The following is a 64299-nucleotide window of genomic DNA, read 5'->3' as shown; positions in this document are numbered from 1 at the left end:
CACGGAGAGAACATGCAAACTCCACACAGAAGAACTTTTGTGTTTTTGATTTATTGTATTTTGTGTATGGCTGCTTCCCACTGTGAGAGTGCCGTTTATGATCACTGACAGAAACAGAATGGTATTCATTTACATGACATCATCAGCCTGTAGTTAGTATATAGGCCGTTATATTCAACTTGGTGTGAACTGTGAACCAACTGGGTTTTGTGTAGCCCTAGTGTATAACAACGGGTTTACTGGATTGCCCAGGGTCTCTGTGATCAGTATTGTGCCTTGCTATATTTTAATATTAATCCATTCATTCTATCTATTGCTCTTCTATTTTGTAATAATAAAGATCAGTACCATAGTGCTATGAGTTTATACACTCTGTGTTTGTCATTCATTTGAAAGCCTGACTGGGGAAATCTTATATGGTGTTTGAGTTCCCTTTAACACAGCTAAACTAAAGGGTGGCTGGTCTGACATACACTGTGTTATATAATATTGACATTGTTAGGCTACAAGTTTTCTTTCTGAAAAAAATATGAAAAAGTATCTTATTATACAAGGAATATGTCAACAACAATATTCTTTTTTTTTACCCTAAAGTTGCAAATTAATATCATTTTTGTACATTGAAAGTGTGACAGCTAGGGCCATATGTTCCAACATTAAAGACCGTATTTAAAAAAAGAAAAGAAAAAAGTTATGCTCGCAGCATGTCACACATGAGACAACTTGTAGTCAACTGTTACCTGGCTGGCATTCCTCAATATTTCAGGTCCCAGACTCCCGTCTGAAATAAATAACCACATTTGGAGTCGGACACACGTGTGAGGCAGGTACCTACGTAGAATGAGCTCAGACCAGCTGTGACAAATGCATCATTTGCTGTTTAAATAAAGCCTACTATGAAAACAACACGTGTAAAAGGACAAAAATAGCTTTGCACCTTTTTGCACTCTAGGCTGCTACGGCCGGGGCTTGAGCTTTACTCCTTATTTGACGACATTTTCTGCCAAATTGTGAATAACGTGTGTTATAAATATTTGTTGCAGTATCAACACTTTTTCTTCTAGAACAGTGGTTTTCAACCAGTGGTCCTTGGGGGGTACCAGGGGGTCCCCAGCTAAATGAGTCAACATAGCCTCAGAATCATTTTAACCACTTATTAGCTTTGGCTGTTCAAAAATAGCAGAAATACAAGCTCATAGCGCGGCATGAGCTTGTAGATCTGCTATTTTTGAAAAATCTTGAAAATGTGTGCACATCTTTGAATATAATTGTTTTTTAAAGAGAACATTTTTAGCTCAAATCTTTGCTTCTAGGGGTCTCTGGCACAAAACATTTTCAGATGGGGGTCTGCGGCCAAATGTATATCAATTTAGGGGTCCTCTTGGCATGAAAAAGGTCGAAAACCACTGTTCTAGAACACTTGTAAAAACATTAATTTGCAAATCATGCCTTTTATTTTGAAATCCATGTACCGGAAGTTAAATGCTTACTATCCTCTGGCTTGACTAACAGTGGGCTTGACGCTTGGAGGAGTCATAGAGAGGAAGTCCATATCTATGGTTCTGATGATTGGAAAACGAAACTTATGAGTATGCTTATTCTGGGAGACTGTTATTACACTGCTGTCCGCATGGGGGGCTCTTGAGTCATCATCAGGGTAATATATGAAGGTGCAGTGGTGTCAAGTAACTAAGTACATTTACTCAAGTACTGTAATTAGTACAATTTTGAGGTAATTTTTTTACTTTACTGTAGTATTTCAAATTTTCAGTACTTTTACTTATACTCCACTACATCTCAGAGGCAAATATTATAATTTTACTCCACAACAATTATTTGAAAACTTGAGTTAGTTACTAGATTTTGATTATTGGCCTATACAAGACATACATTAACCACTTCAGCCCTAAATACATTTCAGCCATTTGAAAATAGCCGATCTACAAGCTCACAATGCGAGGCATTGTGAGCTTGTAGATCGGCTATTTTCAAAAAAATATACATTGATTTGAATGCTTGTGAAATGGGACATTCTGCATAATGAGTACTTTCTACTTTTGGTAGGCTACTTTAAGTACATTTTGATACCAATACTTTTGTACTTTTACTCAGCAACTTACTAAGCAAATTTTAAGTCCATACTTTTACTTTTTCCACCACTGTGGAGGTGATGAAAGGACCTTCCTGTGACACCTGTTTTCATAATCTGGTTTTGAAAGGGCCATCCTTACCATCATGTTCTCAGAATCATCTAATATGTTTTTTATCGTCTTGAAATGACTTGCGTTCAGCAGCGCTATGAGCTTGTATCTGACTGCTATATCTGACCACTGACACACAGTATTCACAATTTGGCTGTGTGTGTGTGTGTGTGTGTGTGTGTGTGTGTGTGTGTGTATATATATAATTTATATATATATATATATATATATATATATATATATATATATATATATATATATATATATATATATATATATATATAATGTATTTATTATTATATATCATTTGCACCTCCCTCTCCCAGGCTTCATAAAGTGGAGCTGCAGTGGTCATTGATGTGTGGTTGTGGGTGTATGAGCCCTTGTGCTTCAGTGTGTTCTGCTGCTGTCAATCCACACTGACAGAATCTCCAATTATTGTCTTTCTTCCAGACAAGGATTGGGGGGGGCAGTGATTCCCGCATGCACCATCTCCTGCATCTTCTGTTCCACCGAAAAGGCAATCACAGTGGGCGAAAAAGGATGGGCCATAGTGGAGACTGGACGCTGTGACCATCAGTCAGGGTTCCTCAGCGGACCAGGGAGTGGGAGGCTCCCGTGTCAATAAGGATCTGGCACTTGATGTCGTTAACACTATGCCTAACCCTGACCTCACAGAAAGTATGCCTAAACCTAACCTCAAAACCACCTCCCCACCTGGGTGAAACACCAAAGAAAGAGACAGTCCGGTCAAGATATCAGCAGAGTCGATGTTCAGTGGGAAGTAAGGGGAGATGGGATGGAAATGTCCTCACTGTGCCAGTACCCTGGAGTTTAATGGCGATAAAGTGATGTGACCTGGTTTCCCGCATTGGTAGCACCCAGACCGGGGATGTTGGCCTGGCTTCTGCCTCTTCGGTGCCTTTCGTGGCTGGCGATAGGAAGCCGGAGACACCATCTGCACTGTCTCTTCCTTGCTTGTCAGAAGTTGTCACCCACTCTGCTTACATGGGCTGGAACAGATAAGGCCCATATTATGGGCTCGACCCATTCAACTTCTCAACAATCAGGACGGAGCCCTTGAACAAAGACTTGTAGCACCAATTGGTTCTGGATAGACATAGGCTCCTATATGCTCCCGTAAGGGCACTATAGCTCATCTGCTCCTCCATCCAACCACACACACACACACACACACACACACACACACACACACACACACACACACACACACACACACACACACACACACACACACACACACACACACACACACACACACACACACACACACACACACACACACAGCCAAAAATACTAGTATAACCATGGTATTACTGTGCTTGATTGGCCAGCCAAGTCTCCTAACCTGAGCCCCATAGAGAATATATGCTCTCATCTTCAAGAGGAAGATGAGCCACCCCCACACTCAATATTTTAGTAATATTGTTCCTGCTTGATTTAATATTAGTCAGAAATGTAAACAGATGTTCTATATACTGCCAACTTGTTGAAGAAAGCACAGATTAACCTTTACTTTTATTAAATATCCCAGACCATTAGGGTTTTATGGAAGATGGACCGTCTCAAATTTGGACCATCTCAAAGCTTTCATGACACATTGTTGCTCATGAGGAAACATTGAGCAACAAGCCTCCAGAAGATGCTGGCTTCTATGGAATCCAAATGACTGAAATCAGTCGTGGCGATTGAGAACTTTAACCCATTAAGACCTGAGGCGATTCTTAAAAATGTTTTCTAAATCCTAACAGTTTTTTGAAAAAAATCTTTAAAAAAAGATTTTTCAAGATTTTTCAAAAATAGCCAAAGACATCTAAAGTGACACAGATGCGTTGACAAGCTGAAGGCTGTTATCAAAGCTTGTGTAGAAGTATGGGCAAATGCATATAAAAGCACTTTAGAAAAACAAGAAGTAATGTTAATACATGGTGCAGGATACCTTGATCATACAAATAATTCGTTTAAAAAAATCTTGTATGCTAAAACGTCCAGATTTGGTGAAATTTAAAACAGCACAAATCTGTTTAAAGCCTGGAATAAAGGAGAGAGATGGTAATTACAGTAACTAAGATTTAAGAAACACAAGAAATATTTTAAACAGCCAATTATTCATACACTGAAAAAAATATATAACTCTGGAATGATCTTGATAAAAAATATTAAAATGTGCAATATTACTGAACAGTTCAAGTGCTGCTATAAGCATTCACTCATTCAAAATGATGTAGGCTACAGTTGGGCAGTTGATTTCATATTGACTATGATTATTTACTTTATATGATGTATTTTTTATTGAATTACCTTTGTTACGATTGATTTACATTTATGGAAAAACATTTAGGGTGTTCGTAACTTCATTTTAGTATTAGAACATACTGTTGTCATACAATATATCATTATATGACAAGGTAAGAAGGGGGCTACACTCCCTCTGCCAGCCTAGGGAGAGCTCAGAGCCGAGCTGATGCCTACTTCAATGCATGAGAGCTAACAAGCCTTATCACCCGACGGGGGAGCTTACCCGGTTGGACGTGGCGCGTGGAAGGAACACGTTATTCCAACCAGTTCCTTCCCCTCCATCAGGCGACCAGGCTGACTAGGGGGAGGCAGTATAGTGACCAGGATTACTGCATGTTTTTGTGAGGGTATTAACTACCCTAGGAGACACGGGGAGAACATGCAAACTCCACACAGAAAGGCCCTTTCGCCAACCCCACCCAGGGTATGGCACTGATGACGCGGAGGAGAGGACACGCCCCCAGCGCCCTGGGCTTCCTTAACACCTCAACAGTGCCACAGACTTTTAATTTGTTCAAAAGTAGCCCAGACCAAGTATTGAGTCAGAGTGCATAAATGAACATACTTTTCAGATGGTTAACATTTCTGTATTACTAATCCTTTTTTTGATCGGTCTTATGTAATATTCAAATATTTTGAGAGACAGGATTTTTGATTTTCATGAGCTGTATGCCATGATCATCAAGATTACAACAAAAAAAGCTTTGAAATATTTCACTTTGTGCAGTGAATCTAGAATATATGAAAGTCTCACTTTTTTCTGGTGATAGGCTTTTTACAGGGGCCAGTTCCGAATTGCAGCCATCTGTAGGTGGTCTTTTAGAGCGGTTTTGAAGGAGGGTAAGGATTCACACTGTTGGTAGGGCATTCCACATTTTGGTGGCATAGCAGTAGAACAAATGTAACCCCTTGTTTGAGCCAAATCTGTGTTGAACGTGATTTGTGGCGCTCCCTCTGGTGTTTGTGGACGTCTTTGACGTTTTTTAAGTAGTTTGACAGGTACATGGGTGTCTTTGTGGTGTATCTTGAAGACCAGGCCCATTGCAAGTTGCTGTACTCTGTCCTCTAGCCTGAGTCATCCAATCCTAGCATAATGAGCAGGGGTTAAATGAGTTGTAGGTGTAAGGCCAAGCAGTAGCCTTACCAGTTTGTTTTGGGATGTCTGGAGCCTTGTTTTTAAGGCCTTTGTGGTGCTATGGTACCATGGCGGTGCATGCTTAGTCTAAGTGATAGGATTGCATCCAGTTCACTGATGTGCTATCAAAACCGATTGCTTTTAGCTTATCAATCAATATAGAGTTTGATGGAGAGGTTGATTATTTATGTGGGCAATGATTGGAACAATGGAGGGGGCTGAGTCTCTGAGAAATTTGGAGGGAATATTGTCGTGGCAAGTGGCCTTGTTTTATGTAGGGCACTCAATGTTTTAAACATCATCATTTGTCACCATAGTGAGTTTAAAATCATCTTTGCGTACACCTAGATTTTTGTAGAATGCTTGGATGTGGTTTATACCATAAAGCCCAGAGTGAGAGGGTATTTTGTTAACCAGTGTTGTGGCTTTGGTTGTTAAGAAGATGTTTAAGGATTAGCCACATCCAGCCTGTCTGTAATGAGAGTGTCATTAATGTGTCCGAATTAATGTTGATGTTTGTAAATCTGTTTTTCAGTTTCTGTTTCTGACTGCAGCCTAGTTGGTTGTTTGCCTCAGTAGGCCCACATGAGGGTTAATTCTCTAGCCCTTATGGGTCTGTAGGCCTATAACTCTGAGAGTGTACAAATGGAACCAAATGGACCCTAACCTAACGGGTCCATTTGGTTCTGATGGAGTTATTTTGATTGATCATAATTTGTCTAGTGCCCTTAACCTGCTTTAAATATCAAATTAATATAATGCTGTCATATTGGCCTAAACTCTGTCATGTACTATTCTGCTATTTCTCTGTCTATACAAGGTCAAACTAGCTACAGGCGTTCTGTGGCTATCAGTTGTTTTGAGAACACTGTATCTCGATGTTCTTCTCTGCTAACAATTCCTTTAGCGCCACTGAAGTCACCACTGACCAGTGACCAGGTCAGTGCCGAGGCCAATGTGTTGTTCGAGACATGTGGACGCTGTTTGTTCAAAGATAAACTGTCACACCATCTTCATCATCTTCATCATCTACCATCATCATCCTCATCTGACGACGACGTAATCATCACTATCCACCAATAGCAGGAGGACACCTCTAACGGCTGGACGCTCGATGTATCTTCAATGATGTCATATGTTTATGTTACTGGACGCTGTTAAAGTCCAGGGCTTTCTCTGTTTAACGGCAGAGAGAGGCGACGACCGATGATGCGTGAACCTGTGATACTGTAACCTACCCACTCTCTCTGTCTGAATACAAGATATTTCATTACATCCAATGGCTGCCTGTGTCCTGAGTCTGGTTTTTCTTTATCGCCTTTTATGAAAATGTTCTAATACTTATATAAATATCGATGTGATGTACTGCCATGTATCGATATCTATATATCTGGTTGATAAGGAAAAAACCTACTTTAACAATTGGTCCGATCGAAGCCGGATATGTTTAAAACAGGGTGGACGGGGGGAACTGAGCTATTGACCGGAACTGTACGGTCAGACTCTCTTCCCCTGGCAGACCATGTTTTAATACGTATTAAACGAACCAGCCTTGGGGGTAACGATGTATCACTTCTATTCAGATGAAGGTTATCTTTGAACAGTATCACATTTTTTATTTATTTTATTTTGTTTTGGACCTGGACGCGATCGCTGGACCTTTGGACTTGCCCCTTGACTCTCGACATGTCTCAAATTCCACATGGTCCAGCCATCGGGGTCAGGATCCCTGAACCATTGATTTGGTATGTATATTTTTTTATTTTATTTTACCATGGTCCAGTGATTGGGATCTCCACGTAACTTCTCCCTGTGAACCTTGATCTGATGAGTATACATTTTTATTTATTTTATTTGAATGTCTTTACCGAACTATTTGTCTCATACATATGCCTGTTTTTAAATTCCTGTTTAACACAGCTCCGCCAGGGAGTCAGTCAAGTAAAACATTTTTTATCACCTTATATTTCTGGGAGGACATTCCCTGAATGTCTCATAAATTATCCTCTTATTTAGAATACAGTGGTCTTTATTTAGGTCGTTTTATTTTCTGGCTTGTCCATTCTGTATATATATTGATCACACACCGCCAGACACATCCTCAACGTTTTTGGGGAGGGTATGTCTGTGTGGTGCTGCATGAATATATTATTTCTCTGGTTTTTCAGTTCACAAGATAGATGCCAGGCTATCTTATTTATTACAGCCTAAGTTCACAAGTGGACACTCCCATATGGGGTCCTGCGTTCATTGTGAGCTTATGCTTTGATTAATTACTGTCTTTTACTCTATGAGTATTTATTTGTTTCAGATTTCTTACCTGCTCCTTATCTGTTTCGGTGGATTTCGTATTGATTACTATCTTATCTGTCTCTTTCTCTCACCACCTCCGGTTTAAATTTTTTGTTTTAACATTTTTTGGTACCACAACTTATGACTCAGGCAGAACTCAGATTCTGTATTTTATGACTCAGGCAGAACCCAGATTCTGTATTTTATGACTCAGGCAGAACTCAGATTCTGTATTTTATGACTCAGGCAGAACCCAGATTCTGTATTTTATGACTCAGGCAGAACCCAGATTCTGTATTTTATGCCATGGTGGTGCAGGAGTGAGCGTATATAGATTTTTTTCCTTTGACCGGTTTTATTTTGACCACTGTAGATTAAACCATCCAATATATTGAGCTTTAAACAATAAGTTTTAAATGCTTTAATAATACCTTTTATATTCCTTAACTTTAATAATAAGTTTTAAATCCTAAGTTTTAAATTCTAAGTTTTAAATATTTTTTATATAATTTAAACTAATAAGTAGCCTAATACTGAACCCAGTCAGTAAAATATTTCTCATTCCAAATTTAGTTTGTCGCTGAAATATGTATGTTCGGTATGTCTGTGTGTATTAATGAACGATTGTTTTTTCTCTCTCTCTCTCTCTCTCTGTGTGGATCCGCCAGTGTGTGAGTGAGGGAGCGTAAGGTGAAAGTTCTCTGTTTATCTTTCTCTCTTTTCTATGTGTGTGAGCGATTCAGCTATGCAGGCATGCGTGAATGTTTGAATGCGCGTTTGTCTGTCTTGCTCGTTCTCTAACAATCTTAGTCCAAATTTCAATCATTCTCCAGTCAGTTAAAATTAGTTTACCACTCTGGTCTCTAAAAACTCAAGTACCCATAATTCCTTCTGCAGGAAGCAGGAAGTGTTAGTAATCCTAACTGCCACGTTGCTTGGCAACGACCTCCTTCATTGAATTCAATGTATAACCCATCTCAGTTAAATTAACCCTAATAAGATTCAATATGTTCTAATATCAATATTGGAAAAAATTAACTATAATATTAAGTTTATTATAAAGTCATTTTGAATTATTTTAAAAAGTTTTGAAAATATTTTATCATTTTAACTTAAGATTTTTTGAGCTGGTAGATCTGCTCTTTTTGAAAAAAAAATAATTTCGATTTATTTTGGTGTACTTTACCTAACTCTAATATACTCTTCAGAACAAAGATGTTTATTCCTTATTTTTCATTGTTATATTTTAATTTTAAATATTTTAATTATAACTTAAAAAAAAAAAAAAAAAATGATTTTTTTTCATTTTTTTCTCTTGATTTTCAGTTTGATTTCTTTTCTTTCTCATCAACAGATTCATCCTCTGACACACACTATATTACAGATATGTGGGTGTCAAATAGAGGGGAGTTTGATGAATGATTTGATTTAAATGTTTAATGCTTTGTTTGTGTTTCATTTTAGAACGAGAATGTAAGCCACTCCATTAATCCAATTCCTGGACAACAATAATGTCACAATACCTGCTAATTGTGACATACAGGGCTAAAACTTTAATTTTATTCCAAACTGTTTTAAACTCTGTTTCATACTATAGTCAACTGTAGGTCTCATGCCAAACAGTAAATTTGATTTCCATCTATCTTACAGATTTCAACTAATGTCTTGGATAGATGTTTGATGCCCCCATGCCTACATGATGCAATCGGAAAGTATTTCTTGAGTTTTAAGACCATTCCACGTGAGTTTTTCCCTAAATAAAGTGCAAAGTGATGTAATAAATAACAGGTATCAGGAGTGTACCGTTCCATTTTTCAAATACTTGGACCTACAGGTCAACTTGTTAAATAAAGCACTGGACCGCAGCTTCACAACGAGGAGGGTAACTTTTTCTTTTTCTGAACGTGTCCAGAATCGTCTTTGATAAGTTACGTAGGTCTCTTGTCAGATTATTTGAAAACTTGTCAGACTGGTTAGTTTTCTCTCACTCTATCAACAGAAACGGGCTAAGGGTCATTAACGGTGCTAAAATTGATCAAATCTAAACATATTTTGAAAAGGTTTGTTTGGGACAGTACATTAGCTGAGATTTTTTTGAATTATAATAAAGTTATTTGCAAATTGCAAGGGGAAAACTTTGTTGTGTGGTGTCTTAAAATGTCATGAAATATAACCATGTTTTGCTTTCTAATTGAATAAAATAACCATTACATACAGTCCTTTTGAATTAATATCTGAATAAATTATACAGTCCTTTTGAAGAAGTACAATTTTGAATTAATATCTGAATAAATTATACAGTCCTTTTGAAGAAGTACAAATGTGTATGTTATCTGAATAACTAACCATTTATTTTTGCCCTTAAGTCATTGAAATCTCTGTCACAATGTTAAGTTTGCCTGTCTGATTTGGTTTGAATAATGTCACAAGGTACAAGACCTGATCAGCTTGCCCTTTGACCCTATCCAAATCATGATAAGATGTAGGCTTGATGGAGTTATTTTGATTGATCATAATTTGTCTAGTGCCCTTAACCTGCTTTAAATATCAAATTAATATAATGCTGTCATATTGGCCTAAACTCTGTCATGTACTATTCTGCTATTTCTCTGTCTATACAAGGTCAAACTAGCTACAGGCGTTCTGTGGCTATCAGTTGTTTTGAGAACACTGTATCTCGATGTTCTTCTCTGCTAACAATTCCTTTAGCGCCACTGAAGTCACCACTGACCAGTGACCAGGTCAGTGCCGAGGCCAATGTGTTGTTCGAGACATGTGGACGCTGTTTGTTCAAAGATAAACTGTCACACCATCTTCATCATCTTCATCATCTACCATCATCATCCTCATCTGACGACGACGTAATCATCACTATCCACCAATAGCAGGAGGACACCTCTAACGGCTGGACGCTCGATGTATCTTCAATGATGTCATATGTTTATGTTACTGGACGCTGTTAAAGTCCAGGGCTTTCTCTGTTTAACGGCAGAGAGAGGCGACGACCGATGATGCGTGAACCTGTGATACTGTAACCTACCCACTCTCTCTGTCTGAATACAAGATATTTCATTACATCCAATGGCTGCCTGTGTCCTGAGTCTGGTTTTTCTTTATCGCCTTTTATGAAAATGTTCTAATACTTATATAAATATCGATGTGATGTACTGCCATGTATCGATATCTATATATCTGGTTGATAAGGAAAAAACCTACTTTAACAGGTTCCATTTGTACACTCTCTTTGAAAATAGCCGATCTGCAAGCTCGTTGTGAGCTTGGAGATCTGCTATTTTCAACACAAAAAAAATATCTTGAAAAAATTTGGAATATTTTTTAAACATTTTAACAACATTGACAAATCTGGTACGGGGGTCCCTGGCATGAAATATTTTCAGATGGGGGTCCGCAGAGTTACATTAACATTGATTTTACAATATTAATTGGGGTCCTAGAGATATAAATGTCATTAAATGGGGGTCTGTAGCCTAATGCATGTCAAACTGGGGGTCCTTGAAATTAAAATGGTTGAAAATCACTGCTAGAAAAATTCTCTTATGGGGGTCCTTGGCATATCTTTTCAAATGGGGGTCAAATATGTGTCAATTTGGGGGTCCTTGACATGATAAAAGTTTGAGAACCATCGCTCAACTAGCTCCTGCATTTACTTCCATTGTCGCATCAGGCGCTATTGTACCATTTGGGTTTGCAACTTGATCAGCAATTTCCTGCTTTGGGTTTCCCTTTAAGGGGGCAGGGCCCGATGCTGGGAATTCACGTCATTTCGCCGTTTACACATCCATCCAAATCAATGAGCAACACGGAGAGATGTCCGTCGTTCTCTCTGTCTTCCAGGAAGGGATTAACCAGCGCGGTGCCGAGATGTAGTCTGGATGGATGGAAACAAAGAAGTTTCACTTCAATGATGAACTGAACATGATCAATGCCAAGATCGATCCGTGGCTGAACAAATAACTCCAACTTCCAAATTTACGCGAAGGAGCCCAAAGTCAGTGACGGGTGTGTGTGTGTGTGTGTGTGTGTGTGTGTGTGTGTGTGTGTGTGTGTGTGTGTGGGTGGTTTATTATTTCACAGAGGAAAAAAAGGGGAAAAAGCAAAGTGGAAGAACTTCCCCCAGGAAGAGATCATGTCCGAATCCTCTTCGATTTCAACAAAGGTAACCTTTCTCTTTCTGATACTAGAGAATAGATGTTGTTTTTGTTGGCGGAGAGGAGACCGAGATCAGGTACTGTACACTGTTGCTGCGTTGATAGCAAGGGGTTGCCATGTCTGCTTGTTATAAGCGACTTTGGGCTTGTTTTTCTGTTAAAGTTGCTTGTAAATATTGGTTAGTTGTTGCGGGTTGCGTTTTTTTGGGGGCCTTGTTTTTAAAGTGTAGTTGTTTATTTTGGGCTGGTTTCCTAATGTTGTTTAAACCAGTGGTTCTCAAACATTTTCATGGCAAGGACCCCTAAATTAATTGGTATTTGTCTGCAGACCCTCATCTGAAAATATTGTATGCCAGGGACCTAGGGATTGAAGTTGTTAAAATGTTTCAAAAACTATTCCACATTTGTCACTTTTCCCCTCAATTTCTGGGGAAAATAGCAGATCTGCAAGCTCATGCGACGCGTTGTGAGCTTGCAGATCGGCTATTTTCAAATAGCCTATAGCCTATGTACAGTACAAGTTCTCATGTGGCTATAGTTGTCGCTTCTTTTGAGCTTGTTTTCATAGACCTGGCCGCTTATTTCTCTCCCAAAACCTGGCAACGCTGGTTGATAGCGCGATTTGTTGTCAGTCATCTGTTGCTGAAGGGGGTTCGTCATGCTGTTGTAGCAGCAGAGAGACACTTCAGTGACATTATTATAGTCCAAAATATGTTATATCATATCCCATGCATGGGTCAAAGCCATACTTACTCATACATGTATGTTTTAGGTGTACTGCATTTGAAATAAATAGTGACTGGCTGCTACATAGTTATTACTACATTATTACTACATAGTTAATAATGTAATGGCATATGAATGATTGCATATTGAGTAACGACTGTAGGGGTTATCATTATCACTATAGAATAACTGGATAATACATGTGTAATAGTGTATTTTCTTCAGTGGTTGTGGGAGATTTCCATGCTCCTGTGTTGGTTGCAAACCGCCTTGTTGTGAGAGATCACTTTCCATTTCAAACAGGAGAAGTCTGGGGTCAAAATACCAATATTGCATACAACATCCACCCCCCCCCCCCCCCCTCATGTCCTCCTAAATGCACTTTAGCCCGTTTCCATGAACATGACTCAAAACTAAAAGCTCATAAATATGACAAGGCCACTGCCTTTTTTTGTTGGGCAATTGAGTTTGAGTGTAATGGCTTGCAGTCAAAGGGGCAGGAAAACTACCCACTGTTTAAAAGATAATAGAAAGATTAGAATAACATTGTTTTAATTACGACGGGGAGTTCCCGGTGCTTGATTTACTAGTCTATAAGTGTCTTTAGTGGTGGATCGCCCATGACCTTCAAGCTTGTATTGTATAGAGAAAGAAATGCATCTTCTGAAGCCATACAACACAAAATGCTGTGCACATCGATGCATGCTACAAAATGTCTTCTAAATCCTAACTGTTTTTTGAAAGAAAGTATGTTACTATGTCAGTGGTTCCCAAACTTTTTCATGTCAAGGACCCCCAAAAGGCATATGAATTTAGCCAGCGGACCCCCATCTCAAAATGTTTGATTCCAGGGACCCCCCCAGAAGGAAAAGACTTGAGTTACAAATGTTCGCTTGAAAAAAAAATATCTATTCAAAGATTTGCACACATTTTTTACGATTTTTCAAAAATAGCAGATCTACAAGCTCGTAGCGTGGCACTCGGTGCCGCGCTATGAGCTTGTAGATCTGCTATTTTTGAATAGCCAAAGTGTAAAATAATGCTTTTTTAGCTCAAATCTAGAATTAGAAAACAAGCTGTTTAGCCGTTGCTCCACCAGAAGAAGCCTCCAGCTTTGTGGAATGCACCGTACGCCCTCATTGCTTTACTTGCAGCGTGATGAAATCAAGGTTAGCGACAGTGTGCTTTTTTTTCTCCCCCCGAACCAAAGGAGAGAGAGGAGACACTGGGCTTGTTTGGGTTGAGGCCTGGCGAGTTGTGGAAGGTTTGTGTGAGGCATGCTTTGTGTCTCTGTGTCTATTCATAGCAGGAGAGGAGCTCTTTCAGTCCTTCCGCAAGCCCCCTGCCAAACTCCACTTCCTCCCCCGTCCATGCTCCCGCGGCGAGGCCAGCCAGCCGAATGGAGGACGAGCCTGCCAGGCTGCCCGCACACCTGCGTGAGTAACACACACACACACACACACACACACACGTCACACACGCACGCACGCGCGCACACACAGTGACCTCCCATTCACATACTGTACAGTAGGAGAGTACAGATTATTATTGTTTTTAGCATTCTTTCTACATCCATGTAAACCCTTTTTTATGCTACGTTTTATAGAGATGTTTGAAAAATAATCGGCACGATATCGAGTTGAGCTCAAATCGCGACGGCGTGGACACAGACAGCGTGGACACTTGACTGTATTAACACGTGCGAGCCTTGTCATGCATCACCGTCTTGCCTGTGAGGCGTTGAAGCAGGACACACAGGGGTCAGCGACCTTTAGACTATAGTATAGACACTTTCAATGGAGCAGAACTGATAGACCTTGCTGCATTTAGATAGCCAGCATTGTGATACAAAGGATTAAAGCATTGCAGACCAATGAAGAGTGTGCATCAAAATCTGTCGTAGTGTGATTTATGCCTCATCAGAGTTTAGGGCATGAGAAAAAGAGCATCATGACAAAATCTGCACGCACACGTGCAACCTTACACAATAAGGCCTGGAACGCATCTGTGTTCATTTTTAGATTTGAGCTAAGAAGCATTATTTTACACTTTGGCTATTCAAAAATAGCAGATATACAAGCTCATAGCGCGGCACCGAGTGCCGCGCTATGAGCTTGTATGTCTGCTATTCTTTTTTGTGCAAATTTGTGCAAATCTTTGAATATATATATTTTTTTTTAAAGCGAACGTTTTAAACTCAAATCCCCAGAAGCAAAGATTTGAGTTACAAATGTTCGCTTTAAAAAATCTTAGATATTCAAAGATTTACACACATTTTCACGATAAAAATAAATAAATAGCAGATCTACAAGCTCACAGCGCTGCACTCGGTGCCGCGCTATGATTGTGTTCTTTTATAATAGCCCCAAAAAAATCTTAAAATGACACAGATGCATGCTTCCCGGTCTTAATGGGTTATAAACACGAACAGCGATAGAACAGGTCGACAAACAGGGCTATAAAAGAAGCGGACAAGATACTATCTCCTGTTCCTTTTTCATTTCAACATTACGCCAGAAGAACACCTGCACTTTGTTCTCTCCGGTTCCACTTTTTGTTTTGTGTCACTCGCTCCAGTCCTTTACACAGAGTGAAGAATGGACTGGAAGCTTAGATAGATGCCAAGAGAGGAAGGAAGGAGGGAAGGAACTGGAAGGGTCAAGGAAATGAGGCAACACGGCGGTGACGGCGGTGTGCTGACAGGTGGGGGGGGGGGGGGGCTGGCTTCAGGTCTGAACTGGTCATTGCCTTTTTTTTTTTATTGTTTAGCCAATGGGAGAACAGGCGGGGCTGGACTCCTGCCAAAGAGTTGTTTGAAGAGTACCCGGCCGGGCCAGGGCTCCTCCAACAAAGAAACCATCAATATTTAACCCAGCGTTTAAACGTGCGGCGAGTTCAGCGCTTCTTGACACTTTAAAAAAAAATTGGCAGTCTTACGCTGGATGTGTGTAGTGTAGGGCTCAGTGCACCGTAGGGCCGCGCACGTGGATGTGTGAAGGGAAGGAAAAAAAAAAGAACACAGGAAATTCCCCCCTAGCCCACTTCCCCTTTTTGCATTGTCAGAGAAAAAGGAAGAGAGCTCAACAGGTCCGTCCGCGTTCGTTTTTCCTGCTAAGTTGTCTGACGGGGTTCAGCTAGCTCACCTCTTGAACTCTTTACTCCTTTTATTTTCACATTCATTATTCATATCAGAGTTGGACTCTTATTGGCCATCATTATACGATGTGTTCCCAGTGATTTACAAAGCAGGTGATTGCCGATAATCCAAAATGGTGATCAAACACCATTTTCTCTTCCCTCACAGACAGATTGTAACATGCCTCTCCCCTTTTTTTTGCACACAACTCAAAAAACACCTTCTGTATAAATGCATCGGCTTGTGTGTATTGAGAGACAAGCCATCCATTAACCCCGCATTCAAAGAGAATTTTGTCCTGGGGGAAGGGAAGGAAGAGAGAGAGAGAGAGAGAGAGAGAGAGGGAGAGCGAGAGAAAAAAGAAAGAAAAAGAGAGAGGGAGGAAATTGCAGTGTGGGCAGAAATCCGCCTTCTCCATTTCCTGAGGAGGAAGTGGATTAGATCGGGGGTGGGGTAGGGTGTGTGTGCGCGCGTGTGTGTGTGTGTGTGTGTGTGTGTGTGTGTGTGTGTGTGTGTGTGTGTGTGTGTGTGTGTGTGTGTGTGTGTGTGTGTGTGTGTGTGTGTGTGAAGGGGGTGTTGCTGCCTGCCTGCTCCTCACTCTTAAAGAATGCTTCTTTGCTCAGTATTTAACCCTCTCTGCTACCTCTGCTCAACACACAAGGAGAGAGCAGCATTTCAGTGGCGTGAAATCTCATCATTTTGTCCCACGGAATATTGTATGTCCCGTTGAAGACGAACTGTCTCACTGCTGGGAGTCAAAACAAGTGTGTCTTCTTTTTGTTGTGCTGTGACTTACAGTGAGTGACAGACAAAATTTGAACCATTATGTTGTACTTTGGCTATTCAAAAATAGCAGATCTACAAGCTCATAGTGCAGCACTATGAGCTTGTAGATCTGCTATTTTTGAAAAAACATGAACATTTGTGCACATCTTTTTTTTTATATATCATTTTATATATATATATATATATATATATATATATATATATATATATATATATATATATATATTTCGTCCCTGGAACGAAATATTATGAGATGGGGGGCCAAATTCATAGCATTTTGGGGGTCCTTGACATGAAAAAGTTTGAGAACCACTGATATTATAGCAACATGAGTGTTTCAGAAAACTGTTAGGATTTAGAGGACATTAGTAGAATTGGCCTCAGGTCTTAATGGGTTAAGAGTGGTATGTATGGAATGGCTTTCCTGACACTCGGACAGTCTCATACAGTCAGTGCTGAAGGTCAGAGATTTGGAACGGTTGCACAGGGACGGGCCATTTGATTGAACATTCAATATATGTACTGCATAGGTTGCCATCTGTACCCACAATTGGTCAACCTACTGCAAATAGCAAACTTGTTCTGTACAGTGTTAAAATCAAAGTCCATGTTTACACGTTCAGAGTTAAACATGGCCTAGTGTTTACTTCCAACAAGGGACTCGGCAAATTACGCAATCGACGATATAAATGCAAATACATACGCAGGCTGTTGACAAATAAGCTGAAGTCCTACACAAATCACGGGGTCTACTTAGTCATTTTGGGGTCTAATACTGGGGATATACTCTAGTTATGAATGAATAGCCGTGTCTCTACAAGACGAGAAATGTCTCACTGGGTGATTAATAAAATAAAATAAAAAGCCTGTCCATGGAAACATGGCTGGCTGGTTTCCGCGTGCGTGCGTGGGTGCGTGCGTGCGTGCGTGTTTGCATGTGCATGTGTGTGTGCGTGTGTGTGCGTGTGTGTGTGTGTGTGTGTGTGTGTGCGCGTGCGTGCGTCCATGTGTGCAGTCATTGTGTGTGGCTGCTCACAGCTGGGTTTGTGCTGTGCATGCTTGTACGAGTGGGTGGATGAGAGTGAGAATCATATGTCTTTGTGTAAATCATGCCAGAGTTAGTGTAGCTGTATGCTTGTGTTTTCATCCATATATGTCTGTGTGTGTGTGTGTGTGTGTGTGTGTGTGTGTGTGTGTGTGTGTGTGTGTGTGTGTGTGTGTGTGTGTGTGTGTGTGTATTTTATATATATACACACACACATACACATACACAATATTGTATCACATCGTCCGTGTTGGGCAGAAAGTAACCTTGTATTTCCATAGCGCATCTTTTTTTGTCTTCCTAAATTAAGGTCATATGACAGTGTCATGCAAAAGTAGTGCATATAGCTGATCTACAAGTTCAGAGCATGTGGCAGTGCAACATGTTGTGAACTTGTAGATCAGCTATTTTCACTATTTTTTAAAACATCTTGAAATATTTGTGACAGTCTTTGTCTCCCCATTAACATGGGGTTGCCAGGTTGAAAGGGTTTAAGTCTGTTTTCTAAACATTTAACAAGTAATTAAGCCATTCAATCCGGGAACGCAGCTGTGTCATGATTTCTTTCGCTATTCAAAAATCAGATATACAAGCTCACTTGTAGATCTGCTATTTTTGAAAAATCTTGAAAATGTGTACAAATCTTTAAATATATATATTTTTTAAGTGAACATTTGTAACCCAAATACATATCTAAAAATGTTTTCTAAATCCGAACAGTACGTTGCTATGTGGTGCTCCAACTTTTCCATGTCAAGGACCCCCAAAATGATATGCATTTGGCTGCGGACCCCCATCAAGTAGGGAATTCCTTTACGAAAAAACACAAGCATGTTGAATATGGAGATACGAGGTTTCTGCCCGACAGCAACGATATAATTGCATGATATCTATGGCAGCATTTCCCCATGAGCATCCTTTACTCTGTCCTACTGTATGTGGTAGCAATATAACACCATATTCTAGAGCAGTGGTTCTCAACCTTTTCAGGCTGCGACCCCCAAAAATAATCATATTTGAACTGGGGACCCCCCAACATAATCATGTTTGAACTGGGGACCCCCCAACATAATCATGTTTGAACTGGGGACCCCCCAACATAATCATATTTGAACTGGGGACCCCCCAACATAATCATGTTTGAACTGGGGACCCCCCAACATAATCATATTTGAACTGGGGACCCCCCAACATAATCATATTTGAACTGGGGACCCCCCAACATAATCATGTTTGAACTGGGGACCCCCCAACATAATCATGTTTGAACTGGGGACCCCCCAACATAATCATATTTGAACTGGGGACCCCCCAACATAATCATGTTTGAACTGGGGACCCCCCAACATAATCATATTTGAACTGGGGACCCCCCAACATAATCATATTTGAACTGGGGACCCCCCAACATAATCATATTTGAACTGGGGACCCCCCCACCCAGACAAGCACTTGGAATTGTAGGCGTTGATGCATTACATTTAGTTTGACTATGTTCCACAGATAAATATTGTGAAAATAGCAGATCTACAAGCTCACAACGTCTCGCAGCGCGAGGCGTTGTGAGCTTGGACCCCCCCAAAATCATGTGGCGACCCCCTGGGGGTCCCGACTCACAGGTTGAGAACCACTGTTCTAGAGGTAGAAATGATGTGTGTGTGTGTGCGCGAGCGTGCGTGCGTGTGCGTATGTGTGAGAGAGAGAGTGAGCATTTGCACGTTGAAGTCTTTCTGAGGGGAAATTTCCTGCCCCTGGAAGCAGCTCTTGTCCTCAGGAATTTCCTGAGTGGGCAGACGGCGCTTCCTGAATAAATGTTGTTGTTGTTTTTTTTTTCTTTCTCGACTCCCTCTCTCTCTCTCTCTCTCTCTCTCTTTCTCCTCTGAAAGGGAAACTGTTCTGCCAACGACCAAACGGAGAGCGCCCTCCCCCCTCTTCCTGTTCACAACGCACTCCGCATGTCATCCTAAATTGGGGGTTTAACTCAACAACTTTTACATTTTTATGTTTTTTTCGTTTGACACCCCTGTGCGTCGGGCATTAATCCATTAAGACCGGGGACGCATCTGTGTCATTTTTAGATTTGAGCTAAAAAGCATTATTTTACATTTTGGCTATTCAAAAATAGCAGATCTACAAGCTCATAGTGCCGCGCTATGAGCTTGTAGATCTGCTATTTTTGAAAAATCGAAAAAATGTGTGCAAATCTTTGAATATATATATTTTTAAAGCGAACATTTGTAACTCAAATCTTTGCTTGTGGGGGTCCCTGGGACAAAATAATTTGCTTCTGGGGGTCCGCGGTAAAATACATATATATTTTGGGGTCATTGACATGAAAAAGTTTGAGAACCTCTGACTTAGCAACATAAGTTTATTCAAAAATACTGTTGGGATTTAAAAGACATTTTGTAGAATCAGAACATCAGGCCTGAATGGGTTAAACAATTATATATTCAAAGATTTGCACATTTAATTATTCTTTTTTTAATAGCAGATCTGCAAGCTCATAGCGTGGCACCGCGAGTGCTGTGCTATGAGCTTGTATATCTGCTATTTTTGAATAGCCAAAGTATAAAAAAATTGTTTAAGTGGTTACATAGATGCGTTCCCGGTTTTAATGGGTTAATGGGGTTAAATCAGAGTAACTCCTGATTTAGCTCAACAAAGAGGTTGACCATTTTCATCCTCTTGAATGAATTTGATAATATAACAGAATGAGCTGCTCAGGGCTGAACTATAAAAACTGCTCGAGTCGATACAGAACAAGTAACATGAGTTTGAACTGTTGGAACGAGATAACCTTATCTCACTTTGTGTTGTAAACAAGCCACACTTGTACAGTAAATTTGCAATACACTGTATTGTGTTACATTTCAGTTTAGAGATGAATGTTCTCTGCAGTGCACAGCAGCCTTCGGATCTAGAGTGAACACAATCTCTTTGAAGCTCCTGTATTTAAAACAGGAAAAAGTAGTAGTTTGACACTGAATTCAGGAACTAACCTACAAGAGTCAGCTTGCTCCCTGCTGTGTGAACAACACGCAATCAAAAAACAGGTCGTGCTACTTCCTGGCCCCGTAAAAAAAGATTCCTTTTGATTGATGATCTTTTTTATGTTTTGTTTTGACTGGATGAAGTCCAGTTCTGCAGAACTTGAACAGACACGTGCGTTGCCTGACTGTTGGAGGAAGCGGGTGAATGGATAAACCGTGATGGACGGACAGGGGAGGGGGGGGGGGGGGGGGGTTTCCACAGACTAAAGAGTAAAAAGTTATTGTTTTTGTATCGAATTGGATTTTGCCCCGGCTGGCTGTGCCCACCTGGGGGCAAACGCACAAAAGGTAGAGAAGGAGTGGGGGGGAATGAGTGGCAGTAACACACAGGAGGAGATAAACGGAGCACTAGCCAAGGAAATGTGTAGCTGTCAGTGGTGGAAAAAGTACTCAAATGTTTTACTTAGGCAAAAGTATCAATATTGCATTGTAGAAGTACTCCGTTACAAGTAAAAGTCCGGGAATTCAAAATTTACTTGAGTAAAAGTGCAAAAGTATTGGTATCAAAATGTACTTAAAGTACCAAAAGTAAAGGTACTAAAATATTCGAAAATAGCAGATCTACAAGCTCACAACGCGTCGCGATGCGACGCGTTGTGAGCTTGTAGATCTGCTATTTTCAAATAGTCTATGTATAAAATAGGGCTAAAGTGGTTAATGTATGTTTCATAATATCATAATTTATATCTGAAAAAAAAACGAGTAACTAAAGTTTTCAAATAATTGTAGTGGAGTAAAAGTACAATATTTGCCTCTGAGGTGTAATGGAGTAGAAGTAAAAGTATTGGAAATTGGAAATACCCAAGTAAAGTACAAATACCTCAAAATTGTACTTAAGTACAGTACTTGAGTAAATGTACTTAGTTACTTTCCACCACTGTGTAGCTGTCATAAGCACATGTCCCCGAGTAGGTGTCAAAAGATCAGGGCCAACCCTCCCAACCAAACTCCCTCTGCTCCCTCACCTCTCCTTTCTCCTGCTTTGGCGCAGAGAAAGAAAAGCCTTTCTCTTATGAGAAAGCAGCACCGATATCCGCCTACTTCTGCTTGAAGAGAAAAGGCAAACATTTACTGAGGAGCTGAATGACTAAGGAGCCTTGAGTTCGGGAGAGCAAAGTCCCAATAACACTGATGCTGGCAGCCACCCTTTCTTTTCTTTTGTTGGCTTTGCACCTGGAATTGGCACAGATAAAACGTCGAGACTCCAGCACTCTATTTCGCCGTGTATGCGCGTCGATTATACACTTTCAAATTGTATTTATTTGATGGGTGTAATGTTTTAACCCATTGAAGACCGGGAACGCATCTATGTCATTCTAGATTTCTTTGGCTGTTCAAAAATAGCAGATCTACAAGCTCGTAGCGCGGCATATGATATGCTATTTTTGAAAAATCTTGAAAATGTGTGAAAATCTTTGAACATTTTTTTACTCAAATCTTTGCTTCTGGGGGTCCCTGGAACTAAATATTTTGAGATGGGGGGGGGGGGGGTCTACAGCCAAAAACATATCATTTTGGCGCTTCTTGACATGAAAAGGTTTGAGAACCACTGATATTATAGCAGCAACATGAGTTTTTAAGAAAACTGTTAGGATTTAGAAGACATTTGTAGAATCCCCCAGAAGCAAAGATTTGAGTTACAAATGTTTGCTTTAAAAAAAATATCTACAAGCTCTACGAGCTCTACGACAATATCTACGAGCTTGCAGATATTTTTTGCTATTTTTGAATAGCCAAAGACATTTAAAAATGACACAGATTCTTTCCCGGTCTAAATGGGTTAATACGAAAATTGTAATACAGGTTTGAATAAATCTGTTTTTTGAAATAGTTTTTGAAATTGACCATTTAAATATCTACCCTTAACGTCTACTACGGTCTCACTCTGCCTCTTGATTTCGAGAGCCATTTAGACAACAGAATGTTTGTAAAACAAAAAACTTCGTTCCACTGACACTCAGGATTTAGCCTCGTATGCATACTGATTAATATGGACTCGGCTTGTGCCTGCCATCTACCTGCAGTGCTGTAGGTGAGGACCGTATTAGACTATCAGACCTTGATGTTGGAGTGGAAGAGAGAGAGGGGGGAGGACGGGGGGGGGGGCTTCTGTACAACGAAAAGAGAAACAAGATACCAGTGATCTCATCTTCTGCTTTCCTCCATTCATCCCGAGCGCGTAGGTTCAGGAGTTGCCTTGGCAACATTGTGCACCTTTTGTGTGTGTGTGTGTGTGTGTGTGTGTGTGTGTGTGTCTGTTTGAGTGAGCACGTACTGTATGAGAGCGAGCTAGCTTTTGCTGGAGTGGGTGACTGAGAATCCACAGAGTGAAAATTATGTGTCATCACGAGAGGATTAGGAGTCCATGGTTTAGTCAAGGGCCCGGGATCCAGCAGTCATGCTTGAGGTCACTTCATTCAGTACACACACACACACACACACACACACACACACACACACACACACACACACACACACACACACACACACACACACACACACACACACACACACACACACACACACACACACACACACACACACACACACACACACACACACACACACACACACACACACACACAGAGAGAGAGCTACACCCATGGTGAGACAGAACCTTGAGATGCACTCCCAACAAAAACATGGATGTATGACAATGGAAGCTGACATTGATTTTCTTCTCTTTTCTACCCTGCAACAACAACGGTTACACTTTCCCTCACTAAAGGACGGGAAGTAGAGCGCTGGTTGTGGAGGTAGAAAAAGATCAATTGCTCTGCAAAATGATTGCATTCCATATTCTTAAATGAACAGAATACAGAGAGGTACAGAAATGTCTGTCTGTGTGTCTCCACAGTCGGATTTATACGTCATCGTACGGAAATGTCCCGCGCCGAAAATAGACGATCTACAAGCTCACACTTTGGGGGGCGTATCTACTACTCTAAGGAGCGAGCTAAATCTTTAGCGTGTGCTAACATTTAAAGAGTGCAGCTGGCCCCGGTCAGGCCGAACAATTTACTATGACCTCCCATTCAAATCATGGCAAAATGCAATTAGCCAATTAGACTAGCGGAGGTGCTAATATGAATCCATATGTAGGTCAGTGTGGTTTGGGCCGCGCTCCGAGACATGGAATCAGAGGGGGAAAGTAGGAAGAGGAAAGTTACATTTTCTCCTCATGAGCTGGAATTTCTGAGGAAGCAAGCAAAAACACGAAAATCTTAAAAGGGTGCAATTATCCTTTTTATCCATTCGAGGTAATCTTTTCCTCCACAACGACAATATGACATGACTTGGCAATTGAGCCTTTTTAATCACATCACTTTCTGGCATCTCAAAGATAGTAATTCTATGATGGAATATTCTCTGTTTCCAAACAACGCAGCGGCCATTGTCAGAGTCGCTGCACTTACTTCTCCTCGGCGTAAGATAAGCCTGATTGAGTTCAAATTTGTATTCGCAATGCGCGACACGCCATGCATTTAAGTATAAATTAAACATCACAGTACGATGCGCACTTTCAGTTGAGTAAATAGGGCGAAGTCGTCAATTTGAATAGTCAGTCACCTATCGTATCGCCACTGCTTGAAAGCATATTAATGAGGCACAATAAACCTCTGCCCAGTCACAACCTGGCTACCACAGGTATAACAGCTTATGTGCACAGGTTGATAGATCAGCAGCAGTTGTTTTTATTAAATGTGTTGACCTTTGTTCAGAAATGAATTCAATTCAAACCACAGAATTCATAACCAACTATTATTACATGGTGGACTATGCTGTGATGCTGGTGTGATGCAGTAGTCAATAACTACACCTGATCAGTATCATCTCTTTGACCCACAGAGGCCTTGTGTAGAACCGATGAACAGTATGATGGATTAAGTATGAACACAGAACGAGTGTCCATTTCTCTTTCTGTCAGCTTGCTCTTCTCTCTGTCGCTCTCTCTATTTTGTCTTCATCTGCATTTCCCATCTAATTTTTTACCTCCTCTACCTGCCTCCCTTCACGTCTCCTCATCCTCCTGCAACACTTCAGGCCCTGTTATCTATCCTTTCACTCCCCATGCTGCTTTTTCTCTCCTCTCCATTTCCGTTCCTCCCCCTCTCTCCTCATCCCTCCGTTTTGCTGCTGACTGTTGATTAAGCGTGCGGCGTCACTCCCTAACCTTACCGCAGGAAGTTTCCTGTGCTGAAATGGAGCCCGCACTGGATTGCTTCCTGCCAAAGTGCGTTGTGGGACACGTTTTTGTTTGGGCCCCCCCCTTCTTCCTTCTTGTCCTCCTCCTCCTCCTCATCCCTCCTCCTCCTCCTTCCCCTCGTTACTTCCTCTCCTCCGTTGGGTCTTGTGTGCAGATGGCCGGGTCCGGCAGAGACCGGATCTCTGAGGGTTTTGGCAGTTACCTCTCTCTCTCTCTCTCTCTCTCTCTCTCCGGCCCTGGAGAGAACATACCACAGCCGTGACCTGTCGACCCCGGGCTCCGCTGCACACTGCCTCGTCACCGCATCACTTCTCTCTCACACGTAGAGCTGGGCAACATTATGTTTTAATCATGATAGAAAATTACACAGAGATAAAGATAATAGATTCATTATCATTCCATCTTTAAACAGTAGGAAGGAACATAACTAAAATCCTCTCCTCTCCATCTCTCTGTTGCTGAACCTGTGATATTTGGCCATCTTATATCAGTAAACAAAAGACTTTTGAAGAAGAAGTGATTTAAGCTGCAATCCATCATTTAATTTCAAAGAACAAAACGTTATTTTAACCAATCTGTATGGTAGCGCATATTAATACAATGTGACTAGCACACCTGTAGCATTATATAGCATGTTGTATAGACCAGTGGTTCTCAAGCTTTTCAGGCCGCGACCTCCCAAAATAATCATATTTGAACTGGGGACCCCCCACCCCGACAAGCACTTGGAATTGTAGGAGTTGAGGCATTAAGTTTAGTTTGACTCTGTTCCACAGATAAACATTGTGAAAATAGGCGATCTACAAGCTCACAGCGCCTTGTGCCGCGAGGCGTTGTGAGGCGTTGAGATTTTCACAATGTTTGCATCTTTCTTATTTTATTTGACAATTTGGCCATAACCGTTTTTATAGTATAGTTTGTTGATTACTTTTGATGCAGTAATGGTTTTTTACCTTGCCATGATGTAACTCCAAAGGTGGACAGGAAATCAAAAATAATTGCTCCATTGATTAGAAATTGATCATTCAAAATATGCTCCTCATTGACTTACATTGTACGGTGAAACAGCTCTCAAAGTCACTATTTTAGCACGTAAACGAACACAATCAAAGCTAAGTCAGACAATATACAACATCACCAAACCCAGTACTGTTTATTTTTTTAATAAAACTTCCTGCTGATTTTACTATTTGAAGATCCGGATCCGGATCCACGGATCCAGTCTGGGTTTTCTTCTTAATAAAAATAGCAAAATCAACGGGAAGTTAAAGGGATATTTCACTTTCAAAAAAACTTTTGGTCATTTTATGGTCTACTCAGGCTTTAGTGAGCCCTCCAGACCGTTTTTAAGTTGCTTTATTCAGTATTTAGATATTTGATATTCATTTTACCAGCCACGCCCCCTTCCTATACAAACCCATTATAACTTAAAACTCAATTTTTAACCTGTTTAACCATCAAAAACACCCGTCCTTGGTTCTGGTGACTCACCCTGCCCTCCTAATGCGTGAGGGGGCCGTGTTTTTTTTATTACTTTTTTCATTTATTTTTAATATATTTTTTTTGTATTTAATTTTTCCATTTTATAAAAAAATATATTAAAAATAAATGAAAAAAGTAATCAAAAAAACATGGCCCCCTCACGCATTAGGAGGGCAGGGTGAGTCACCAGAACCAAGGACGGGTGTTTTTGATGGTTAAACAGGTTAAAAATTGAGTTTTAAGTTATAATGGGTTTGTATAGGAAGGGGGCGTGGCTGGTAAAATGAATATCAAATATCTAAATACTGAATAAAGCAACTTAAAAACGGTCTGGAGGGCTCACTAAAGCCTGAGTAGACCATAAAATGACCAAAAGTTTTTTTGAAAGTGAAATATCCCTTTAACATACAATGTAGGTTCTGTTCTGTACAATGTAGGTCAATGAGGAGCATATTTTGAATAATCAATTTCTAATCAATGGAGCAATTATTTTTTATTTCTTGTGCACCTTTGGAGTTACATCATGGCAAGGTAAATACACAACCCAAACCTCTACCAAAGTGGTCTTGCCCTTTAACTGTCATCTGTGGACGAGCCCCCCCCAAAAAAAAAAGATATCACGTGGGTCCCGGTCCACAGGTTGAGAACCGCTGATACAGCCTACAAAATAAACCTGGGATGTCTACTCACTTGCCTGCAAGCTGACACACTGTTAAGGGACGTTTGCCAAACAGCCAGAGAGCTAGTCCTCCGTCTGTCAAACACTTGTTAACCACCTGAGACGGGCATAGCACTATCCTGTTCTCTGACACATCGTATGATGACTGTTGACAAGACGCGGGTCAGGACTTGACAGGGCTGCGAGTTGTATTATAGATAACCTAGGCCTGCCAGGTCTTATCGTGAGCGCCGCTGTCATGGTATGAACGCCGCGGAGGAAAGAATGGGAAACTGACAATCTAGACAGGGGGCTCGTTTTTTTAATATTGATTGCTCTCTGTGAAAACTTCCTTTGTTTGATGGGAGGGAAGGAGGGAGAGGGAAGGAAGGAGAAGGAAGGGGGGGCCTGCCTCTGAAACCGAGCACAAGGTTCCGATTACCCCTGTGTGACAGTGACATTGCGCGCGCCGCCGGCCAAAGATAACAGCTGTCCCACTCCAAGAGGAAGTGTTTGAGGGCTGGCGATAAGTGTGACGCGAAAAAATGACAGGTTGTGTGGTGTGCGGTGGTGTAAAGTAACTAAGTACATTTACTCAAGTACTGTACTTAAGTAGGTATTTTTTACTTGACTGGAGCATTTGCAATTTTCAGTACTTTTACTTCTAATCCACTACATCTCAAAGGCAATGAAATGTTGTACTTTTACTCCACTACAATTATTTGAAAACTTGAGTTACTAGTTACTTTGCAGACATAAATGATTACATTATAAAACGTACATTAACCACTGAAGTCTTATTTTATAGCTAGGCTATTTGAAAATAGCCGATCTACAAGCTCACAACGCATCGCGACGCGTTGTGAGCTTGTAGATCTGCTATTTTCAAACATTACTTTAAGTACATTTTGATACCAATACTTTTGTGTGTGTGTGCGAGTGAGTGAGTGAGTGAGTGAGCGGGTGTGTGATGGATGTGCTGATCATAACTATATACTCCGTCTTGTGTTAGGGTTGTGTGTGTGTGTGTGTGTGTGTGTGTGTGTGTGTGTGTGTGTGTGTGGGGGGTTAACATGAATGAATTGAAAAATTCTATGCAATGCTAATTCAGACGATACACACAATAATGCTGAAAAGAAAGTGAAGATTCGGGCACATTCATTCAGTCTCACAGTGTTAGCCAGTTCAGCTGTTGTTCACATACACACATACGTGGGCTGAACGTTAGTGCTTAATGAGATTCTTGCGGCACTGCTTCTTTCCAGCGCGCGTTGGTCGGCCACCAGCGGCAGATGTTTGACTCCTTCTGTGTTCCCACGACGATGCAAGAGGAACATTTTCAGAGAGGAAGAAATAACAACTTGTCTTCTCGTTTCCTCTGGTCTGTGTCCTTGCCATTTATACACAGTCATAAACTGGTGGAAGTGGAGGGGCTGTCTTCTTCCGATATGCGTGACTACAGTTCACCGTGTGTAAACCGTGTCCAGATACTCACTGTCAAAGGCCTGAATTCTCATAATCAATGTTGATAGACTACATATATTGATTCATATACTCACTATTGATTGATTAGACATAATGTACTGTATATTCATTCATATATTATGTCATGTTGTTCCTGTACCTCTCCTGTGTTTCATTCTCACCAATCTGGGAACCCATCGTCAAATAAAAAGGAAAAACAGCGTTTTCCACTTTTGAATTCAGTAGCGTAGCTCTGAATCTGTTCTTGAGAGACCACATTCTCACTGATGTTGCTGTGACACCTGAATTTCTCCCCCGGATAATAAAGGAATAAAGGTTTATTTATCTTATCTAACTTTATCTGATCTTATCTTACTATAAACAACCAAAATAACTGTTGTCTGACCTCCACTGCTTTCTTTCTTTTTTTGCTTTTCTGTATTTTTCTGTCTTGTACAACCCCTTAAATAATCACCTCCCTGGCAACTCCTGTTCCTTTATTCCACCCTCTCTCTCTCTCACTCTCACTCTCTCTGTCTCTCTTTCTCTTTCTGTCTCTCTCTCTCTCTCTCTCTGCCTCCTTTCTTGAGCTGGCTCCTCCCTCCATCTTTTTCTCCTTCCTCCTCACTGCCATTCCCGTAATCACTCTGTCTTTTATCTCCACTTCCTCAATATCCTCTTTACTGCCTCCTGTCTCCTTCCTTCCTCTCTTGACTTGCTCCTGTCCCCCTTTCCTCCCCCCGCCCCCCTGTCCTTTCTTCCTTCCTTCCTTCCTTCCGTCCCCCTCCTCCTCCCCCACATCTTGAACTGACGCTTGTTAACCGACCCAATTTAACTCCTACTGTCATCTCTCTCCCTCCATGTGGTAAGAACCCCACGTCTCCTGTGCCTCCCACTGTGTTCTGTCTGTTCCCTGTATAGTACACAGTAGAATCCCTCAGTGTTCATTTAACCCCAAATTAACCCGCAAACTCCTCAGCGTTAATTTAAACCCGAGAGTGTAAAAACAGATTCAAATGAACCTGCAAAATCCTTCGTTGTTCATTTTAACCCTGAGAGTGTAGAAAAGTCACCCAAATGTAACCTGAAAAATATGCAAATCAATTTTTACACTGAGGATTTGACTGTATTGGTTGTCCTTATGGCAGGGGTCTTCAACAGGGGGTTCCGGGACCCCTAGGGGGTCCTCAGAGTTACTACAGGGGGCTGCGAGGCTTTGTGAGCTTGTAGATCGGCTATTTTTGGCAGAGGTATATAGGTGTAGAGGGAAAAAGGGCAGACCAAGTAAACAAAATATTTCAATCTAAAACACAATTGTATACAATATAGAGGGGTTCCTGCTTCATCTATCTCTCAGCTAGGGGGTCCCTGCTTCATCTCTCTCTCAGCTAAGGGGTCCCTGCTTCATCTGTCTCTCAGCTAGGGGGTCCATGCTTCATCTCTCTCTCAGCTAGGGGGTCCCTGCTTCATCTGTCTCTCAGCTAGGGGGTCCCTGCTTCATCTGTCTCTCAGCTAGGGGGTCCCTGCTTCATCTGTCCCTCAGCTAGGGGGTCCCTGCTTCATCTGTCTCTCAGCTAGGGGGTCCCTGCTTCATCTCTCTCTCAGCTAGGGGGTCCCTGCTTCATCTCTCTCTCAGCTAGGGGGTCCTTGGCCTTAAAAAACGTTGAAGACGTTGCCTTATGGTTGTCTCTTGTTCCGTGTACCTTCAGGGCTTCAGCCGGTGTTCTGGAGCCGGGACGACGTGGGCCAGTGGCTACGCTGGGCGGAGAGGGAGTTCGCCCTGCGGCCGATCACCAGCGGCTCATTCCAGATGAACGGCAAGGCCCTGCTGCTTCTCACCAAGGAGGACTTCCGCTACCGCTCGCCCCACTCCGGTACTTGTTCTCTCTCTCTTTCTTCCTTCACCACCACCTCCTCCTCTTCCTCCACTCTCTCTGTTATGGCCCCGTTTACAAAGGCTGTTGACATACAGTAACAGACAGTGTTGATTTCGTCGACTAAAACTATGACGAAAAATGTTGGTCGACTACCTTTTTTCACTGACGAAAACTAAATAAAAACGAAATAAAAACTAAGCAATGATGACTAAAACTAAGACTAAATATATTGAAAATTTCGTCAACACATAAAACTAGAATAAAATGTTAGAGAGACTAGTGGAGAAGAGATCCAGTAGAACTAAGAGACAAGTCATTTTATGTTTGGTTGCACTCGGGTGTTGCGCTCTGAAAATAGAAGATCTACAAGCTCACAACGCGTCGCGCTGCAAGCTTGTAGATCTGCTATTTTCAGCATGCAACCAAGTGTAAAATCAGCCATTACGACGCCATCAAGGCACCGCCAAAATACATTTTAGTCGACGAAATCAACTGTAGACGTTGTCGACTATACTCTTATGATATTTAGTCGACTAAAACTAGACTAACAGTAAAACATTTCAGATGACTGAAATATGACTAAAACTAAATGGGATTTTATTCAAAAAACTATGACTAAAACTAAATCAAAGTTTGCTGTCAAAATCAACACTGGTAACAGCAAGCTAGGCCTGTGTCACTGCAGCTCAGCAAATTTGAAAAGCATGGACACGGCCTTGTGCATTAAACCATCCTCCCCCTTGTCTTGTGCTTTTGAGAATCGATGTGTTTACATCGAAGCGACGCTCCCTCTACGGCGCTAATCGATACACATGCCAGAAGAGGGGTTGAAGAACAGAGGACATTGTTATAGGCGACACTAGAGGCAGTTGTTGCGGCCGGGGCGGCTGCCGCCTTTGTTGTTTGGGAGAGGAAGTAAAAAGACTGGTCGGGTAAACAGTCGATCAGGAACAGGAAGTACAAACCGACCTCAACTGTCACCTGGCAACCTCACGGACGAGATGCATTAACAGGTACAGCGACAATCCGTGCACATGAGAAAGTATGCATGCAGGTTGACGCGTCGCTTTTATGGCAGTGGTTCCTCAAACCTTTTCATGTCAAGGACCCCCTGAATGAATGTGTATTTGGCTGCGGACCCCCATCTAAAAAGGAGTTTGTTCCAGGGACCCCATACAAGATTTGTGGTGTTAAAAATGTCCAAAAAATATATATATATATATTCAAACGTTTTAAAGAATGTCAAGATTTGTTCTTAAATAGCTGATGTATATAGGGGCCATGGGGGTCCCCGGACCCCACTTCAAGAACCCCTGCATTAGACCCCGGACCACCATAACTATGAGAGCGTACAAATGGAACCAAATGGACCCGTAAGGGTCCATTTGGTTCCATTTGTACGCTCTCAGAGTTACAGCCACAAAAGGGTCCATTTGGTTCCCAACTATCCATCATTTGTCTGGGGACCCCCCGGAAGCCCCACAAGGACCCTGGGGGTCCCCGGACCCCACTTTGAGAACCAACGGCTTATGGATCTTAGCTTGGGGGAAATAAAGCTAATATCTGAATGTGGTCACCTTCTTGCAAACCATACATGAGAAGTCCATAGAGTATAAATGGATGCAAGGACAATAATAATTAATGTTAGATGAATTAGTGTGGTTGCCCCGAGAGGCAACACACTGTAGTACTTGGGCGACTTATTAATTATTATTATTATTATTATTATTCTAGATAATTGCAGGCTTACTCTCGTGTGACATATGTTTAGTTAATGAGTTCATGAAATTAATTATCATAATTAATTTAACGTGTGTATTTATCATGGAACAGGCTTTGATAGAATTATATACAGTCATTTACTCTAGTGCGGAAACGATTAGCCAATTAATCAAGTCAACGATTGACAGAATTAATTGATTATATTTTTTTATAATCAATTAACCATTTGTCATTCATCAAGTAGAACTGCTGAACATTTTCTGTTTACAGCTTCACAAATGCAAACAGTTTGCTTTTCTCTCTGTCATGTCATAAGCAATTTTATCCTTTCCCCCGTTCTTTTTTTGACCTTTAGGCTACAGTAGTGTTGATTTTGATTCAGTTTTAGTCATAGTCTTTTGAATCAAATTCCATTTAGTTTTAGTCATATTTTAGTCATCATGTTTTAGTTTTTGTCTAGTTTTAGTCTACTCATAAGATTATAGTCGACTACATCAAATCTACAGTTGATTTAGTCGACTAAAACATATTTTGGCGGTGCCTTTATGGCGTCGTAATGGCTGATTGACATGCTGAAAATAGCCGATCTACAAGCTGCGACGCGTTGTGAACTTGTAGATCGATCGGCTATTTTCAGAGCGCAAGCAAAGAGCAACCAAACATAAAATGACTTGTCTTTGTATAATGTAATGACTATTTGGCTGTTGCAAATAGCATCATATTATATAATGCCTGCACACACACACACACACACACACACACACACACACACACACACACACACACACACACACACACACACACACACACACACACACACACACACACACACACACACACACACACACACACACACACACACACACACACACACACACACGTACGTTGACATTTTCAGATTATGGTTTATGTCTATATATATATCTACTGCTTTATATAGTTGGAGGTCTTATTCTCTTTTCTGTTCTGTAATCAGTGTCTCACCTGCACTAATCAACTATACAGTCTATACTAACTATACTGTACAATTAATTAGTGTTTTCTTTTATGGAAGGTTGTACTGTGTTTTCACCATTTTCTTATTAACAATGAATGAGTTTGACACGAATAATTTAATGCCAGAAAGGTTTTCATGAATGATTAATGGATAATTGTGGGAGCTGAAGAGATGTTGACATGAAGCTCGGTTACAGCACGCCGCCACACTTGCACAGTGATAACCGTGTTTTATGATGTCATCAGAATCAGCATTATTGTCACATCACAGGTTTACGGGTGTAAAACAGTGGGTGAAATTCGTTTTTGTGCAAGCTCCATCGTTTTTGTTATTTCCATAAGAAAGGGAAGAAGAGGGGGGGGAGAGATCAATGAAAAACAAAACAAATGATCTACATCAGAGGTCTTCAACTGGGGGTCCGCGACCCCTAGGGGGTCCTCAGAGTTACTACAGGGGGGCCGCCAAATATTTGTGTGATAGGAACTTTTCTTTTTTTTTACATTAACCACTTTATTCTGAGGGGAAAGTTAGCCGAAAATAGCAGATCTACAAGCTCACAACGCCTCGCACTATTTTCAGCCAGAAAGTTTGGGGTAGGGGGGAAAAAAAGAGCATACCAAGTACAAGTTTTCTAAGTATTGAGGGTTTAAGTGGTTAACTGTCTGAACATACACATACACGTCTATGAAACTATCTATGAAAATGTTTGATATGCAAAATATGCGATTTTATACAACGTGTAGTTCGGGGGTCCCTGCTTCATCTCTCGCTCAGCTAAGGGGTCCTTGGCCTGAAAACGTTGAAGACCCCTGATCTACATGTAAATATTACTGGTGGTGCTAGCAACAATTTGCAAACCGTAGTAACAGTCTGTACCACTGGTGAACTGTGGTGTACTATAACATACTTCAGACAAGTAATAGAAAATGTTGGAGGTAGACAACATTTTAAAGATCACACCCAGGAATTTTCCCCACAGTGCATTATACAGTAATGTTACAGTCGAAGAAAGTGATAACTGAAAGAGGTGTGTGTGTGTGTGTGTGTGTGTGTGTGTGTGTGTGTGTGTGTGTGTGTGTGTGTGTGTGTGCACTGTATCCTCTCTTCCTTAATGAGAAGAACCATTTACTTGCATGTGTCATGGTGAACAGTTTTAGAAGAAAAGACTGCAGTGAGTCCATCTATGAATGTACTGTATAAGGGCTCTTATTGCGTTTAACAAATCACAGCTGCAAGTAGCATGTGTCTGTTAACTCCCTCCTAAAGACCTGTGTCTGGACGTTGCTCATAGTGATTGTATCACTAGAACCAATCAACAATTTATATATCTCTGCTGTCGGGCAGAAACCAGCTAACTCCATTTTGACGCTTTTGCATTTTTTCCTCATAAATCAGGGCCATTGAACACCCTTTACGTCTGTGTGTTGATTAAAACAATATTGAACCAATGAAAAGCATTAACAAGCGCTTCTGACAAAACCAGCTAACTCCATTGGATCCTCAAACTTTCTGCTAAACCAGCTAACTCCACCAGAGTTAGCTGGTTTTGCTGACTCCAGGCTCCACCCCCTTTTGACCTCCATCCTCATTGTGAGCTTGGAGGTCCATTCAGCTGTTCTTATCAATGATGAACAAAACCTCCTAACTGAAAAATGAACATTTTGGATTTAGCTGGTTTCTGCCGGACAGCAGAGATATGCTTCTGTCAGAGGTTAGTAGAATTACATGTAGATCATCTAGGGAACTATTTGTCCTAAATTGCCCCATAGCCAATCCAGAATTCCTCACTCTGACCTGAGTTTTTTAAGTCAAAGCATTCAGCAGACAAAAGCCAGTCCCTGGGGGGATGACTGGTCCATTATTGCACAAGTTCCCTGCAGTCTGGAAGGCAGAGAGGAGGTCATGTTCTCCTGCTAAAGCCTTTTGTGGGGAAGCTTGATTCTTTCAGTGACGTTTGATGCTGACTTCCTCTCCCTACGGGGATCAACGCAGAGCCGGGAGGCATATTATGACCTCTGCCCTTTGTGTGTGTGTTTTGTTGCAGGGGACGTCTTGTATGAGCTCCTGCAATACATCCTGAAACAGAGGAAGTCAAACATGTCCTACCCGTCAGCCTACTTTCCTGGGAACTCGTTCCACTCTCTGCCAGAAAGCGCTCTTCAGCACCACAAACTTGAAGGTCAGCGTGGACTGCTGGGTGCCTCCAAATACATATATGCGTGCACATGAATCAGAAAGATGTGAGATCTAGTTTTTAATTGAATGAATGTATGAAAATGTCCACATGGTTTAGTCTCTCTGTCTGTGACAACATTTTTTAGAAATGATAAATGTAACTTCAATTAACTCAAAGGGCTGAATACATTTGTTATTAATAGACCCAACTTCAACAAGATCATCCAACAGTGGGTCTCTTTGTTGCCTAACCCATTTAGACCAGGGAAGAATCTGTGTCATTTTTGTCTTTCTTTGGCTATTAAAAAATAGCAGATCTAGCAGATCAGGTGCCGCGCTATGAGCTTGTAGATCTGCTATTTTTGAAAAATCATGAAAATGTGTGCAAATCATTAGTGTGGTTGCCCGAATACTTTCTTCTTTCTTTATAGATAAACTTTATTTTGCCACGCTTCTCCTCTCACAGTTTTTCCCACACTCGTGCCATATATCAATTTGACCGGGTTCATCGGGAATCGATGGCTATCATTTTACTAAGAGATTGGTTGTATGGTTTAATTGATATTGATTTATTAGTGCATTAAATTCCCCCATCCACTTTAATGGGGAAAAAAACTCCCATTCAAGTATTTTTCTCTCAGAAACCGTAAAGGCTAGAGTTACAAGACTTTGAGGGGAGGTTCGTAGTTTATTGCCAAATTATTAATAATATAATCACACCAGTCGGCCTCATGGTGGTGCTATAACAGCCCACTTTACCTTTTGGCCTATAACTCTTGAACCGTAGGTCGTAGAATAAAAATCTTTTTTTCCCCTAGATTCCTTGGGTAGTGACGCAACACAATATAGGCCACACCCATTTGTGTCAGGATAGGTTTTCCGCCATTTTGAATTTTATTCAAAACACACTTTTAGCTCCTCCTCCCACATATTTTGTCCAAATTTCACACAAATAGGTACACATGATCTCTGAACCCATGCAATAAACATCCCCAAGCGGAATTTTGATAGTCCATACCGTTCGTTCGTCCGTAATTGGCTTCCAAAGTTAGTGGTTTAACAAAAAATGCCCAAAATCACGAACGAAACGTCCAGTCAATCCCACATTTGAATCACATGTCAAGGGTGGTTCATTCTAGCCTGGTAAACCCCCCCTCCCTCCGGAAATCTCATTTGCATTTGATTTCAGGAAGGAGGTCTGGGATCGCTCAGGGAGTAAAGCTGAAACGCTGCGTATTCGAACCAATCAGCGGCTGCTAGGGGCGGGATCATCCAATGACCTGCCAAGTAGCTTGAAAAAATGAAAACGCCGTCTGTCATCGATTCTGCTTCCGAAGTCTCAGATGGAAGTAGGCTGTGAAACAATGTGTGTCGCAAGCTTCTTCCATTTGACGGAGCCAGGTTAGGTTCATTCAACAAATCCACAAAAGCATTTCCACTTTGACCCATAGGCGGCGAATGCAAAATGCAAATGCACAAAATGTAACCGTTTGATGCAAAAACATGATTTTTGGGGGGATCAGTCCTCTCAAAATTAAAAGCAAGTGATCTCAGGAGTGAAGTGACAATACGTTTGCCCCGTTACATTTGTGGGAGGGGCCTATTTATTTTGTGGGAGGGGCCTATTTCTTAAAAACAAAACGCCACGTATCACAAACCGAATTCGAATGGCACGTCGCGCGGCCTCCGACGGTATTCCTCCCGGCGGATCCCTCGAGTCCCGGCTGCCGCGACCGGTGTCGGCGCAACCACACTTTGAAATTTCCCAGAATTGCGACGCGTCTAGTTGAATATATATATGTATTTATATTTTAAGCAAACACTTTTTAACACAAATCTTAGCTTCTAGGGGGTCCCTGGAACAACATATTTTGAGATGGGGGTCCGTGGCCAAATACATATAATTTTGGGGTTCCTTGACATGAAAAAAAAAAGAACCACTGATTATAGCAACATACGTTTTTTTTTTTTTTTTGATTGCCAAAGAAATCTTAAAATGACAGAGATGCGTTCCCGGTCTTATTGGGTTAAACAACAGAATTATTCACTTGGCATCTGTGTTTGCAAGGAGAGAGAGTTACTTTTTTTTTGCTCTCAGTGAATCTTGTGTTTTGAGTCAGTGAGTCTTTTGTCTGGCACTGATCCAGAGAAATGTGACACAGCAGGAATCAAGAAGAAAGAGAGCTGAGTCGCTGATGTTGACAGTGAAACCTGTTACACCAGGAAATGCTGCTATATTTAATCAAACCGCGGTCTTTGAGTTCTTTATCTACTCCAGTGGGTTTATTGTCAAGGAGCAGTGATTGGCTATGTGATGAGGTTACTCCCTGCTACCTGCTACTCTCCTGTTCTTTGCTTTTAAGTGCTAATTTGTTGATGTTTATACGTTTGTTTTGCTTTCCCTTCAGAGTCACCTGGTTGGAGTAGAGGAAGTTAAGAATCAATTTAAAAAGCAGGAACTAAGACTTTAATTACTCTGTCTAGACGGCTATACCATTAAGATTTAATGCCAGTCCTTGAGTGTGAATCAGTAGATTATTATTGATATTACCTACAATCCAAAACAAAGACGTTTGCCTGAGCAAAGTTTTCTATCAGTGTTTAGTGACACCTAGTGGTCTTCTATGTGTATTAGCGCCAAGAGACTTCATAGACACTGGATCATTTACTGGCTGTTTGGAATATGTAACAAATCACAACAACACAATTGATTATCAACAAAGCACACGAAATGTGTAGCTATCCTTTGTGCCTAGAAACCTGTACAAACCTACCTAAGATATTGCAGAACATGCGGTTTGATTGGAGAGAGCGGGTGTTTTATTGGGGCTTTCAAATGAGTGTCAGATTTTCCTTTATTATTCCATTAAGACCGGGAACGCATCTGTGTCATTTTAAGATTTCTTTGGCTATTCAAAAAAAGCAGATCTACAAGCTCATAGCGTCGCACAGAGTGCCGTGCTATGTGCTTGTAGATCTGCATTTTTTTGAAAAATCGTTGGAAATCTTTGGAAAAAAAAAAAAAATAAAAAAAAAAAATATATATATATATATATATATATATATATATGTTTTAAAGTGATAATTTGTAACTCTGATCTGTGCTTCTGGGGGTCCGTAGAACAACATACTTTGAGATGGGGGTCCGCGGCCAAATACATATCATTTTGGGAGCACGCACCACTGATATAGCAATATACTGTTAGGATTTAGAAAACGTTTTTAGATTTGTATTTGGATCCCCATCTCAAAATGTTTTGTTCCAGGGACCCCCCAGAAGCAAAGATTTGAGTTAAAAATGTTCGCTTTAAAAAATATATATATTCAAGATTCATTAAGATTTGCACAAATGTTCACGATTTTTCAAAAATAGCAGATCTACAAGCTTATGCTAACTTGTATATCTGCTATTTTTGAATAGCCAAAGTATAAAATAATGGTTAAAGTGGTTAACAGATGCGTTCCCGGCTCCAGAAAACATCAACGGCATTACATTCCGTTACCCCACAAATGCCCCTCCCCTCTACTCCTGCCTTTGACACTGATCAGACCTACAGTATGCTCTCCTTCACCTCATTTACATTACCTTGACACTGTACCTGCATTCAAACCATAGACCAAATGGAATAATATAACGGTGCAGGGAACCATGCAAGGCAACCAACCTGCTCACCGGGAGATATTATGGGTTCAGTAGTCTTGCTCAAGGACACTTCCACATTAACCCATTAAAGCCGGGAACGCATCTCTGTGTCATTTTGAGATTTCTTTGGCTATTCAAAAATAGCAGATATACAAGCTCATAGCGCGGCACCGAGTGCCGCGCTACAAGCTTGTAGATCTGCTATTTTGTTTTTATCGTGAAAAATGTGTGCAAATCTTTGAATATATATATTATATATTTTTAAAGCGAAAATCTTTACTCAAGTCTTTGCTTCTGGGGGGTCCCTGGAACAACATATTTTGAGATGGGGGTCCGCGGCCAAATACATATCATTTTGGGGGTACTTGACATGAAAAGAGTTTGAGAACCACTGATATTATAACAAAAGTTCTTTAAAAAAAATGATTTAGAAGACATCCCCAATCCCCAGAAGCAAAGATTTGACTTACAAATGTTCGCAAACAAATAGCAGATCTACAAGCTAATAGCGCGGCACTCGGTGCAGCGTTATGAGCTTGTAGATCTGCTATTTTTGAATAGGCTAAAGAAATCTAAAAATGACAGAGACAGATGCGTTCCCGGTCTGAATGGGTTAATTCTGGGGGAGCCCGGGTTCGATCCGGCGAACCTTCCGTTTCCCAAGCGGCCGCTCTACCTCCTGAGCTGATGCCAGTGCTGTATCAAACGCAGCACGCTATTGATCTCTTTCCGCATACATGGCCAACATATTTTTGCTTCCTCTTAGTAGGATATACAGTAAATCTGTCCTCACCATTTCCAGCAATGTTAAGAATCCAACCTTCGGTCAACTCTCTATATCTCTTAGTTTCTGTTGCCAGGTGAGTGCAGGACCATTAAAAGTGATCTAATAGAGGGTCACAACAGCCTGTAATTCCTCTGAGCGGTTAGCATTTTGTGACCCTCGATCAAATCACCGTTATATTATTGTGACGCGGTCGCCTGCCAACAGAAACGGAGAGATATCTCAGTGGCAGCACCTGTACTGTGTTATACGCATCGGTGCAATTAAACTCACCAAGCGCTAGCAGACAGCATCAGCGGTGACAGAAAGACGGCTTCTTAATGTTGGCGATGGTGAGGACAGACCTCCATGATTTTGTGAATAAAGGTCCACTTCTGAAAAATCTCACCCTGCGTCTCCTGTCGCTTCAGAAACGGTACGGCGGGCACCGCGTGGTACAGACTCCCTCCCGCAGCATCCGCCAACCATCGAGCTCCGGCACCGCTCCCGCTCCCCTCACGGTCACCACCCGGCGCCGCGGCGGTCCTCCCCCCCGGAGCCCAACCACCCGCGCACGGCCCATGAGACGGGCCCCCACCACCACCACCAGACCTCCTCCTCCTCCTCCTCGCAGCTGCCCGACAGCAACCACCACCTGCCCGAGGACATGTACCCTCTGTCGGTGTCGCCGGCCGCCCCCAACGGCCGCTGCTCCACGCCCCGAGAAGCCCCCTGCCCGGGCAGCCCCGGGAGCCAGGAGGCCGGCGCGCCTCCGCCCCGCGTCATCCAGCTCATGCCCAGCGCCATCATGCACCCTCTGCTGCTCAGCCCGGGTCGGGGGGCAGGGGGCGGAGGCGGAGGAGCCCCCGGGGACTTTGGCCGCCACGGCCGAGGGGGCGGGGGGCCCCCTTCTCAGGTACCGCTGGAAAACGGCCGTGGCGAGGGGAAGGCCCACCACACGCACCACCAGCTGGCACTGGTCCAACAGCAGCACCAACAGCAGCAGCTGCTGCAGGAGGAAGCCCTCTATAGGAACCACGTCATCATACCCGTCTCCCCCCCGGAGGAGGCCATGCCCATCGGACGGATAGCGGGTAACGTTTGTTCTGTAATACAAGTCTCACACGTATCCCCATACACACACACATCATACTTAGTGTGTGCGATGACATTATCAACCCTTTGAACCAGTGTTGATTTTTGACAGCAAATTTTGATTTAGTTTTAGTCATAGTCTTTTGAATAGAATTCCATTTAGTTTTAGTCATATTTTAGTCATCTGAAATGTTTTAGTTTTTGTCTAGTTTTAGTCGACTAAATATCATAAGATTATAGTCGACTAAAATGTATTGTGGCGGTGCCTTGATGGTGTCGTAATGACTGATTTTACACTTGGTTGCATGCTGAAAATAGCCGATCTACAAGCTCACAACGCGTCGCAGCGCGGCGCGTTGTGAGCTTGTAGATCTGCTATTTTCAGCATGCAACCAAACTATCTGCATTAGGCCACGGAACCCTGTTTGATTTATTTTTAATTATTTTTTTTATCTCTGGTACTTCAATCTACACTGTAAAATCCTCAATGTTAATTTAGAGTGGATATATAGATATATAGATATATATAATATAGAGTGGAACCAATTGGACCCGAACCAATTGGACCCGGCACCATTTTTATACAGTTACAGACCATCCATTTGTTACCTAACTATCGATTGTTTAGCTGTTGAGCCCCTGGAACCAATTAATACTTGGGCCAGTACTGAGACACAACTTAATACTTAGGTTTTTAGTAATTTAAATTAAAACGATGCAATAAAATGAAATATCTAATAAACTATGCACTGTATAATGAATGCCTTGGAGAAGCGATACCACAGAGGAATGGGTTTTTAACCCATTAAGACCTGGTACGCATAATGTGTCATTTTAGATTTCTTTGGCTACTCAAAAATAGCAGATCTACAAGCGCCGAGTGCCGCGCTATTGTGACATTTTTTGTAAATCTTTGAATATATATATTTTTACAGCAAACATTTGTAACTCAAATCCTTGATTCTGGGGGGTCCCTGCTCCCTGGAACAAAACATTTTGAGATGGGGGTCCGCGGCCAAATACATATCATTTTGGGGGTCCTTGACATGAAAAAGTTTGAGAACCAGTGCCCTAAAGCAATGGCGGTGCTTCCCTGTTCTTCCAGACTGTAGGCTGCTGTGGGACTACGTCTACCAGCTCCTGTCAGACTGCCGGTACGAAAACTACATCCGCTGGGAGGACCCCGAGACCAAAGTGTTCCGCATCATGGACCCCAACGGCCTGGCCCGCCTCTGGGGCAACCACAAGGTAAAGGAGCATTCCACTGTTAGGGGCGCAACAGTTCATCTTAACTAATCCATTTTATCTATAATTCTTTTAAACAATTGTATCTATTGTAAAAAAAAAAAAAAAAAAAACTGCTACTGGTACTATGGTGCTAAAAATATTCTATGACTTGATTGCTTGTTTTTCAACAACAAATGCATAACAGGTCTGGAAAAGTATGGAATTATGGGTGAAAGTCTTAAAAAATTCTAAAAGGTGCTAGAGTGTCGCAGACCAACACCAAACAGACTACTACAGACTGGCAGTCGAATGAAGTCGGGAGATCAGTCGGTGAAAAAAAGTTGCCGAATGCACCCGAGAGCCGACACTGGCAGACGGCTACTATGGTGCTAAAAATTTGCCTATGACTTGATTGCTCGTTTTTCAACAACAAATGCATAACATGTGCATACTTAAATCATTTGAGAAATTAAATTATAAAGATCCTACACCACACAACACAACATCAACAACTTCATCCTAGAGCCTAGTTCTGCTCGAGGTTTCCTCCTGTTAAAGAGGAGTTTTTCCTCGCCACTGTCGCTAAATGCTTGCTCAGATGGATAAACGTTTGGGTATCTGCTCTACATGCAAAGTGTCTTGAGACAACTTGGGATTTGGCACTATAATTGAATTGAATTGATGGCAGTAACTTGCTCCCCCTGCTGTTTCATTTTTTTTTTGGATTGCAATTGAGATCTTCATGTTGTTTATTTTGACCACGCTCTTGTTCCTTTCCTATTATAGAACAGGACCAATATGACGTACGAGAAGATGTCGCGAGCACTGAGACACTACTACAAACTGAACATTATCAGGAAAGAACCTGGACAGAGACTTCTATTCAGGTACGTTAGGCTCCGGTTCTTAACCAGGGTGCTTACGCAGGTCTGGAAAAGTATGGAATTATGTAAAGAAATGGAAATTTGGGTGAAAGTCTTAAAAGATTTCTAAAGGGTGCTCGAGTGGCGCAGGGGTACGGTACCTTGTCCACCACCGCGGAGGGTTTAAGTCCACCGTGGTGATCCGGTTTGGCAGAGTGTCTAAAAGCGAACACAATTGGCCGTTTGGAGGAGGGGAGCCGGCCGGGGAAGGTACAATATCAGTGGCAACACCGAAATCTGTGGGGAGGGTTAACTGGCATAATAATGATTGAATTGAGAGAAAGCAAATAATTGGCTACTCAAGAAAAGGTTGACAGAGTGCAAGAAAAATGAATTAAAAAGAAAAGAAACGTGTGTATGCCATGTTATCAAAATCTAAATATTGTCCACACGTGCACTCTAGGTGTTTTTTGTTGTGAAAAGTGCCTGGATGCCACTTTTCAATCTGGGCAACATTTCTATTTGTCCCTGAGTCAGCACCCAGACTAACGTTAGCCCAGTATTAACCCATTAAGACCTGAAGCCGATTCTACAAATGCCCTCTAAATCCCAACAGTATTCTGAAAAACCTATGTTTCTATATCAGTTGTCCTCAATCTTTTTAATGTCAAGGACCCCCAAAATGATATGTATTTGGCCGCGAACCCCCATCTCAAAATATTTTGTTCCAGGGGGTCCCAGAAGCAAAGATTTGAGTTCAAAATGTTCGCTTCAAAAATATATATATTCAAAGGTTTGCACACATTTTCGCGATTTTTCAAAAATAGCAGATCTACAAGCTCATAGCGCGGCACTCGGTGCCGCGCTATGAGCTTGTAGATCTGCTATTTTTGAATTGCCCAAAGTGTAAAATAATGCTTTTTAGTTAGCTCAAATCAAAAAATGATACAGATGCGTTCCAGGTCTTAATGGGTTAAGTAAACGTGGGGGGTGGGGGTGGGGGGGGGGGGGGGGGGGGAGTGTGAGAATGGGTCGTTCGTTGTTTGCTTTGGAGCTCATGGCTCGAACTCCCCAAATGTAAAACCTGGATTGCTACCGACACCAAGTCAAACACTAAAGCAAAAAAAAAAAACTGCCACGGCCCGCATGGTCAGCCCGCGTGGTCAGCCGTCTGCAGGGCCAAGAACAACATTCAAGTCTCCGTGCCAGTGCTTTGAGATCACTGCTGGTGATCAAAAGGTTGAAATCCCAACAGAAACACACACTTGTTTTAGAAAACTACAAAAAAAAAGTAGAGATCTTAAAGAAAAAATAATCAGTTAGCGAAACATCTGGAATTAGTATTTTGGGGGAAGGGTAACCAGCCTTACATTACAGTCATTTAGCAGACGCTTTTATCCAAAGCGACTTACAATAAGGTAGGCAAGGAAACTACTTATCACCAGAAGTATTAAGTGCATTCTCTTCTAAAACAAGCAACGAGTTGTTCTCTCCTCCGCGTCATCAGTGCCCATACCCTAGGTGGGGTTGGCAAAAGGGCCTTTCTGTGTGGAGTTTGCATGGTCTCCTAGGGTAGTTAATACCCTCACAAAAAACATGCAGTAATCCTGGTCACTATACTGCCTCCCTCTGGCCAGCCGGGGCGCCTGATGGAGGGGAAAGGAACTGGTTGGAATAACGTGTTCCTTCCACGCGCTACGTCCAACCAGGGAAACTCCCCCCTGTCAGGTGACAAGAAGGTCAGTTGGCTCTCATGCATTGAAGGAGGCATGAGCTCGGCCCTCGCCTCCCTAGGCTGGCAGAGGGAAGGTAGTGCCCAGGAATCAGGATTACATAGACAATTGGCACTGGGTGTAAAAAATGGGATTACAAAATCGTGGGATAAAAATTAAAAAACAAAACAAAACAAGCAACGAGTGCTGACATTTGGGGAAAGCGAAAAACGGGCTTCGGTGTTCCGTGCACATGGTAATGGTCAATGGCTGTGTGCAAATGCAGATCAATTGCTCCAGGCACTGAGGAGAGGAGAACTGGGTGTTTTTTTGCACACAGCACAGAGGCACAGAGCTTTGGTTAGTTATTGGAGGATACCTAGCGCTAAGGTAAAAGTGTAATATATCAGCTACCTACTATCTTAAACAGATGAGACAAATAGGAAAATCAAATGAGCAAGAGCATCGAATAAACAAGATCCAATCAAACAAGTGCATTCATTCTTTATTAATAACCTCGGTCCCTATTCTTGGGCATGCCATTATAGGGGGAAATGTAAAAAAAAAAAAAGTATATTCAAAAATAGTGAAAATATCAGATTGCCATATTTTCGCTATGTGTCGTATAACGAAGTTTAACCCATTAAGACCTGAGGCGATTCTTAAATTCTTAAACAGTTTTTTGGAAAAAAATAAAAAAAAATCTTTTTCGAGATTTTTCAAAAATAGCAGCGCGCTATGAGCTTGTATATCTGCTATTTTTGAATAGCCAAAGAAATCTAAAGTGACACAGACGCGTTCCAGGTCTAGGCTTAAGTTAGACAACAGTCCAGCGAGGAGGACTCAACTTCTGTGTCTTTTTTTTTGCCAGGTTCATGAAAACCCCAGATGAGATAATGAACGGACAGACGGACAGGCTGGAGAATTTGGAATCTGACACAGACGAGCAAATCTACACCAAGGAGCAAATCTACATCAAGGAGGAATGTTGAGGAAGATCACTGAGGGCAAAGTACTGTCTGTAGCCTACTTACTACAGCCACTGACGACACCTTTTCACAAGCAGCTTGAACAAGTTGTTCTAAAAACCTGGAGCGCACGGACGTTCACTCAGCCAATCCAAAACAGAGCGGTCTCTATGGGATCTCTCCAGATTGCCTTTAAGACTGTAATATGATTGTTTGTTTGTTTTTTTTTCCTGCCAAAATCGTTGTAAATTGTTTTTATTTCCTGTTGGAATGAGATGAAAAGAAGCAGGACAGAACAGAGGTCTATGTCTCTTAACGAGGTGTTTGCAACACATTACTTTTTTTCCCCTTTTTGAATGAACTGCAAAAAAAGAAAAATCAATCATTTTGTGCTTTTTGACACTTTTCTTTCTCCTGCCGACATGCATTATATCTTGGAATTTTTGCTATTTGTGAAATAAGGGAGAGGGTAATGTGGCCGGAATGTTTTCCCCCACAGAATAAACCTTTTTGATCAACATTGTGATTGTTAGCAGTGTTCAATTGAGGCACAAAAATCAAATATTTGATAATTGATGTTTAACGCATTAGCATCTGTGTCATTTTTAAATTTGAGCTAAAAAGCATTATTTTACACTTTGGGCTATTCAAAAATAGCAGATCTACAAGCTCGTAGCGCGGCACTCGCTTGTAGATCTGCTATTTTTGAAAAATCTTGAAAATGTGTGCAAATCTTTGAATATATATATTCTTTTAAAGCGAACATTTGTAACTCAAATCTTTGCTTCGGGGGGGTCCCTGGAACAAAACATTTTAAGATGGTCGTCGGCGGCCAAATACATTTCATTTTGGGGGTCCTTGACATGAAATATTTTGAGCACCACTGATCTAGAAACATACGTTTTTCAGAAACCTTTTGGGATTTAGAAGACATGTGTAGAATCGGCCTGAGGTCTTAATGGGTTAAAAAAAAAGAAGAAGAAAAGGCCATATACGGTATTATATCAAATAATTCGATGCTAAAAATAAGTTATATTTTTCTCATATCTATTGTGCTATTTTATTTCCAAAGTTATAAATGTGATGATGCCACATGAAATCCTACTGAACATGCTCACTCATGTCACTGACATACTGAAAATATCCACAAGATGGCAGTAGTAGTCAACTTTTGGTAACCACTGGCCAGCTGACACTGTGCACTCTAGATAAGAAAAATAATGATAATATGGCACCATCAAAGGTGTCTATTAAGGTCAACTAATGTCATCAATTAAGTGACGTGTAGGTCGCCCTCAAGAAGTGACTGCGCAAGTATTTTGTATTTATTTACTGAGCAACCCATTTTGCCAAGACTTAATAGGCTCTATGCACAGCAACCATATTATCACTTCCTTCACAGGTGTTACCAATGATACTAATGAAGGCTCTGTTCCATTTAGTCTAGCACAGTGGTTTCCACGACCCCCATAACTCTGAGAGTGCACAAATGGAACCAAATGGACCCGTAACACACCTGTAAGGGGCCATTTGGAAGCCCATGAGGGTCCCTGGACCCCAACTATAGACCCACTGGTGTAACAGAGTGTTTCCAGTGAGCAAACATGCACAATATCAGCACCCTGACTCTGTTGGATCAGAATGGAACAGAGACAGGTACATTAACATAGGAATTAGCCTATATGCATATCAATTGCCCATTGTGTGACCTGTACTGTAGGTGTTAAGCGACGTGCGCGTCACGTCATTAAAATAGAGAGCAACCACTTCTCAAATGAGCATAGCATCACTGAGTATTTCCAATTGTCTATACTTCTACTCCATTACATCTCAGAGGCAAATATTGTACTTTTACTCCACTACAATTATTTGAAACTTTAGTTACTAGTTACTTTAGATATAAATGATTACATTATAAAACATACATTAACCACTTTAGGCCTATTTTATACCTAGGCTATTTGAAAACAGCCGATCTACAAGCTCACAACCGTTGTGAGCTTGTAGATCTGCTATTTTCCATCACTGAGTCCGTGGTGCGCTCTGCTCTGCTCCAGTCCATAAGTTGACGCGCGGTGCCTCTATGCTCCACTCTGACGGAACGCAGCGGAACGTGCAGACAGACTGGAGACGCCTGGGTCTGTGTCTGTCTGTGGGCTGTCGATATATTAACGAAACGGTGTCTGTCATCCTCCATGGTGTCTGTCTGTTACTTACTAAAGGCTATAATACAACATCAACTGACTGACTGACCCCCCCCCCCCTAGACCTATAGCCTACTACCTTTGGCCCTGGTCTGGAGGACCGGACAACGGCAGAAAGAAGAGATATTTTTTGGATAGACGGGATCGAACCTCTGCTGCGCGTTGGATGCATGAATGATGTCCTTTGATCTGCTTTAAAAACCCAAAATACAAGTTTCTGGGGATTTTTTTTTTCTCCCGGAGACATTATTGTTATATTGGATCCATTTTGATTAAAGCCAAAGCCGCAAATGTCTCCAGAAAACAGGCACACATCTGGATTTTAGCAGCAGTCGCCCACCGATGGTTTAAAGGGCGATCCCGTCCCCAGAACCCTTGGAGGGCGTGAGGTGCGTGAAGGGAGCGGGACTATTACAGGTAATGTCTGTAGACTATACGATGCTTTTAATCACTGATTGATATTTCTTTATTAGGGATTGATTGTTATTAAAGTTTGTAAGGATTGAGCTCAGGCTGCGCTCAGTCATGGACAGATTCCCCTTCAAGCTTCAAGAAGATTAAAAACTGCTCAACCTATAAAAAAAAGTGCTTTACTTGTGGACCGTCGTTATTAGATCAATATCTAATCAAGGCTTCAATAATTACTGCGTTAATTAGAGTCTCGCGTTTGATCAGACGCGCGAGTAGGATATAGGCTTGATCGAACTGTCAGAAAAATGGCATTAATCCAGTGGGTTTCAACCTTTTCATATCAAGGTCCATTATTTATTCGGCATTTGAGTCACGGACCACCGTTTGATGAGATTTAGACACTCAGACCCAAAACTTTGAATATTTTGTTATCGTTGGATATGATTTTGTCCACAATTCCATCCCTGCTGTATTGATGTGGTACCATATAGGAGAGATAACAGGCAAACTGATCAAAAATAACAATTCTTTAATTAGATGTTTATCAATAATTTAACTCTTAGCATAAAATGGTTTCATTTTACACTCTTAAGAGTTAAAGATCTATAAGGGTCCATTTGGTTACCAACTCTCCATCATTTAGCCGGGGACCACCCGGAACCCCATCAAGGACCACTGATGGTCCCCAGACCACTGGCTGAGAACCGCTGATCTATACTGTCTGTACACTGTATACAGACAAATCACTTTTAATAGAAATGCATCAAAAACAACCAGTGATCCCCACCATGTCTATAGAATACTTCTCTATTATAAGCATACCTCTTGCATGCTTCTTTAAGCTAACCTTACTTTGCAAAATAATTGTCTGAATTAATCTGATTATAGATTTGTTTTTATTTCAATTGATTTAATCTTTTGCCGTAATGTGTTAGCCTGCATGGGCCATTTGACAGAGTAGTCTAGAGACTGGACAAGTTACTGCAACAAGAAGACCAATACAAATTCAGAATATCTACCAAGAGTAAATACCAAAATAAAATGGTAAATACAATATAGGTAAAAGAGTAAATACTATTTATTGGTTACAGGAGGATTCTGGAGAGCTTAGTTTATAATGAGACCAATTTGAGATCTATTTTAGTCTATTTTGTGCTAGTCGACATAACTACTTTCAGTCACTTTTAATGCTTTGACGAGTTATTAGTCTGTCTTCACAAGAGGGACTGTGTAACAGTGCCCAGGGGACAGCATAATGGTCCACAAACATGATTGCATTTGGTGCAGCCACAGTCTGGGAATCCATTGGTCTTGAGAGATTACATGCAGTTAGTATAGTAACTGGTAGGCTAGGTGTGGCAAGCTGCTGTGGAGACGAGACAGAGCATCTGTATATCTGTTCAAAGATTAAAACTGTGCAGCTTTGGACAAAGGCATCAACGTGGTCCAAAATCTCTGCCCGCATAATTCCAAAAGCTGAAATGTTGAAAGGCATCTAATTCCTAATTATTTCCCCGTAATTAGTTCTCGTACACTGTGGGACTCACGCGTCAGCTCATCACACTCTTGATATTGTTAATCAGATGAGTCTCACTTCATCCCTATTGAAATACAGTGCCAGTTTTGTCAGAAGTGCAGACAGATTGAGTCATCTCAAAATAGGACTGAGAAAAAAACGCTACCTTTATTTGCCACCTTATCTCTCTCTCTCTGATCCTAGACCAGTGGTTCTTAACCTTTTCAGGCCGTGACCCCCCCAAATAATCATATTTGAACTGGGGACCTCCCCCACCCCACACTGACAAGCTCTTGGAATTGTAGGAGTTGAGGCATTGAATTTAGTTTGACTCGGTTCCACAGATAAATATTGTGAAAATAGCCGATCTACACAATCTCACAACGCCTCGCAGCGCGAGGCGTTGTGAGATCAGCTATTTTCACAATGTTTGCCTCTTTCTTATATTATTTGACAATTTGGCCAAAGTTTTTATAGTATAGTTTGTTGATTGCTTTTGATGCAGTAACGGTCTTTTTTTTTTTTCATTTTACTTATATTTTTTAGGTATTAAAAATGTCCTAAAAAAAAAAAAAAAAAGTCCTAAAAGTCCTTCAATTGTCACTTGACTGTCAACTGGGGACCCTCTCCAAAATCACGTGGGGACCTCCCTGAGGGTCCCGACCCACAGGTTGAGAACCACTGTCCTAGACCATGAATAACTCTTATTGCAGACTGATGGATCATCTTCAGAGCTACACACAGTATATTATGTGCCAACAGGTGAACAGACCACATAGTACCACATAGTACCAGACTCCTCCCACTGTGCAGTAATATAGCATGTTACTGGTTGCAGGGACGTGCAGGGGGATTTGGAGAGGCAGGGGCTGGAATTTCAAAAGGGCACCGAACAATTACCATACCTTTAGGCCCGAAAACCCAAATAACCAGAAAATGTATCATTCCGTGTTTGATGTCCTTAAAAGTCACGCATTCAACAAGCATTGAACTGAGCAGATTGGACCTTCCGTTCCAGTGATAATGGCCAAAACATCTTGAAAACGGCCACTTTTCGCCGGTTTTCGATCACCGATTTTCGATTGCGTTTTGGCCATTGTCGCCTGTTTTTCTTTAATAACACAGGCTAGGAAGGTCGTACGGACACAAACTAGGTACCCGAGTAAAGTCCACTTTGAGCTGCCTCCAGCACATCCACTGCCATTTTCGTTGGCCTTACCGTTAGGGGCAGTTGAAATGTATTTTTTGGGGATAATAGATTTTTTTCCCCCTTTTTTTTTCTAGCCTGGAGAGGGCACTTTTTTACCGATGGTTAAAAGGGCAGGGGCTCGAGCCCCCTTTCATGTCTGTGTGCGCACGTGCCTGACTGGTTGCCGTCTATAGCTGTGGGTGACCTGGCTGGTCACCAAACTGTCCGTCCCGACTCAGAGGATGCTGCCAAACGTGTGACTTCTCAGGCTGCATGGGTCATCGTGTGCCTTTTCTCTCCATGCCGTGTCGCCTTTGATCCGCGTTGTGACAGTAAAGGCTTCGTGCTCCACTGCTCCTTGCCAACAGACAAGCCAAACTTATTAGCACCGCTGAACAGCTGTGATGTTCACCTCATAAAGCCTTGTGGAGTTTTTCATCCAGGGAGGGGGTCTTCTTACTTGGTCCTCTTTTTTCAGTTATAATGCTTTATGATAGTGGATTCAATTTGGACTTTTTAACAGAAATCTTGCAGATGTCAGACCTTAACATCATTCCATATTTGATTATACACTATACGTTTACAATACACCTTTGTCATGCCAAGGACCCCTAAATTAATAAACATTTGGCCGCGGACCCCCATCTGAAAATGTTTTGTGCCAGGGACCCCCAGAAGAGAAATTTGTGTCAAAAAATGCTAAATTGTACAAAACAAACACTTCCATGATTTTTCGAAAATGTTCAAAAATAGCAGATCTACAAGCTTGCAGCGCGGCACGAAGTGGCGGAAAATGTATTAACACCTTTTGCTGGGGACCCGCTGGAACCCCCTCAAGGACCACTGGTGGTCCCCGGACCACTGGTTGAGAACCACTGCTCTAGTATGCTCCTCTAGTTAACAGACTGGGATGAATAAAGTTACTGTAAATACAAAATACTAAGTATGTAAAGTACACACCAGACAGTTGTGTTGGCCTACCATGTAGACACTTTTAATTATGTGGCACGCTCACAAATCACAATGCGTGTGAGTCATTTGAAAGTGTCTAGTCTCGTGTAGCCAGACAACTATTCCACAATCTCCGAATGCTATATAGAGTGTGGAACTACACCTCCCCAAATCCGAGAGAGGAAACTGGCACTTCGTTCACGATAATATATTTTAAAATATCTTTACATTTTATTTTTTTATATCCATTTCTGCTAAGCAGCAAGCTAAGTATACTTAGATGATTTTGATTCATATTAGGATAAATTTGCGCGACTGTAAAGACGAAACGGAAGTGGGGTGGAGGCTTCACATCCGGTTTATATTTTAATCATGATCAGAGCTTCAGAGTCCCAGACTGTATGACCGGAAACATTTGAAAATTGTGGGAGGCAACAGTCTGGTCACACAAGACTAAAAGTGTCAGATTGCTCAGCGATCTACGGCAGGGGTCCTCCACCTTTTCAGGCCAAGGACCCCCTAACTGAGAGAGAGATGAAGCAGGGACCCCCACTATATATTACATACAATTGTGTTGCAGATTAAAGCTGTTCATAGATGTTGGATTCATGTTAATGTGTATTTTCAGACATTTAACGACTTAAAGGGGCTACACCATGAATTAAAAAAATATATATTATATATAAATATTGCCCCCTAATACGTTTTAAACAGGTTGTAAGCCTAAAAAACATCCAAATATTTTTTCTCACAATCTGACTGTCTGTCATTCCAAGCTTTTTCAGCTGCAATACCAAAACGTCCTATTGGGCAGGGGGGAGCTACTGAGCAATTCTGTCTGGCCATCGTCAATGCAAAATCAGTGCAAGTGACATCACTTGCACAGCCATTCTGAAATGGCCTGTTCAGACACGCCCATTCAGGAAATCCATGAAATGAGCATGAATGACTGAATGTAAAAAAAAATAAAAAATTTGGGTACAAGAGACACTGGGGAGCCCAAAAAATACTAAAAACCTAAAAAAAAATGAAATTCATGGTGTAGCCCCTTTAAAGTTCTTAAACCATCAATACTTAGTAAACTTTCACTCTGTACTTGGTCTGCTCTTTTTTCCCCTCTTTGCCGAAAATAGCCGATCTACAAGCTCACAACGTCTGCGAGGCGTTGTGAGCTTGTAGATCGGCTATTTTCGGCAAAAGTTGTCCTTAGAATAGGGGTGCTAGGGTTCAAGTGGTTAATGTAAAAAACAACGATCCTATCACACAGAGATTTGGCGGACCCCCTGTAGCAACTCTAAGGACCCCCTAGGGGTCCCGGACCCCCTGTTGAAGACCCCCGATCTACGGCATTCCTTGTTAGTCCAAATGAAAGACTTCAGAAGGGGTCTGGTGGTGATTTGTTGTAAAAAAAAAACGTCTCAAGAAACTATTGGAATTTGTGTAAAAAGAAAAGGTTGTTGATTGGCGCCCACTGTGCCTTCGTTTGATGTAAGTGGGAAGCAAGCGCGCTTTTCCTTCTGTTTCCCATTCTATTTGATCTCTTGGTTGCCCTCGCCCTCCTGACTTTCATTTGAAGTAAAACAAATTCACCAGCCACAGATTTTAATAGCTGGTATGCAGAAAGGCTGAAATAACATTTAATTTCCCCTTCACCACCACAACACGGTCACACATACACCACCTCAGTAATTAGTATGATTGTTATTGGGCCCATGAATTCATTGAGGCGTTGCTGTAGAGTGTAGACCATACATGGGCAACTGGCGGCCCCCAACTTCACTTAATGCGGCCCGCAGGTTAATATCGGAACACTGATATATTATTGATTTCAGCTGTTACAATTCCAAACATGCAAACATGACCCGCTTTAATTACTTCAGTCTATGTTAGTAGCTTAATGACTAGTTTTAAAATTCTATTGCCTTTTTTATGTCCAATGTATTTGTATTTAAGTTCATAAAGTTAACATAAGTATAACTAAATGCATTTGAAAAAAATGCTACTTTTCAGGATTCCAATTCAAAAATAGCAACAAAGAAAAATCTGGATTCCAATTGAAAAATTGAAAAAATTGCCGATCTACAAGCTCAAAACGCGTCGCACCGCGACGCGTTTTGAGCTTGTGTGACATAGAATGGCGACATAGAATCTTCGCCATTCTATGCGCAACATAGAATGGCGAAGATAAGAGCTGTCTGAGAGTTAAAATACGGAGATAAGAGGTGTCTGCCTGACAGTATATACAATGTGGCCCTCTGGAGTGAGTGTGGAAATGTAGTGGCCCTCTCCATCATTAAAGTTGCCCACCCCTGCTGTAGACTCCTCTAGTTACTGTGCTGTTCAGTTCAACTAACATCCTGGTGATAGTGTATATCAGTGGCTCTCAACCTTCTCAAGCCGTGACCCCCCAAAATAATCACATTTGAACTGGGACCCCCACCCCCCCCCCGCCCTGACAAGCATTTGGAATTGTTGGAGTTGAGGCATTAAATCACGCAAATCGGTACACAGTATCTCATGTGATCAAGACGGATCAGTCCGATATTTCATATTCCATCCTGATTGGCTAAGGTTGGCTTCCAAAGGTTGCAGGATTGGTCCGTTTTGAACAAAATGCCTCAAATCATGAACGCAGCGTGCGATTTCTGTGAAAATTTGCACGCACATTCCCACTAGGCCGAGGAAGAAATGCCACCCTTTTCACATTGGCCTTTTATAGCGCCACCAGGAGGCCACAATAACCTACCAGACCTGGCGGAGACCTGTGCTCCGAGGAGCACTTTTTCTTGTTTTATTTCTTTTTTTTTAAGGCATTAAACAGGTCTTAAAACTCCTTAAATTGTCACTTCACTGCCATCTGGGGACCCCCCCCCAAATCATGTGGGCACCCCGAACCACTGGTGTATGTGGCAGTATTACAGAGCAAAACCAAAGCGTTACTTTTCTCTGCTATCGTGCTAGGTTCAGTCTAACAATCCTCCCAATAAGCACAGAGAGGGGGAAATATATTGGAAAAACCGTACTGTACATTGCTCCAACTGGAGACATTAAAATTCATATCGATTTAGAAGGTGCATGAGAATATCAAAAACGCATCCCTCAGGTGGGACATCATTTATTTACCTTTCTGGTAATTGTATTTCTGTGTATACATGCACTTGTGCATGTGTGTGTGTGTGTGTGTGTGTGTGTGTGTGTGTGTGTGTGTGTGTGTGTGTGTGTGTGTGTGTGTGTGTGCGCGCGCGCACGCAACTACAAATTTGTATCGGCACATGTATTTGTGAGCTGACTTTACTATTGCAACTGCCCCAAGGTCAGAAATGAAGTCCTCAAAGCTCTGCAAAGCCTCTCCTGCAGCCCATAGGTTTGGCCCATTATTTTGGCGCTGTCCCAGAACCCCTGGCCTTGGCTGGCTGTCCCTCCCTCTTCACCCTCCCCTCGTCATCCTCCTCCATGGGTCTTCGTCCAGTTGCCTGTGATCCTGTTTCACGCCACTGGTCCGTGTCCATGCATGTACCCCGCCGTGGCCATTTTATCTCTCCAGTATAGTGTCTTAGCAGGGCTCTGTGTGTGTGTGGCATGCGGCCGTCACGGAATATCACACAAGCAGTCCCACAGAAACCTCCCAAAACAAATACCCAAGCACATTCTTGACAGAAGATATCGCTCTCTCTCTCTCTCTCTCTCTCTTTTTAGTCGATTATAGTCGAACTAAATCTCCAAGCTCTACAAGCCGATCTACAAGCTCACAGCGCGTGGCAGCGCGGCGCGTTGTGAGCTTGTAGATCTGCTTTTCACACCCGAGCGCGACCAAACATAAAATGACTTGCCTTTTAGTTCTACTGGATCTCTTCTCCACTAGTCTCTCACTAACATTTTAGTCTAGTTTTTATTTGTTGACGAAATTGTCAATACATTTAGTCTTAGTTTTAGTCATCATACTGTAGCTTAGTTAGTCAGTGAAAAAAGGTAGTCGACGAACATTTTTCGTCATAGTTTTAGTCGACGAAATCAACACACACTCTCTCTCTCTCTCCATTCATTTCATGTAGCTAGTTTGTGCTCAAAGAAAGAAGTAGGCCTACTCACATGATGTGAGTCAAGCCCTTCTGGGACTCAATATCCTGTTTACCAGCTCTCAGCACTCCAGAAACCACAGCGAAGCCGAGCTGAAGCAGAAGTTCGAACTCATTACCGTGTGTTCAGGTCATGGACAAGGTCGAACGCAACTCACTCCCTATTACACTTGGATGTAAAGCTTGAGAAAACCTAATACCTATTTTTTTGCTGTTTTTGTCCCAACATGTTTCCGTTTCATGCCTATTTAATGCATGAGGAAACCCCTCTTGCCTGTAGATATTGTTTGTGTGATATTAAAACCAGGAGGCGGAGGTTCAGTATTTACATATTGACTGAATCATAACTGTGGCCTTGACGGGGCGGCCATAGCTGAATGGTTAGAGAGCCCCGCCTGGGAAGCCAAAGGTCCCGGGTTTGATTTCAGACCAAAGTGTTGAAGTGTCCCTGAGCAAAAGACACTTGACCCCTAACTGCTCCCCGAGCGCTACAACCAACTGCTGCTCACTAGGATGGGTAAAATGCAGGCGACACATTTCACGAATGTGCATAATAATCAGTGGTGGAAAAAGTACTCAAATGTTTTACTTAAGTAAAAGTATCAATATTGCAATGTAGAAGTACTCTGTCACAAGTAAAAGTCCGGAATTAAAAATGAAATAAAAGTAAAAGTAAATAAAAGTACAAAAGTATTGGTATCAAAATGTACTTAAAGTACCAAAAGTAAAAGTACTAAAATGTTTGAAAATAGCAGATCTACGATCTTGTAGATAGGCTATTTTCAAATAGCCTAGGTATAAAATAGGGCTAAAGTGGTTAATGTACGTTACTTAATATCATCATTTATATGCGCAAAGTAACTAAAGTTTTCAAATAATTGTAGTGGAGTAAAAGTGCAATATTTGCCTCTGAGATGTAGTGGAGTAGAAGTAAAAGTATTGGAAATTGGAAATACTCAAGTAAAGAACAAATACCTAAACATTTACTTAAGTAAATGTACTAAATAACACAATAAACACTGGCATAATATGAAAGATCGCATGTGGCTAACTTCAATTATCAAGCGTGCAACCCCACAGTGACCTTTTTAATCATTACTATTTTTAGGCTCCATAAAGCAGTGATTCCCAAACATTTTCATGTCAAGGACCTTCAAATTAAAGGGATAGTTCACCCAAAAATGTTTCTATCGATTAGTCACCCCATAGAGACTTGAATTCCAGTTCCGGTAGGAGACACAAAGAGTCTCTTTTGTGTCTCGTACCGGAACCGCTGGTCATCAAATTATTGGCTTAGGAATGAGACAAAAAAAAAATATATCCTTGAATTCAAGTCTCTATGGGGTGACTAATAAAAAAGTATTTGTTTGGGTGAACTATCCCTCTAATATGTATTATTTGGCTGCGGACCTCCATCTGAAAACATTCCCATACAAGATTTATGATGTTGAAATATTTCATAAATATTTTTTTTGAAAATAGCAGATCTGCAAGCTCACAAGGCATCACGATGCGATGCGTTGGGAGCTTGTAGATTGTTCATTTTAAAACATCTACTGTATCTCACATTGGAGATACAGTACTGTGGTACAATTGCAGGAACCCTCAACAGATATTTAAGGAAACTCACATTTCTGCAATTTTACAAAGGGGAACCATCTTGTCCCCACACACACATTTTAGTATCTGCTGTTGTGGCGGTTTTCCCAGTAGCCCCAGGTTACAGCACAAGGCCAAGCTAACTGAACAGGAGAAAGACAACAGAACGATGTCTGTTCGACAATGTTGGGCGACTGGAATGTCTGACACCCGTAACACCAGGCTCCTCCTGTCACGTTGTAGCCAACAAACCGGGGCATCGAGACCGCCCGGTCGTAGGCGTGAATTCGTGAAAGACCCCTTTTGTCTGGAGATGCGTTGTTACGGATTCTTGTCATGTTATATAGCCTATGTGTGTATGTACTGGTATACTGGTGTGACTGGATTTGTTCTCTTTCCCACCACCATTCTGTGTAGTAGTCTGACGTTCAGGCTGTGTGTTGCCTGGGTGGACAGGTTGCTTTGAACTCCTCAGTGTGTACTCCAACACCCAACCACCTCTCCCACGTCTCCTCGTTCCCTCTCTATCCATCAGTCAGTGGTGGAAAAAGTACTCAAATGTTTTACTTAAGTAAAAGTATCGATACTGCAACGTAGAAGTACTCTGCTACAAGTAAAAGTCCGTAATTAAAAATGTACTTGAGTGAAAGTACAAAAGTACTGGTATCAAAATGTACTTAAGTACAAAAAGTAAAAGTACTAAAATGTTTGAAAATAGCAGATCTACAAGCTCACAACGCGTCGCGATGCGACGCGTTGTGAGCTTGTAGATCTGCTATTTTCAAATAGCCTAGGTATAAAATAGGGCTAAAGTGGTTAATGTATGTATTTACAATGTAATAATGTATATCTGCAAAGTAACTAAAGTTTTCAAATAATTGTAGTGGAGTGAAAGTACAATATTTGCCTCTGAGATGTAGTGGAGTAGAAGTAAAAGTACTGAAAATTGGAAATACTCCAGTAAAGTAAAAAATACCTCAAAATTCTACTTAAGTACAGTACTTGAGTAAATGTACTTACTTTACACCACTGCCATCAGTCAGTTTCTCTCTCTCTGGCTGTGTTTGGTGTTTTTTTCCTCTCTCTCTCTCTCTCTCTCTCTCTCTCTCTCTCTCTCTAGCTGTCACCTGGTAGAATGTAAATGAGTAACTCAGCACACTTGCCCACAAATAGTGTCATCCCTCCGTCCTCGTGGGGAGGGTCTCATTAGGACCCACAGTGTAGCTGACATTTACCCAAGTCTCTGTGCTGACTAACTCTTCATCCGGGGGGCAACGCGGGTCACAGCAAAACACAGCGGTGCTTCAACAACCCAAATCTATGGGGAACGAAGGTCAATAGAACCGGGGAAATGTTTGGACTTCCACCAGAAGCACACTGAAGCAGTAGTATAGTGCAAAGAATTCTTCAGAATGCCACAAGAATGTACGGCTTGCATGCACACTCAAAGATCCCTGAGTTGGTCATTTGATACCTCCAGATTTCACGATTCAAAAATGTTATTGTGTTTTTTTTATACATTACATTATTTCTCACATCTGTACGTTTTCCCCCTTTCCCCCTATGGCACATATCATGAACCTTATATCACTGAATTTGTTATTAATGTGCAGAAAAACCAATAAAACAAAGTTTACATTTTTTATTATTTCTCACATCTGCCTGGATACTACAAGTACTCCACTGCTTTGGACCCTTGTATTATATTGTTATTTGTTTCCTTGCAATGATGAGATTCCGCTGGTCACATCTCTCTGAATTTACCAATGTGATGTAGCCTGGTAAACCCCTCCCTCCGGAAATCTCATTTGTATTTGATTTCAGGACTTGGGCGTGGCCTGAGGGCTTGTCTGGGCGTTTCTTGCTCGTCCACAAAATGGACTCGCCTATCAGCGTCCTCGCTCATCGTTCTGCGATTGACAGCGGAGGTTGGCCAATCAGGTGGAACCCGAGTGACCCCGAATGGAGCCGAGTGCAGCCGACCAAAATGGTTTGTCGGCCATTGAAATTGTCCGCTGTTTTTGGTTTCGGTTTTAAAACTTCAAAACGCTCTCAAACTTATTTTTTGTGGCACGGAATTTACTTTTAAGATACCGTTCGGATAGCATTTAGTCGTTTAACTTCATATATGTGGTCAATTTATCATGACAGAGCCTATTTAAAAAAAGAAAAATTCTGAGAACCGGCAGGGGCGGGCAGTGACACGCATTGTATCCGAATAAAGCAACCTATTTTCGGCATTGGCCCTTTCAAAAGTCCCCCTGCGTCACTTTGCTCTGGTGGTAGTGGTGGAATGAACTGCTGATTGGCTGACGGGGTTGTCAGTCAACGGTAATACTCCCGCCCAGCTCCAGCCCACAGCCAAAAAGCCAAACAGGCCCCCATGGCCCCCAGACTCACTCCTGAAATCAAATACAAATGATATTTCCAGAGGGAGGGGTTTCCCAGGCTAAATGTGTTGTGCATTACACACAAAATGCCCCCAAAATACCCCTTAAACTAAAGGTTTAGTTCACCCCCAAAATGACTTTTTTCAAATCGATTAGTCACCCCATGGAGACTTGAATTTATGTTTTTTTTAATGTTTTTTTTCCGCATTCCTAAGCCAATAATTTGATGACCGGCAGCGGTTCCGGTAGGAGACACAAAGACTCTCCTTTTTGTCTCCTACCGGAACCGCTGCCTACCGGTCCGCTGGTTATCAAATTATTGTCTTAGGAATGCGACAAAAAACAAAAAAATATCCATGAATTCAAGTCTCGGGGTGACTCATGGGGTGACTAATCCATAGAAAACAAGTAATTTTTTGGGTGAACTATCCCTTTAACCAAATAATATTAGTAGCAGTACCTAGACCTAATAATGGGTTTATTACTGATATATATTAGCATGCTATGTGCACAAAGAAGATTCAAACACAATTTTTATTTCACAAATAGACAGAGGTCTCCTGAGGCCGACAGTAAACTGAAAATCCATTCCATGAGCTGGAAGTGAATGGGAGGAAGGCCTTTTTCCCGCGTATCGCTCTGACCCTGGCGTCCTCCTGGGAATGCCGCACGTCTGTTTTTTTTTTGTGGTCCACTCATCCTGTTACTAATGCCCGAGGTCCGTGTAACCCTTATCTCCATGCACACTACACGGCCTGATAGGGGTCTGTGTGTAAGCAATTAAAATGGCTTATTCGCCAGATAAGAGGAGGACAGCGGTCAGATTGAAAGCCACAGTTCTCTCGGTTTCAAGTCTTTGGGTTACAGGCCTTGGGTTAACCCGTTGAGACCGGGAACGCATCTGTGATACTTTGGCTATTCAAAAATAGCAGATATACAAGCTCATAGCGCGGCACCGAGTGCCGCGCTATGGGCTTGTAGATCTGCTTTTTTTTTTTTATCGTGCAAATTTGTGCAAATATTTGAATATGCATATTTTTTAAAGGGAACATTTTTGACTCAAATCTTTGCTTCTGGGGGGTTCCTGGAACAACATATTTTGAGATGGGGGTCCACGGATCAAATACATATCATTTTGGGGGGCCTTGACATGAAAAAGTTTGAATTTGGCCGTGGACCCCCATCTCAACATATTTAGTTCCAGGGACCACCAGAAGCAAAGATTTGAGTTACAAATGTTTCCAAAAAATATATATATATTCCAATATTTGCACAAATGTTCAGGATTTTTCAAAAATAGCAGATCCACAAGCTCATGGCGCGGCACTCGGTGCCGCGCCATGAGCTTGTATATCTGCTATTTTTTGAATAGCCAAAGAAATCTTGAAAACAGATGACACAGATGTGTTCCCTTTAAGATGGCGTTCCCGGTCTTAATGGGTTAAATAGCCTGGAGGTGCAGCGTGTGCCAAATGAAGCGCACGGCTCAGTGTCTCTGTGCGCGTGCGCGTGTCTGTGTGAGAGTGTGTGTGTGCACTATTATGCGTATACATACATAGTGCGTGCACAAACATGTATGAATGTGTATGCGCGAACACGCACACTGTATATGAATGGGGTGCTTACATGTACATTGTGTTTTGCACGTGCCAAAAAAAAGATGGGGGCTCAGCAGGGGATGGAATCCACATGTTCAGAATCCACGCGTTTCGTCAGGATGTGCTGCTGCTCATATATACGCTGGCAACATACATACATACATAGCTGAATATGTACCAGCTTCAATATCCCTGCGGTATATGGATGGTGAAAGAACTGCATACATTACCGTGCATAGACAGGAAAACACACGCTACATATACAGTATGCAAATAAGATGTGCTGTTTCAGCTGCCAACCAAAGTCTCTCTATATGAGGTGTACGTGCACTTTTTGCATCCTAAACTCTTTCTCCACAGTCTTATAACGAAAACCATTTAACCCATTAAGACCCGGAACGCATCTGTGTGTCATTTTTAGACGTCTTTGGCTGTTCAAAAATAGCAGATCTACAAGCTCATAGCACGGCACCGAGTGCCGCGCTATGAGCTTGTGGATCTGCTATTTCTTGATTTGTATTAGTGAAAATGTGTGCACGTGTATATCCTTTGTAACATTCTTCAGAATGCGACAAGAATGTACGGCTTGCATGCAGTGGTGGAAAAAGTACTCAACTTCTTTACTTCATTGAAAGTATCAATACTGCAATATAGAAATACTCTGTTACAAGTAAAAGTCCAGAATTCAAAATCTACGTGAGTAAAAGTACAAAAGTATTGGCATCAAAATGTACTTAAAGTACCAAAGTAAAAGTACTCAAATGATTGAAAATAGCAGATCTACAAACTCAAATCTTTGATTCTGGGGGGATTCTACAAAATGTCTTATAAATCCTTAAATAGTTATTTTTTCAAACTAAATTATGTTGCTATAACATCAGTGGCTCTCAAACTTTTTCCATGTCAGGGGCAAGGACCACCCAAAATTGTATGTATTTGTCCGCGGAACCCCCCATCTTAAAATATGTTGTTCCATGGACCCCCAGAAGCAAAGATTTGAGTTAAAAACTCTGTCACAGAAATGTCACACAGATGCGTTCCCGGTCTTAATGGGTTAATGTCATAGTTGTGTATAGTACCTCCCATTGGCGGCCTTTGCTGTGTTTCACCCGCTCCAACTGAAGTGGGCCTTCACTCTCTCAAAGGGCCCCCGACTGACAAATCATGCATGACAAAGTTTCCAACAAAAAAAAAAAAACCTCTGGATTCATAAATGCCTTCTCCTAAAACGGGACATAGAGGGGCCCTTGTTTTTTTATATTCCTATAAGCCAGTTTTACCATTCACGGTTGGCTGAGCAGGCGCTCGCTAAACTTTGAGTTGAATTCCTTTTCTTTGACCTGCATTAAAAAAAACACAAAAAAGTCTAGAAGCTAGAAGCCTGCCTTTTGTTTGGGTCATATCATCGCTGTCGGGCGGAAAAACCTTCCAACCTTGAAAACTTCTCCCGAAATGCAAAAAAACAACCATGTGTTCCGATGGATCAGATGCAGTTATTATTTAGTAACATGCTTGTTATACCTTTTGTTGGTTCGATATTTATAAAACCCAGACTTAACCACGTTCAACCTGGCATCAGGGTTGCCAGATCTGCTTATTATAATTTCCCCGCAAGCTTTTATTTGAAAATAGCAGATCTACAACCTCACAACGCGTCGCATCGCGACGCGTTGTGAGCTTGTATAGATCTGCTATTTTCAAATAGCTGATGTATATGTTAAAGTGCTCGTGTGGCCCATAGTCGCTTCTTTTGGGCTGGTTTTCCTAGACCTGGTTGCTTGTTTCTCTCACAGAATCTGGCAACACTGCCTGGCATCCCTATTTTGGTCATTAAAGGCAATACGCTTTTCCAACCATTTTCAAAAGTTGGGAAAATTGCTTGTCTACAAGCTCACAATGTGTTGCATTGCAAGACGTTGTGAGCTTGTAGATGTGCTATTCTCACTGCTTTTGCATGACACTGTCAAACTATAAAGTACAAAACAGGGAATTAATTCATGAAAACATCAAATAAAATCTGAAATATTGACAACAAGGTCTCTGGAATGCAGCAACGATATCCTGCTACCCTATAGGTTGAAACTCTTTAATGTAAAACAAAAAGGAGGGTGAAATAAACACGGTATTCGTTCTCATGGTTATGAGAAGAGGAAAACAGCCAATAGAAGGAATGATACATGACAAGAGTAACATCTTTTGTCGGTGCGAGGGAGGAGAGAAGGGAAATGTGAACCTCTCTACGCCCTCTAAGAGATGTAGCTAATGAGGATCAAACTTTACTGCCACCTACACTGGCCCTGCGACACTACACAGAAGACCCCTCCAGCTCTGTGGGCATGCCGCTAATGGTCGCTAACTTAGCCCACCACTGCCAACATTGTTGGACAGACATCTTTCCGTTTGTCTTTCCTGTTCAGTTAGCTTGGCCTTGTGCTGTACCTGGGTCTACTGAGAAAACCCCCAACAACAACAGATACTAAAATGCAGTGTGGTGGAGAAAGTACTCACATTTTGTACTTAAGTAAAAGTATCAATACTACAATGCAGAAATACTCTGTTACAAGCACACGTCTGGTATTCAGAATTGACTTGAGTAAAAGCACAAAAGTATGGGCATCAAAATGTACTTAAAGTACCAAAAGTAAAAGTA

The 64299-nt window shown here is 41.6% G+C and overlaps 1 protein-coding gene across 4 annotated transcripts; it reads left to right on the top strand.

Moving 5' to 3' along the window:
- The first annotated feature begins 11749 nt into the window (after positions 1-11749).
- Positions 11750-46235, top strand: etv6 (ETS variant transcription factor 6). 4 transcript variants are annotated; one of them, XM_084049941.1, is made up of 8 exons: positions 11750-12124; positions 14152-14278; positions 30383-30547; positions 35314-35448; positions 40282-40944; positions 42051-42193; positions 42959-43059; positions 45619-46235. In XM_084049941.1, exons 1-8 carry the CDS (start codon positions 12095-12097, stop codon positions 45737-45739), a joined length of 1485 nt encoding a protein of 494 aa, XP_083906067.1. In that variant the 5' UTR covers positions 11750-12094; the 3' UTR covers positions 45740-46235. The 4 variants fall into 4 exon arrangements, with proteins under 4 accessions (XP_083906067.1, XP_083906066.1, XP_083906065.1 ...); XM_084049940.1 differs by having other exon boundaries at positions 14149-14278; XM_084049939.1 differs by having other exon boundaries at positions 11750-12193; positions 40312-40944.
- The last annotated feature ends 18064 nt before the right edge of the window (positions 46236-64299 follow it).

Source organism: Gymnoscopelus microlampas, assembly GCF_963454915.1.
Source record: "Gymnoscopelus microlampas genome assembly, chromosome: 23".
In the NCBI taxonomy this organism is placed as follows: Eukaryota; Metazoa; Chordata; class Actinopteri; order Myctophiformes; family Myctophidae; genus Gymnoscopelus; species Gymnoscopelus microlampas.
Note: the sequence above shows the minus strand (reverse complement) of the source record. Positions and strands in the feature narration are given on the sequence as shown.

What these genes read in the sequence shown, in the direction of transcription:
- etv6 (XM_084049938.1), top strand. Translation starts at nt 12,095, where the DNA reads ATGTCCGAATCCTCTTCGATTTCAACAAAGGTAACCTTTCTCTTTCTG. An exon ending in CAGGCTGCCCGCACACCTGC is followed by an intron (nt 14,279 to 30,382) that starts GTGAGTAACACA and finishes GTGTACCTTCAG; the next exon opens with GGCTTCAGCCGGTGTTCTGG. An exon ending in CTACCGCTCGCCCCACTCCG is followed by an intron (nt 30,548 to 35,313) that starts GTACTTGTTCTC and finishes GTTTTGTTGCAG; the next exon opens with GGGACGTCTTGTATGAGCTC.